General features: G+C 36.3%; 4 protein-coding genes across 4 annotated transcripts; 3 read left to right on the plus strand and 1 right to left on the minus strand.

The window, feature by feature from the left end:
- The first annotated feature begins 13,917 nt into the window (after positions 1-13,917).
- Positions 13,918-19,946, plus strand: LOC133318732 (peroxiredoxin 2-like). Its single transcript, XM_061526745.1, has 4 exons — positions 13,918-14,050; positions 17,868-18,008; positions 18,969-19,277; positions 19,582-19,946. Exons 2-4 carry the CDS (start codon positions 17,878-17,880, stop codon positions 19,727-19,729), a joined length of 588 nt encoding a protein of 195 aa, XP_061382729.1. The 5' UTR covers positions 13,918-14,050; positions 17,868-17,877; the 3' UTR covers positions 19,730-19,946.
- On the plus strand, positions 14,483-17,044 carry LOC133320052 (uncharacterized). Its single transcript, XM_061526746.1, has 2 exons — positions 14,483-14,974; positions 16,480-17,044. The coding sequence occupies exons 1-2, from the start codon at positions 14,871-14,873 to the stop codon at positions 16,688-16,690; spliced, it is 315 nt and encodes a 104-aa protein (XP_061382730.1). The 5' UTR covers positions 14,483-14,870; the 3' UTR covers positions 16,691-17,044.
- Positions 19,947-24,537: 4,591 nt separating the features above from the next.
- Positions 24,538-29,040, plus strand: LOC116770015 (uncharacterized). Its single transcript, XM_032661339.2, has 7 exons — positions 24,538-24,781; positions 26,031-26,130; positions 26,591-26,683; positions 26,767-26,844; positions 27,135-27,265; positions 27,589-27,769; positions 28,037-29,040. Exons 1-7 carry the CDS (start codon positions 24,731-24,733, stop codon positions 28,243-28,245), a joined length of 843 nt encoding a protein of 280 aa, XP_032517230.2. The 5' UTR covers positions 24,538-24,730; the 3' UTR covers positions 28,246-29,040.
- Positions 29,041-39,838: 10,798 nt separating this feature from the next.
- Positions 39,839-60,009, minus strand: LOC116770349 (ichor-like). The gene is made up of 2 exons (XM_032661792.2): positions 59,965-60,009; positions 39,839-43,123 (listed from the first exon to the last, which is right to left on the minus strand). The coding sequence occupies exon 2, from the start codon at positions 43,048-43,050 to the stop codon at positions 41,668-41,670; it is 1,383 nt and encodes a 460-aa protein (XP_032517683.1). The 5' UTR covers positions 43,051-43,123; positions 59,965-60,009; the 3' UTR covers positions 39,839-41,667.
- Between the last annotated feature and the right edge of the window lie 2,650 nt (positions 60,010-62,659).

Below are 62,659 nucleotides of genomic sequence, written 5' to 3' on the forward strand. Positions count from 1 at the left end.
GTGAAGCATTTTTAAGATTAAGTCCCGCGTTGCGAAAAAACACAAAACTTTAGTCTCTAATGTTATCGGCTATTTATAAGTTAATAGGTTATTTTAAATTTCATTCAAATAAGTATATTCTGTTAAAGTTTTAAATTGTAACGTGATAATGTTTAACTGACGTAACCATTAATTTGCTACCAAAACGTCGATTCAATAAATGTGCGTGTAAAACTATACACACAATTAATTTCATTAACTGATAATAACATAATTAAAATTGTTGCAATACACGTATTATATTCAAAAACTGGCTATAGGAATAATTAAATCGAGGTCTCTGATTACAGACAGACTGACATTAAATAGTTTATATATTACACTTTTCAAACTATCTCAAAGAGTAAATCTCTGGACTATGCGTAAACACGATTTCTGTCTTATCAGACCCAGTGATACGGTGAAGGTTCAGATGATAAGTGGGAACTTGCATTAATTTAACATTCAATTAAACAGAACGTGTCCTCTCCTCGGCCTTCGGCTGAAGGAAGACTTGATGAAGCGAAAAGAAGGGACTGTAATTGTGACACGCTCCATAAAGCGGAAACATTGATGTTGAAAAACTATTTCTCTTATAAGATTCGGTTTTTATCTATCTAGTTACAGTAAATATTTATTATTCGGCACTTGATTTTTTATTTCAGCAGCTATTTGATAAATGTTGCTTATCTTAAAGCGATTATTTCAGTCAAGTTCTGGAAATATATTTTTTTGTTGAACAGCAGCGTAAAGTGGGAGTTCTATGGAAGGTTCTGAAACGGTTTTGTTATGATAAAACAAAATGATTTAAGTGCTTTAATTTGATACAAAAGATGACGAATAATTCTATACTACAACAAGTATATTGTAGAAAACTTTACGTTGACTTCCATCTTCATGACTTCATATCCAAAAAAAACGAAACATCAAAACAGTACTTAATAAGGGTTTTTTCATTGAAGACATGGTTGCTATACTATCTGATGCATAACTTAATGTCTCTTATAATTATCAAAGTAGGTAGGTGTACACGTAAACTATAAAACAAAAAAGATCTGCGTAAGATTTATAAACAATCATTGAATTAAAATACTAATGATAACTGATAAGTTATCGCTAAATTAGTTGAAGGACATCAAAAACCACTTCCTTTATACGTTTTGTCCGAAATAATTTTAAGATGATTATATTATATATACCTTATTAAAAAATCTGAAAAAATCTATTAAAAAATATATAAGAAATTAAGTCGGCGTCATAAACCACGTATTTCTACTTAATTCTAACAATTCTGTAAATATAGATAAATAACCAATCTGCATCGTTCATAATAATAATTTCTGACGCCAACTCGAGAGATGATCAATCATCAATTTACATCGAGTCATTCGTCACCAACTAGACTAAATCACTTTGTTATAATTCCTAAATAATATGAAAATCTCTTCACCTTTACTATAAAATTAATAAAATAGGGTCACTGTAATTTCTTAACACACTACCAAAATGATAAGAGGGTAAGACTAAGTATTAAAAAACCAAGACACCAATTCAAAACTTGCAAGACTGTAATGCACATCGAGGGTTCGGTATGCGTCGCAATAATAACTGAATATGAGTAACAATAATACCATTTTTAAGTATTCACCTGTATTATAATATTTACGTCCATTATAAGATGTATATTTAAAATGAAGCCTTTTTATAATCAGAAATTTACTGTGTGAGTGTTTGAAATAAAAAAAAAAAGTTAATAGATAAGACATTTTCTTCAGTTTTGATTGTGTTATTGTTCCTGGCAATTTAAATAAATCTGCAACAGCGTGTTTTATTTTCTAGACAAATACTAAGAGTTCATCTTTGGATATAATGAACAATATCTTTATAATGATTACAAATGCAAGGACAAGAAATGACGCTACAGAACTGTCGAATTCAACTTTTGATATACGGAACTCTAAAAAACTTAGAGAGAGATAGTGATTTACAGCGGTCATTACTCAGAGAGTCGCTAGTTTCAGCAAATCGCGGGACAGAGACAAAACTGCTTCTCGGACAATTAATCCTGGTATATATAACTATCGGTTACATCGATAGAACTCAAAAATTACAAGATTGAATCCTCTTTGTGAGAATAAATTCTTCAGTTTAAAATATTTAATTTATTGCAGATTAAAATATTTTTCGTTAGAATATTTCCAGGAACATTAGGCACTATTTTTTAATAGCACTTAAAATCTATTGATCTAATCTCAACGTGGAATAAACTCACATTGTTGCATTTAAACTAAACTAACAGCTTCAGAAAACAAGTTCTACTGACGTTAATGAATGTTTTTATGTTACTCGAGTAATCGTTCAGAGCGACATTAATTCCCATTTAACTTCAATCCATTTTTGTTAACTGGCTCCTGACTGCTGAATTTTCACAATTTACAGCTTTGATTTGATTGCTGCCTTACTCTGGAACTGTCATTGGACGAAACTTCGCGATCGCCTAATTATTTAATGGATGTAACTTTTTTTAATGCACGTTAACTTCATTCATCAGTCGCATTTAATAGAATTCAATGCCTCTATAATAATCGCATTAATACGACCAGTGTTCCAAGTTTTTACGTTCACAGCACACTTACGTTTCTGTTTTCCAGCTAGCTAGCAAATATTACACATGTTGACTCGCTATTAACTTTTTTATATTGGCATATACATTAAAAAATTACCGCATATTTGACTGTCATCCTCTCAAAGTTAGTGAGAGAAATCGCTAAGCGATTCATTCTAAAATACCTAGTTCAAGTTTTCACATCGAAACCTCTGGCGTGTATTTAAGTATTAGTCTGAGGGTACTCAACTAGATTTATGGTTTATTTTAAAATTAAAAATAATATATTAATCTATTTATATTAAACCACAAACACAGCATATATACCAATATATACACATATTAACATATATTATTAATGAAGTGATTAAGTTAAAATATTTATTATATTCGCTTTTCTCTTAAATATAATTACTCTACCTATTAGCCAAGACAATATAGTAAATAACTCTGGTATGTTAATTTAAAACTTCTTCTACGTTAACATAATTTCTCAATTAAACAAATCAATTCATCTTGCGTGTAAATTTCGTTTTGTTTTATTTCAGATATGTATATTTTTGTCCGTCCGTGATCCATCAATCACTTGTTCCACATTGTATATAAAAACGATTTATTATCTGACCAACATATAGTATTGAAACTAGGTTTGAGAGTATAGCGAAATGTACTCCCCAAATCAATAACACTTTCTAAAATTTTTACAATGATATAGTTTATAAAAAGTCAAGTATAGACATCGGAAAATCTTAGGCCATTACATAAAAGTAATCAGTGACAGGCGTTTCAAAGATAAGAATACGCGTACTAGGTGTGGATGGTAGTTAAAAGGAATTCTTAATTGTATGGCCCTTAGTTTAATACAGAGATCTTTCACTCTTCCCAAATAACACAATAAACGTTACGCAGTACGTACTCCGCAGACGCGCTCTGATGACACGACTACCATTACACGCCGTGGCAGTTCCGAAGTCTTTGATCCGTGAACGTAATACAAGTCCTTCATTAACGCACGTCTGCACTCTACGTTTTACACTTGTGGTGTTATTTCTACCTTCCTTTGTATTTCACTTATTTGGCTGCGCTCTTGTTACGTACCTTAAGTGTTTCTTGTTCGGACTGAATTTCTGTTTATATATAATTTATAAAAAAGAAATATTACACATTATATCTTTTATGTATCGATAAAAATAACAGTCCTTTTGTGATTTGTGTTTGTCATTAAACGTAAATCAGTCGACAGACGGTACATAAAACAACTCGTTCGTGTATTGAAGTTGAAACTTCAAACTGTGGAGGCTGGTGATTATTTTAAACTATGACATTATATGTTACATAAATGTAGTTAGTCGTGTGTGATTTTTTTCAATTTCTTTATAAATAGAAGATGCTTTATTTTTAAGCATAAATTTAAAACATCATAGTAGGTAATATCTCACTGGACGTTCCTATTCCCATGAACGTATCTCGTCCGCTTCCACCGAGTCAACATCGATAAGTCCAATTTCCTTTCATCACGTTCAAATGCATCGTGCAACTTAAAATTGAATGAAAGAATAAAAAAGGCCGAAATCCTCTATCACCTAGATTCTTTTAAAGAACAACTAGGTTTGTTAAAAACTACTTGGTGTATAAAGTTAAATACAACATCCCTAAACGATCAACTACTAATTAGACTGAGCATGACTATTGACTCGTCGATTTTTAAGTTACCTATTTAAATATATATATGAGACTGGATACATTTTTAAATGTTTGCAATGTATGGTTCCATGTTCATTAAATGCCTCGCAGAAGGAGTTGTTTTAAAGTACACAAATTCTTTGGTGTAACTTTACGTGAGGCTTTTAAGTAAACTGCTGTGATGTCGTAAACGAGGGAAGTCTAAAAACTTAAGATCATCTGCGTTGCGTCTCTAGGGCTTCGTAGTTTATAACAACCCCATGTAACTCTATCATGTATACCTACTTTACATTTTATCGTTTCCTTACACTATTTAAAGGATGCTGGATGCGAGTTTAACGTGAGCATGTTTGAGTGTTAAAGTTTCTGATATTATTAAAAGAAAAAGATTGACAGGTTACAAAACTATTCAGTAAACATTTTCCGTCATTCGCTTCACTTGCACACCTCAAGTTATTTTGAGGCGATGTTATAATATATCAGACAAAACATTATAATAACAGCGTCAATTTTGGTTTTAACGCTACATAATATGTTGGTTAGTGAATTACAATTCAAATTTCAATTTTGTATAAGTATCATTAGCACGAACACTGCTATTCAAAACCTTTCCGATTTTTCTTATTTTCTAGGTAATATTTTTTTATATAAACTTAAAATATTTGTGTACCGTTCCACCTGTAGGTTCCTAGTTGCTTATCACACTGACCCAATGCTGTTCTATTAAATCTTCCCTTGAGGACTCCAATGTAATCGATAGGAATAATCGTTTACACCAAATACTCAGAAACTTAAAATACACAGCACTAAAGCAATTCTTCGTGATTTAACTCCCATCGTAATAATGTGATCAACGTTAGATGTACAGCGGTAATTACGATCACATTTCAGCCGCCGCTTAAATATGATGCAGAGAGAAGTGTCTCCTCCGTCCGACACAGAGTTTATAAAGAAGGTTAGATTGAGTTAGAGTTGATAACAAGCAGCTGCGAACACTCGGATGAAGAATTTAAAACATTATCTTCATCCTTACAACCTGTGATGTGCGACCGGGGATAAATGAGATCTCACTTACAAGATCAACGACAAAAACTACGTACTCAAAACAGAAACATCTCAAACACAATCTACATAATTTAAGAATGGTAAATCTAAGACAAAGAAAATTTTAAAAAGTATTGTTCTCGCCGCAGATAACAACACTTTCGAATGTATATATTAACAATCTTAACAGTATTTTTAGTTCCGACTACTCCAACTGAATGGCAACACGCGAAAAGAGTAGGCACTTATTATTATAAAATCACATTTTTTCCGATAAACAACGATCTGTTCGATGCTTCCATGTCACTTCATTGCGTGCAAAACTAAGTAAAATAAAGAAGTCCCCCGCTCATTACATTCCCTCGCACAGAATCATATAATAAGAAATGTATGTATATTCATATATCTCACTTCCTTTATAACGCAATTCCAGTCAGCTTGGAATTGAATCTCCTCAGGCTGAAAATGACACCGGTCTTCTACTGTACAGAATAATTTGTAAAAAAGAAATATCTGAAAAGCAACGGGCGCTCGTCCTTAATGCATTAAAATCAATGGTTATTAGAGAATAATTCCTCTAGGAGTTTCACGCTTTAAAGGAACGTACGAAACAATTAAAGATTATGAGATCTAAGCTTCGCGAGTATTCATTTAAATGAAAATATTATTTTTCGGAATACAACGCGTATTTTATTATTTTAAAAACTACATCCTCCCGACGTTTTGGTTACTTTGCAACAACCGTCTCGTCTCGTCCGCCCGGGATCATCTCATGCAACATACGTATATGAAAACACCTTTGACATTTAAACACACAAATTGTGGAAGTTTAATAAGAGCCTGTTGGTACTTTCCTTAAAATATGACTCTGCAATATTACGCTGTATTTTTAAAGTACACATTAATTCACGGTACATTTAACTTTGGTATTCAACCATCTCCTCGTTGATGACACTTAATCCGTTCAGACGAGAGTCTAGAGGGAGACGTAAACTTCAACTACATACCAAATGTAATTTGTGACAGACGGATGACGGTTAAATAACAATAATTCAAGATATACCTCAAGAGATAGCAACGGTATTTATACAGATCTTAGTAAAGAACTATTTAATGCTAGAAATTCTATATACACATATGTGATAAACTGTCGACGTCAAAGTTTTTGGAATTTAAACAGTAAAACTGAATAACTTCCGTGCAATTTAAATACAGAGCATGTCAAAATATACTTGTAGAAGATATGTTCTCTCGCTTTATTGAGGACGTCCTAATTCCAGTTTATGTGTGGCGACGAAGGTTTCGTTACCACATCCGTCCAGCTGCAGAAGGAATTGTCCGTTTCAGTTGTAATAAAAAGATAGTTTATATTAAACGCTTCGACGGAAGCTGTCAACATGGCGCGTTGAGGTGACGCCGCAGTGCAACACACTATATATTATATACACAGTACTTAGGATTATATTTCGACCGACAAAAATGTTGACATTTGGAAAAATATTCCACGGTTCCAGTGCGAATGAAGCATAAAAAAATTAGTAAAATCAACTAATATAATATAATATAAATATATTTTAGATTCATCTCTCCTTCACATTATAATACAATGTTAGTAAAGTATTTGCTTACATTGATAATTAATGAGTAATTCAATTAAAGATAATTGTATATATATTACATATATAAATTTTAAGAATCATTACTGATACTTTAGTCTAAGCTTGGTTTTATTAATAATTCCATTACATAATATTTTCAGACAACACAAAATATATTGTTATTAAATAAAATGTTAATAAGTTACTACCCATGGCATGTGTGTTAGGAATTCAAATGAAAGTTATACGTCAGCAGCCTCGGCCGAACCCTGACATAATCATTACGAATCCTTAACTTCTCTTTAAAAATTCAATATCCAGTACAATCTGAATGAATTGTTTTGTGTTATAAAAGTTTCAAACAGGAACAAAGGTTATTAAAGGAAATTCAGCGAATTCTCTCGCTTCAAGATGAGAGGTTTTGTTGGGAACTTCCACCCTCCGAGTTTCCAAATAGAGTCAAATAGATTGTGCAAAAAATACAATATGAACTCAGCTGTTTTTGTGTTAAGAAATATTTACTTCGGAGCGATTGCAATTTGCTTTTTTTATCATCAATCCAAAGAGCATTTATAAAAATCTATGTTTAATTCACTCAACACAAATTAATCTTTTAATGATGATAGCGCTGGAAGTGTATTAATCAACACAAGCTGTTTCCCGAGACTTTGTTCGTGATATATTATTAACAATGAATGGTACGCTAAACAATTATTTTATTCAATAAGCCAAGTGGTATTTGAAGATCATAAATCGTAGTTCACGGATAACGAACCGTTTAACTAAACGTTGTGTTTAAACTTTGATTTGGTTCATTATTATAAAGACGAGACGCAATTTCCTCGACTGGTAGTAAGCATTCCCTTTCATCTCACTTCACAGGGATCTCTCCTGTAACATTAATATTCGTTATCCTCACAACAAATGAAGATGTTTCCCTTTTCTTTATAAATCTTATTATTCCCGCTCCACGACTCGACTGTTCCGAACTAGTCATGTTTATAACGACTATACAAAATAAAAGATTCATCTTACATTTCAGAACGTATGAATGCTGTAACGTAAAAGGAAATACTAAATGTATTAGATTTATTTCCTAGAAGCAAACGAGGACTGATATTTGAAAAATAGATTTATAAATAGAATAAAAATAAATGCAAGGTAACATAGCTTTTTTACGAAATTCAAAAATCATTTAAACTAACGGGCCCTAAGACACTCTTTAATACAAGTGTTATTTGTAATCTAAGGCCATTACAGCTGGAATTTCGTTTTTCTTCTAAAATACGGTCTGGTGGTTGGTTGGATCGTCAGTAAGTCGTTTGAAGCCGCAGACAGCCTTTTTTTAATTCTTTATATAGGAAAACACCAATACCCGGCTATAAACAAGCCAAGCACCTGCAACTACCATTTTCATTTAGATGACAAAAATTTCACCAACGACTTAAATGAATAGAATAATTTCACTAGAGGATTCTTAACAAGATCACAAACTCTTAATTTTATACACAGGCTATTCGGGTGTTTACAAACACAAAGTACTAATGATTAAGAACTTAACGTAGTGACAAGATTACAAGTACATAACTAAATTTTACAACCCACACGACACACTATCGAGCTATAGTAGGTCAAAAATTACTTTGGAAAGGAGCTGATACTCTCCCATTGCTGAACCTTAGAAATAAACGCCGCATCGAAATCGTTCTATCCGTTTAGGAGTAATGATACTACATACAGACACACTTATAGATATTTTACGCTTTGATTGAACCAAAGACACACACTATAATAAAATATAGTTTATAGTCCTAAGAAACATAAACTTAATTCACTAACACTTACATCTTTCACTATTTATCTGCACCTCCTAATCTCCTAACGAGGGTCTGGCCCAGAAGTGAGACGATTCAGTTTAATATTTGTAAATCCATGTCCAAAGTTTAATATGTATTTAGCATAGGATCGAGTTCAGTAAACAGCAGTAACATAACCATATAATACCTTCCAAATTAGAATTACAATTGCTTTTGGGAGTTGTATTGCTATTTTGATTCTAAAGGAGTTTCATTTTCATTTATATAATAAACAAACAGCTCACACAGATTAAAAATTCGAATATAGTCTATTTTATTTACTCAATATTATAACCTAAACATTCGTAAGTGAATTATTAGAAATTAAATGCAATGGAACCATAGTATTTCTTATTATTATGAGAATCAATCGTGAATAACAACATTTCTGGTTTCACCTGTAAATTTATTATAACTTATAATATTTTCTTCGGCATCGGTTTATTGTAATTCCATCAATATGTTATAATTATCCCGCTTTAATTCCGGACACTTCAATTACTAAGACCAGGTCAGGTCCGCAAATGACGTTTTAATTACAAAATTTTACTAAACACTCGAAAAATATTCACCAAAAATGCCAATTACATCCATTAGAGCGACCCCCGTAGCTTATAATTTTTTGATCAAAGGTAAATTTGTTAAAGTGAACGTTCAAAGTAATATAATCAGTGTAATCTAGAACCTAATCTAAGGGCGCGTCATCGGAGTGAGATCAATCGAGCCGTGAACGAGATGAGAAAATAAGGAAATGCCTACCAAAGCGCGCCAGATTAAATACTGCGAGGAAACACGTCGGCGCTTTTTAATTTTCCACTTAGACGCCTGCGGGATGACATGAGATACAGCTATGACAACTATTGATGTTATATATTAAGTCCTATATCAACGTTACAATATTTGTCATTGAGACAGCTCACAGCGAAGTCTTTTAAAGAGATTCATAATAAGTCACGTCTGCTGAGTCGGCTTTAAATTTGAAATATTTATAGTTTTATAAAACAGATGTTTGCAATTATATTCCATTGCAGTTCATTACAGATTCAAACCCTTGATTCATACATGGAACAGTTTAAATTTAATAATAAAATATAAATTAAAGAAACAAGTGTTTGAACGCGATAACAAATGCTACAAACACGGTATGGTGACATGGCTACAACTTTCAATAGATTCGTTACGATTGTTTCATGCATAACTATTTTTTATTCAACGTTTCAGAGCCGATATTCAAACCAATAATTTTAATGATAATAAGAATAAAATTAGCTCAGATTTCAATCAATCAGTTGAATGAAATAACACAAAAAGTTATTCGTAAATTTCATGTATAATCATTGCAATAAAATTTTCGAAGTGAAGATTTAATTTTTAGAGATGGCTTTAAGGAGAATATACTTTAATTACTACTTCCGGATGACTGGATGGGACTAGAAAGGAATGGATTTACTAGAGTAAAGAAATTCTCAAGAAAACCGGTTTACAAAGACGCGATGCTACTTTTAACATTTTAATTGTGTTGATCTAATACAGAAAAAAGCACAATGATTTGTAAGATTTTAACGAGCAGCCATTTAAAAAAAATTATATTATCTATTCCAACAATCTCATACTATCATATCATATTTAGTCATAATTTCACTTATAGAAAGAGACAAAAACGCTGTTCGCTGCTCGCCGTTCCTGATAAACATTTCAAACTAATTACGATGTCACGCTATTTATACAACGGTAAGAATTATTAAATTGCTATACCTAAGTTATTTTTATCATTAAGTAACAAATAAATAGTAATCACGCAAATTAATACTCTGTGGTTAATGAATTGGCTGTCGAGTAGAAACAGATCCGTCTTGTATGCTTTCATAATATAAGTCTGTATCAAAATAAACGAGCGGAGTAGGGGGAGTGAACTAGTTAAATACAATCTAATAATAAAAATTAATCACTATCTATATTAGAATATTTTTCTTTTCGAACTTAACAAATAGAAAAGTACAAATTTACAAATTTATTTTCGAATTCACAAGCCGCTGGATAGTTTTAACGAACCCAATAGTACAAATTTTTCTTTACGAATGATTGTTCCATCAACAACGCTTTATATCCCAAACATAGACGGGGCTATCGATTGATATCTTTGTTATCATTTAAAACTAAATTTATAGACGTCACCCATTTAGTGTCACGTCACACGTCAGTGTCACATGTTAGTGGCGCTTCAATGACCTTCTCAGAATATATTATATTTGCAATTACTTGTTACTATAAGCTGTGCAATGTTACTTCTTTATCTTCTATGTAGTGTCAGTTATAGTCTGTATCTCGATGAGTAAAATTTGCGAAGTGAAAGATGCGTGACGTCATCGATTTTACATGACACGTGATATTCTCTCTAGCCTCTATACAACTATTTGCCCGAACAATGCTTCATTTTCAAAGTAAATTAAATAAAAATTCCCTTATTTCTCGCATAATTAAAGCTAATTAAGTTTTTGTTATATATTGAATTATAACGTACTAATGAATATAATTATTATTAATTAAATGAAAAAAATATATAAGATCTATAAGATTTCTGTGGATTATAATTATTTTCAATAAATTATCATACATGATTCAGGCTGGCAAGAATCCTAGTATTGAACCTCGTATTTAAGGGTGAAAACCTTCTCCAGACTTCTCCATATTTTATCTCAATCTTCGTCAATTTTCTTCGAGTTTAACCCAGCTATTGTTATGATATCTTCATCCCAACAAGTCACCGGTGTTCCTCTTTTCCTGATACCATCAGGGACTACCATAATGCTCCTGCTAGTCTGGATGTCCAGCGTTCATGTCTGCCTAGCGCCACTTTAACTTTTGTACGAAGTTAAGAGCTGTTACTATCTTTTCTCATATGATGTTGTGTGAGGTTTTTTCTCATTTTTGTCACATTTGTACTGCTTCTCTCCGTACTTCTTTGCCATCCTGGTTTTGGTCTCTACGCGTTGCATTTATTTCGTTTGGCAACCATAGGTGATACAGTCCAGTTCATTCTTTAAAATCATAGGTACGGTTTTTTTTCAATACTTCTCTTAAACTCCTTATATTTTTCATTCGTCTGAAATTCTTCTATCAACTTCTATTTCAATGTTGTCTTCCAAAAGAAAATTGTTTTCCCAGATCTATTCCAATTGTTGTTTTCCAGGTAAATCTGGTAACTTGAACTTTTGAACATAATTTTGTATTAATTATTGTCTAAACCAACTTCACAACTCATAATTTATAAGTGAGCGAGTCGTTGGTTCTACTTTTGCGACACTTTCGGATTGTAGAATAATAATAATGAACAAATCTTGGATGGCTTGGATGTAATATTCAGGTCTGTTTTTTTCCAAGATCGTTTCTTGAATGCCATTTCTACTGTCACTATGAAATGCTCGGAGATTGCGGGCCGCCTTGTCTTACACTCCTCCTAATAGGTATCAGTGGTCCTTTTTTTTTTTTTTGTTAACGCGGTGAAAGGTTTTATACCTACCCCTCCGTCTAGGGGAGACGGAGGATCTTATGTGGGATTCACGGGCCAGAAGGGCCCATGGTACCCACTAAAACACCAGCGGTCACTCTCCTCACCGCCTGGTGGATCGACGCGGGAATCGCTCAAGGCATGCATCCGCGACGATCCGGCGGCAGGCCGCGAACGGCCACCTCCCCCCGAGGGCTCACTCAACGTGACAAGGAGCGTCCCCCCGCCTGGCGAGCTTGCTTAACCGCGAGAGGGTTAACCCCTTACCCCTCCCACCCAAGCCCACGCGGCCAGTCTCCGACCACCCACCGCCGAGCGCAAGCGTCCAACGGCAGACAGAGCGGAGACCAGCCATCAAGCGACCCGGACCTCCGAAGAGGCCTGAGTATCCGTTCACCGCATTCAGCGGCGAACCCCCCCCCCCCCTCGTAACTGATTGCACCGGTTGCCCGGTGGGCGATGGGGTCGTCACGTCCCGACGCCAAACGCGGCAACCGCGGACGTCCGCCTCCTCCATGGGCTGACCCCCAGCCCTGGACCCAGACCCCACAAGGAGGTCAAGATCCTCCCCCCCGAGACTGATTGCACCGGTTCCCCGGTGGGCGATGGGGTCGTCACGTCCCGACGCCAAACGCGGCAGCCGCGAACGGCCGCCTCCTCCATGGGCTGATCCTCAGCCCTGGACCAAGACCCCACAAGGAGGTCAAGGTCCTGCCTCCCCCCCGTGACTGATTGCACCGGTTACCCGGTGGGCGATGGGGTCGTCACGTCCCGACGCCAAAAGGTATCAGTGGTCCTGCCGTTACAAGGTAAATCCACTTGCAGACTTACCAGAAGGCCCTTCTTCACATCAGTGTCATCACATTTGTGGAGTAGAAATCATTTCCGACCCCGATCACTTTGACGGAGTGATGATGATCTAAACACGTGGCTTAGATAATCCTTCCGTTGTAGACTAAGTGAAGTATATGACTCAGTAGCAGTCTATTAAAATTTTGTCTATCTGATATGTTTTTTTTTATTTTAAAAAATCTACATATCCTGTTATAGAGTTTTTGATGTTTATCCAAGTAACCCTGAACTATGGATTGATATATAGTTATTTGTTTCATAGGTTTTTATTAGTAATGTCGTAAATTGACACATTCCTTAAGAATATTTTTATAACCATAGTTTTCTCACACAAACTGAGGAATTTTAGTAAGTGCTGTCGCAAGGTAACGGTCACAAAAACACAATATATTATTAAATATCACATAATTTATTTTATGATTTTGATTGAAGAGAACTTTTTCTAGCAATTTTAATGCAGCACATTTGTTACAATCATTAATAATATTTGTTTAGATTTTAATTATTATTACCAACTTTTAAAACGAAAAACTAATTCAGCTTAGCGCCATCTCTGGACGTTATAATAAACCAAGTAACCTAGCCTATCTATAAGCCTCATATTGTCAATGGAAAAGTAGAATATAATGAATGTACCTAATAAAAGAAATATTAAAATTTTAATAAAAACAATATTTTTTATTTCTAATGATATATAATCTATATATTTTACTTAAGTAAAGTAATAAAAAAAAATAGCATGTTTTATCTATAGAAGGTAAGTTTTTATTTCCGTCCTGTGTAGGAAGTTGCTCTCGAAACTCATCTCTCATTTGTCATTTTCACGCCGGTCTCATCGGTTTTATCGGACATTGTAAATTGGTTTGACACAGCAATTTTTTTAAATGTAAGTATTATTGTTACGTTTTTAATCCTCTATTATTAATAAAATACTAATAATTGTATGTCCTCTTACATTTTTTCGAATTACCCATAATTATGAAGTTCCATTGTCGCTATCGACTGTTTGGATTCATCTAGAAAATGTATATAACAATAAATGATAACCACGACTACAGTTACCGCTAACCACAACATATATTACAGTTATGGCGTTCAGCTCAATTTCGGTATAATTTTATGCATGCCTTCATATTTTCAAGAAGCGACTTAGATTGTTTTAAAATTGTTAGTGATTTCGCGTTAATTAAAATAATAATCATAGTTAAAGGTTAAGATGATGCAAGAAATGAATAGAAAACGAGAGCGGTCTGACTCGGGGAATGAAATAAATGAAAACATCGCTAAAAAATTATTAGTTGGCAGGTCAGTGGGGTGCCTGAAATTATTTCAGTACTTCGGTGACGGGATTTAGATCGGTGGTAGCTAGTAGGAAATGTATGGTTTTGTCTATACTGATGCTCGGTAACAAAAATACATTATATCCTTATAAATTTTCGCCTATTACATTTTTACAACTCTACCCACTTGTATCGATGTTTACTGCGTGCATAGAAAATTATTCCCATCCAATACGGGACCGGAAAAATTTAATCCTATCGCTTAGCTTTTAAATGTAAAAATTTTCCTTTTATTAATTAAAGAATTCCACTGGTTTTTTAAGAATGAATCATACAGAAGGCATGCAATTAGAGTGATTTACATTTTTGTCAGCTGTAATTTTTACACATTAATTAATATATTAATTCAAAGTTATCAAAGTGACCATGACTATGGAGCACAAGTGCTATTGCCGCGGGGATGAGGCCAGCAGTCTCGACCTCAGTCGCCCCGAACATCTCTTGCCCATGATGAGACCGTTTTCTATGAGGTTAAAATGATTTCATAGTCCTAGTAATATCGGTCGAGTAGTCCTACAAATAATTATTTGGGTTTGTTTTGCTTAGATTAATTATTCATAGACTTCTAGTATATAATTGTTTGTTGGAGTAGGTTAATGTAAGCGGGTAATTAATATTTATAGCCATATGGAGATTTGCCTTATGTAACAAGTGAACAATGCAATTGTTCACTTGTTACTCTCCGTTGTGTTCAAATCATCAGTTAATTGGTAAATTCAATTCTCCATTATTTCTATAGTTTTTTAATATGTAGCTATTCTTGTGTTAAAGGTTCCTTTGTTATAATTCCTTCAATGATTTTACACACACACACATATATATATATATATATATATATATATATATGTTTATGTAAATTGCACAATATTATCCAACATTGCAATGTACTGTGACCTTAGTATCACATAGTGAGTATTAAAGGAACTGTTATTGATTTTTCCACTTCACCTATTGTTCTGAAGGTCTTAATTATAAAGCATTACATTTTTTTCCACACCCAGTCAGTCAGACGGGTGGTGATTGCATTAATGTGTCATTTATTATGGCCGCTATAGAAATATCCAAATAATGAACAGAGGATTCTCATAAGCCATTCAACTTGTAAGGAAGCAGTGGGTAGACACACTTAGAATATTTTTTTGTTATTAGGCCACTATAATGGGTACATCACTAATGTTTTGTAAGTGGGATACTCGAGACTTTTAGTATTTAGTTTAAATATTAAACTCATAATAAGGGACAATACATACTGTGGTTGATGGGTTTACTTGTACTTATATTATTGTTATGGCACATTGAACATACTTCAAGCATTTTAACAACAGCGGCCTTGTTAGGAGTGTTATATGATCACTGTTAACTTTTATTACAATACATTTATTGAGGAATTAACTAATAATTCGTGAGTACTATAAACATAACTGCATCATTTACTTTTTAAATTTTCATATGTAATCATTGTTTGCATTGAAAGTCTTATTTAAATAGTTTGTGGTTTTGATATTATGCACAAACATACATACACTTTAAGTGTAAGATATCTGCTGATAAAGCTAAACAGCTGATAACAGTCTCGAGAGCCACAATTATTTTAAGTGACGAAAAAGTGATAAAACATGAATTGGGTGATCGGTTCGTGTTCCACCGCGTACTTTGATCCTAATCTCTAATGACTTAACTGATAGGTTTAGGAAATACCTGAATTATATCCATATGTACTAAAAAAAGACGGTCTCGAATATATATCCATTATTATAAAATTTCGATGATTTTATAGGCAGATGATTAGATGGTTTGAAACAGAACATTCCAGACGTTTACGTTGTTAAATTACGTTTAATAGCATCGTAAGTTAAAAAAAAAATATAGTTAGTTACGTACATGCAAAAGATTATCTTTCTCACGAATTTTACGATATATAAATAATTTTTACAAGACAATAGAATAAATTAAACGTTGAAGTGAAAATTCCCAGGGTCAGTAACCTGGAGGCGATTGTAACTAACATGTTCAACTGCGGAGTCCTAACTGACCTGTTGTATAATGGGGACGGAGCCCTACTGGTGAGAATTTGGCGCTCCACCGAAACTATGACCACCTCCGTACAAGTTATGAGAAATAATTATATATTAGGCACCGGATCTAGGTTGGTGTGCACTCGTATGATAATGATTGGGTCGTTATAGAAAGTCGATTAGGAAATTAACCGGCCTCGGACATTTGAGAGGTTCTGTTTTAGAGAGTATTCAAGGTTCGCTTTAGATGTATCGTAGCTCGCATGTAGTAATGTATGTAGCGTTGAGCTTGGAAAGTATTTGAGAGAACTACTAATATATTAACAGCCTGTGTCTTAAGATGGAGTGACAATCCTTACTGGGGACATTCACTGAAACCCTGCGAAAAGAAAATATATTTGGCAGACGTTTTTATGATACACTTGAACAACATTCTAAAATCATTTCTGCCCTTCAGAAAAAAAATAAAGTTCGTTCCCTACTTATGATGATTATTTGTATGAAACGGGAATCTAATTAAATCGTTCTGACCATCCACGACTTATGAGAGGTGTCACAACACACACACACGTGTGATTACATTGTTTTTGTGACGGAGGTCGGTGGATGTCAGTGGTAATAAAAATAATACGTAACATAAAGGATGTAAAATGAACTCGTCATTAATATTACTAAATAGTAACTACATGTGCGCGATAGACTTTTGTTTATTATTTACATCAATAAAAATTCTTAAAAAAATAAATCTATTCCAAGTTACGCCTCGTTCCATCAGCTGTGCGTTCCTTAAAAGTTGCGTCAGAATCTGTAGAGATAAATTGGAATAAACAGACAGACTTACAGAAAAAAATATTTTTTATGCTTAGTCCGAGTTCACATCACAATACATACAGAGCGTCGACAATTGCTCATAAATATTACAATCGGTTACTGGAGGAGAGACGGCAAGCGCTTCGTATGTACTGTGAAGTGGAAAGTAAAAATTATTAGTAGTTGGTATTTGTTTTTTACATGAATATTAAGAGTTCACGCGAGATAAGATGTTTGTTATCACGAGATGAATGATCCCGCCGACAACATCTTAATGTAGATGACACTTCAATAATTTATCGAAAAAACGCGTTACATGTTATAGATAAATAACTACTGATGCTATATTTATACATAGATGTCCCGAGGTTTTGTCCGCTTTTAATTCTTATTTTTGATTATAATTTATACTAATACAAAAAAATTTGCAAGCAGCATATATTACCGTCTATTTCATGAACTATCCTCCAATGAAAGTCCTGTCAAAATCGATGCAGAACGAAATCAAAATAGATTTTTTTCTATTTCCTAATTCCAGTTTCAACAAGATGCCTCTCCAGCTGACCAAACAAGCTCCTCAGTGGAAGACCACGGCCGTCGTCAACGGCGAGTTCAAGGACATCGCTCTGTCCGACTACAAGGGGAAATACGTTGTGCTGTTCTTCTACCCCCTGGACTTGTAAGTTGTTAAATGATACAACACAAATATCATAAACATGGTACAGTAGATAATTTCAATGTTAACTTTTTGATATGAAAAGTATTGATTAATGAGATCTAAGAATATCGCGAGTATTCGTTTTAACGAAACTAAAATTTTTTCGTATTACTACGCGTTTTTTATTATTTTAAAAAACTCCCGAAGTTCCGGTTAGTATCCATGACGTATCCATACGTGACCCCGGGCGGACGAGATGTGAATGTCTTAAACGTTGAGTTATCTATTTGACAGTAAGAACGAGAGCGCTTAGTACAAGTTACAATTACAGTTAGTTAGTAGTTTCTCACCAATAAATAATCTCGCGTTATAGTGACGATGCCTACTCGGACTACACATGCAGATCCAAAAACTGGTTTCCATAAGATTTCGACACAAAATACATTCATAAATATAGGTATTAAAGAGAATTAAAATATGTAGCGTAAACGACGTAATTACTAATAAATGTAAGACCTTAAACATACAGCCAATGAAGTGATTATGTTAATCTCATAATGACAGTACACAGGAATAGTCGCGACATACAATCATAGCAGAGATTACTGTAGAGTGTAGTCGGAGCGAGGCGCAGAGATTGTATGTTGGCAGTCATTATATGTTTGTCGCTCAGACATTAACAGCTGACAGCCACTTAATGTTACAGTGAGGGAAGTCAATTTATTTAACAATTATTTTTAATGATCAGATACCATGTCTTCTTGTACTTTATTCATTATAAGTCTCAGGACGTCTTTATGTTTACGTAGTATAATCTCGATGTCCATTGCATCACATCCAGAGCACTCTGAACGTTGTAATTTTCTTAATCTTTAACTTTATTTTAACTCACCATCTATCGCCATGATATTGAATTTAAAAGTTAATTATGATGTTGAACTTAAATGTGTATATATATATATATGTGTCTCTGTTTGTCAGCACGTTCGTGTGCCCTACCGAGATCATCGCTTTCTCGGAGCGCGCGGACGAGTTCCGCAAGTTGGGATGTGAGGTGATCGCCGCCTCCACGGACTCGCACTTCACTCACCTGGCGTGGATCAACACGCCCAGGAAGCAGGGCGGTCTGGGACCCATGAACATCCCCATCATCAGCGACAAGTCGCACCGCATCGCCCGGGACTACGGCGTGCTCAACGAGGAGTCCGGGATACCCTTCAGGGGACTCTTCATCATCGACGACAAACAGAACCTCAGACAGGTCACCGTCAACGACCTGCCCGTGGGGAGGTGAGGACACGGAAGCTTCGGCTTCAGTGACTGCTAGAACTGCACGGAAAATGGAATATTTATAATGTTTCTCCCAATAGAGTTTCTGTTCAGACACTACACATGTAATGACTTTGATAAAGATGAGACACAATATTATAAACTGAAGGAATTGTTGTTGCACAAGATAGATTATAGTCACCAGAATTAGTTATATCTCTGATGTATATTTAAATAAATCCAGTCCACATAGGACATGTTATCAAAATGGCTAGACTTGTCAAACAACTTCCCACACTTCTCTCACAAATATTATCACTTCCAGGTCAGTAGACGAAACCCTTCGCCTGGTGCAGGCGTTCCAGTTCACTGACAAGCACGGCGAAGTGTGTCCGGCCAACTGGAGGCCGGGTGCCAAGACCATCAAACCTGACAGCAAGGCTGCCCAGGAGTACTTCGGAGACGTCAACTAAACGCTCATTATAATAACCAGTTGTAGCCGGCCACAACTGGCTAACACACCATAACCCGGCTACACCTAGCCATTTAATGGAAATAGTTAATTTATGAACCCTTCAGTATGTGATAATTGTTTGTATGTAGTGTTGTATGCGAGTCTCCGCCAGCGCGCGTCGCAGCGCAGGATTCCCATCCGACAGTACTAAGGCTGTTATTAAATATATGCGCCGAGGTGGAGTTTCATTTACTACTCAAATACAGACTAACTAAAGATTACTGACTAATAAATAATGTATGACCCGCGAAACGGCTCCCATGACTCGCGACTATTCATATAGATGCTAATATTTTCCGATTTCTAAGCGTATTTTATTATTTGATAAACGACATACTCCGACGTTCCGGTTACTTTGCAGTAGTGGGAGTTTTTTTAAATAATAAAATACGCGTAGTAATCCGGAAATATTAGTTTCGTGTAAGTGAAAATCTTATTATATTTGTGTTATATTTTCAATTTATTTTTTGTTGCTTAATAACGAATGAGAGCCGGCTGTATGAAGATGTACCGCTGCATATTAAACATTGGGTCCTAGTGTTCGAGGTACAGAGTCAGATTTGCTTTTCAATGTTCGGTTATTTCCAGTGATGTCCTACATGATGGCTGAAGCCAGTATTTTTAGTTTTCAAATGCAGATTCATACTTAAATGTCGTTACAAAGTTACAACGCTTTAGAATTAAAATTAATTATAATCAGTCGTAAAAATGATTCAAAGGATTCTAGTATATTACGATTAACACGGCACGGATGGCGCCACTAGTAACAAGATGAGAGTGACATGAGGGAAGCGTAAAAGCTTCTAAGCGATACTCTTCTCAAGTCGGACAGACGCTGGTCGTCGGCTGAAGACACGTACAGGAACCTGTCGGAGAGAACTCTATCTATTACAAAGTGCAAAAAACCTGTATGATATAATCGACCGTGGCGATATTATACGCCATAAAAATAACGAGTTTCTTGTGAGACACACTGGCGCCATCTATAATCTGGGATGTATGACTATAATTGTTTGCGCGCCTCAACCTGAAATTTTATATTAATTAAGCCCACCTATGGAAATCGTAAAAATAATGAAAAGTCAGATAATTTAGCGCCAACAATCGGCGGTCTATAAGTTTTACACAAATAACTATAGATGGCGGTAATTTAAAGTATTTACACGTTTTTATTAACTTCACTTGTGTTTGTTTGCATGCTATCAAGTCTTCGCTCGATTTTGCACTACTTCTAGCGATCTGATTTTTTAACCACTCGCACCTCACAGAGTCTGGTGACAATGCAATAATTCGATTGAATTATCCCGGTAATCTGATTAGATTTGTCAGGATCCATGAATTTCTTTCCGCATCCTTTGAGTGAGATTAAGAGAGAAAGAGCTAGTTGGCACTTAGCATAGACAATTCACACAAACGCGCGGACAGGTAAATACTTTCTTAAGCTACAATACTTGCGTCTTGGTTCGTTATATTTATAAATGTACCGACAAATCTAATACGCATACTATTGCTATAATATAATACTCATAATATAACAAGTAAATTTTGCTTTATTTATATAACTTAATATTTACCATGAGAATTTTTATGACATACATTCGTTATTCACTAAGAAGTGGAAAATAATGATGAACGAAAAATATTAATATTATCGTGAAGGAAGCGTGGGGTGCTCGTTGCAAGGAAAATATGTCTCAAAAGTAGAGTTTCCCAGACTATTAGGGCAACATTTTTGTTTACAGATTGAGATTTGAGTCACAAACCCTCATATTTGATGCCATTCGAGCTTAACGAATATGATTGAAATCGCATAGCGATAATCCTCGCCGGCCTGATATCAAACCCAGAATATAAAAGTGTCCAATAGAAACCTTAGGGAACATTCAAAACAATACTTTATTTTGTTATTAAAACAATGTTACTTTGATTATTATGCGATATACACATTAATGATTATTTAAGGTACATTGCTCATTAAATATTCTTTTATAGTTTGTTTTGAGTCAGGAAATACGTACTTCTTTGTGTTCTGGTACGCGAGGTAATAAGTAATGTTTTTGTTCCTCGTCCACTATGTATCATTAACTGCTTTCAGTGACTGCACCAACAGCTTTAGTTAAGCGTGATGAATCGATGCAATAGCAAATCACGAAGAAGGCCACTCCATGAGAAAGCTGTCAGCAATTTTAAGTCGCTTGAAAAAGGATTTGTTGTTCTCAGAAACAAAATTATCGATATTTTACTTGAAAAGAAGACCGCTGAGTCGAAAGATATACATTAGCTAAATTAGAAACAATTTTTACCTTACCTTCTTGGTTAATATAATCGTCAGACAGAGACAATATAGACACTTCGTCTGTCAAAAACCACAAATGCTGGCAAAACTTCTGAACGTCCGATTTTGATAGAGTTTTGTTTACCATTTCGTATGCTTTCACAGCCTTCAAAGAGCATCAGTCGTGTTAGGACGCTTTTACCGATTATAAAATGCATTGCAACCAGGGCTTGCCATAGGACGTCGTGATAAATAGGCGCACGTTTAATACCTACAGCTGTTTTGTGCTTGTTTGACATTTTGAATTGAGAGCAAAATAAGTTTAGTTCTTATGATTAAATAGCTCTCAACATCTTTTCCGCGCTGTTTTCGCTTTTTTGGACTCATCATTAGGATGGAGGACAGCTTACGACAGGTCACCGAATGACGCACAGATAATCCTGGAAAATATAAAATAATATAATGCTGTAGCAATATTATTTTTACTACTTACGTACTTGTTAACTCTACCCAGGTAAAAAAGTTATATATAATTAGACACATATATCTGTATATTATTAAATATATTTACAAATCACTGGAAAAGACGTTTTCATACTCTGACAGCTCTTCTATAATTAATATAAGTGTCTCTGGTCTCCTCGCTCTATCTCTGTCTCTCTGTCTCTGTCTCTGTCTCTGTCCCTGTCTCTGTCTCTGTCCCTGTCTCTGTCTCTGTCCCTGTCTCTGTCTCTGTCTCTGTCTACCCAGAAATGGTGCGAGACTCTTCTATAGTACCACAATAAGTATTATACCACAATAAGCGGCTCCTCAGTTAAAACCGCGGCACTCGCATGTGACATTAAACTGACAGGTGCATTGAATCAAATCATTTTGAAGATGTTTGTCATTGAAGCCACCTAATGATGGCTTGATTTAACTAAGTATTGATTTAAAACACAGATAAAGTTAACGGTCGACGAAATCTGTACTTTCAGACTTGTAGATAATTTCGTTCTTATTAAATAAATTTGAAATAAAGAATGTCCATAAAATACAATAAATAAGTTATTATGTTATATATTATGTCAGACAGTCCCTTGATAATTAACTATGTGACGTCGGTCGTGCTATGCTCTGGGTTTTGATAACCATGCACTAAAATATTCTCAAAGCCATATCTTTTCAAAATAATTAAAAGAAAACAATTGATATTTGTTTACAACAAGTTCCTGTGTTTTTTTCATTTACCCTTTGTCAATGTATATATCGGCGCAAGCAGCTTTAATGACGGATGCAACATGAAAATAACTCAAGGCTGGCATCAATTACTATAACAACTTATTGGTCGTCGTTACTATTGTTAAAAGTAAAACGAAATCAAAGAGAATAGAATTATGTTTGAATTCTGGTATAAATATGACGTCTGGACGCACGACAGCGGACTGCAGAGTTCAGCGAGTGCGGATCATAAAGTATGTGATTATGAAGAACCTTCGAGAAATACAAGAACATTTAGAAGAATTGAAGTTTCATTTTGAAATATCTGGAACGTACTGAAACAAGTGACATTAGTGACGTCAGCGAGGCTGGCGTCCTCTCTTTAAAATAATGAATTTATAATAAAAATCCGATATATATCTTCTTTATACAACAAGACTCCTTTTTACTACATTAGTTTAACGATAAGCGAGTTATCAGAGTGTTGTCTCCTAGAATAGAAGGAAATAAGGGATTGGATTGACATCATAATCAATCAAGATTTAAGACACTCACTCATTGAAATAAACGTAACTGTAATGGCCGTTCTACATGTATCCTATCCCTGACTACGTCTAGGAGAGTAACAGATCCCAATATTCTTAATTATTCTTGATTATACTGAAACAATTACTTATAATATGTACTTCGGTAAAATATACGTCAATAAATATTACCAAATCAAATATTATTGATTATTTCAAATCATTTTTTGTTGTGTCGAAACTGTTGTAAAAAATGTAAGCCGTTTTGAGTGTGTCGTTATAATAGCTACAAATACAATAGCGGCGTCCTTTCAACGTTTTGTAGTTGCCGATTGACAAACACGTTAAACTCTCGACACATAACATGATATGGCTTATATTGCGATCTCGTGTTATCGCAAGTGCTGTACATAGTGTAGTATATAGTAATAGTTCGTTAAAGAAAACGGAACTTATTTAGTTTTTGTTTCATACCGATTACTCGTCATTTGTTGAATTTATCGAGTTATGTGGGAATAAGTGTAGGTTGATTTGGGCTCAGGTTACTTTTAGGTCGTTCTAATTTAGTATTCTATTAGTATATATTAGTGTTAAGTTACGTAACCTGTACAAAGGAACCGACTTCAAAAGGTGATAAGATATTAAGATGTATACATTCGGTTGTCTTAAATTTCATTATTGGAAAGTAAATAAAAATGATGTTCGTTTATGTTTAAAATTTATTAACCTTCCCGATTAGGAAATGTGTTCCTATATTGTTTTTATGAAGTCGTTTTTTTTTACTTAACATTAACGACGCGATCGCGGCACGAGCCGCCATTTTTGTTGTTTATAAAATTGACCAATGACAGGTCAGGACTCATGAGTCGGGTTACTCATTTCATAAATCATAAGTCACAACTAATTTGAAAGTCGCACGCGTCGCTGTTTTATTATAATATAATATTAAAGAATAAAAACAATGGGATTAAACAAATACAGCGACTATGGAAGCGGATCTTCATCGGAAACTGTGAGTTTCATTATCATTCATTATTATTAAAACTAAAGTAAACTTCATATTAAGACTACTCGCAGGTAGGTGAACATAAAAATTACAATAATACCCCCAGATTTTTTTGTGATAATGATAAAAATGTTAACATTGTTTTAACAAATAAAAATAAATTTACTTAATATCATATATATTTTTACTATTTTTATTAATATTTTTTATTTACTTTCGTCTCTCAACTAATAGAAGGAATAATGCGATACACATGAATTCATAAAATTTAACAGAAAGCTGACAACATGTTATTTTTAAACCCTTATGCCATTTTTTTTATTATTGTATAGTGTGTCAGTACTACTGCTTACTATACCTATTAACAATAATTAAATCGGGCAAATGTTACGCCAAGTCGGATCCCCAAGTACCTACGGGTTTGAGTTAATTTTTTTGAACTCCTTGAACTGTAGTTAAGGAAAACTATATATATGTATGTATATATAATAATTAAACATAATGTATTTGGTGTTTTTTTCCTAACAATATTTCTACTCTTTAAGATGTGGAGACAAAAAACCTTATCGTCGTAGTTAAATATCCAGTCACAAGCAAGTGATAGAAAATAAATACTATATTTGGTATATAAATAAATAATTAATACTATGATTACTAACAGATTTGAAACTATCGTGTGCATGTGTAAAGATTTAATTTTAAACCATAATAATTAATTACTGACATTAAACTTAAAAGTTTTTATAAAATCTGAACTAATTAATATAATTCAAACGTGTCTGTAGTTTGTATGCGATACCTACATTACAACTACATTTTTAAAATTTTTGTCTGTCTCTTTGTTCCGGCTAATCTCTGCTACGGCTGAACCGATTTTGATGAGAATTTCACTAACTAGACTTAGTCTGCTACGCTCTTTCTCCGCCAGTCTTTGTCACCAAGCAAGAATCTGATCAATGGTTCCTCGATAAATTTAATGCAAGCTCATAATGATGATGCGTGTCTAAACGGGGATTTAATGTTTAGGCGGAACCGCTGACAACAGCTAGTCTCAAGCATATCTTAGTCTTTTATTCCGAAGACATTTCTATTGAAGTGTATTTTAAGTGTTTATTGTAAGTGTGGACTGGGCGTACTTCGAGGCTCCTCAAAGGCGTTTAATTTTACTTTAACTGACCTGTTCCATATCGTATTCCTGTTAAGGTGTTGCATGTTTTATATATTTTATTGATTCCCAATGGTTTTGGGCCACAAGTTCACACCGTGGGGCAGTCAGGACATGTGGCCGGAGTTCAGGTCGAGTCTGGAGGGGGAGAAGCGCCCGAGCAGGAGACGCACCAGCAGCTACACTGACGGTACTACGATAATGTTATTAACACACACATATATATATATATATATTATTATGTTATACGTCATAATAAGTATTAAAAGTAACAGAGGACTATTGAGTTTAAGTGTTATATATTCAGTATGGATGCAAACCTTCGTTGCAGTCACTCGTTTCACGTCAACACCGTCAGTGTTAACGTTATAGTTTAAGCTTCCGCTTGTCAACTAAATCTGTTGTGACTCAAATTCCACTAACTCGTCCTGAACAGTCCTTCTCCTATTCTCTATAATTTCCCGAACACTTCATTTGCTCACACTAGTAGTTTGTTGTAACAAGCGTCAGTGGGTTCGGTTCCCAGTTCCCGTCATTTTTTAAACACATCACAACAGGTCGTCATAAAACAATAGTTAACAAATTGTGTTAAGACTATCACAATGTGTAGTAACCGTGTGAAGTAGTATTGATCATTGTTCACTCCACAGAGCCTCGTTCGCTGGACGACATCATGCAAGAGTTCAGGATGAACGGGTTCGACTCCCCGTACGAGCCGGAGCAGGCTGCCGACGCACACTCCGGTCATTATTATAATATACATATCACTTCCGATGTCTCTGCTCTGTACTCGTGATGTATTTCATCGCATCCCTTCCCTCAGCAGCTCTCAGCGCGTCGTGTCAGTACCTCCGCCAGCGCTCGTGGCCGGAAGCCGCGTGCGACACGAGAGATCACCAAAAAGGTACTACATACACTCCATGTCAAAACATTAAACAACTCGCGTGTCCAGTATGAGTAACTTCAATGTGGTTATAATCATTCGGCTTCGGATCAATTAGAGAGGATTTACAAAAACTATGACAACACACGCTCGAGCCCTGAGACTGTCGCGAGTATTCATTGACATGAAACTAATATTACCGGCTTTAATATTATATTTAAGTTCTGTGTCGTCCGCCCGTGATCGCTGCAAAGTAACGTAAAAATAAGTGTGTGTGTGTGAGTGGTCGTTTATCTCGTGTGTGTGTCCAGTGCATCACCCGCCACGCCCCGAGGCGCCGAGCGCCCACCAGCTGCAGGTGTTGAGTTCTCTCCCCAACGCCGTGTTGTACTCCTTACTGAAGGAGTTGGAGCAGACTCGTTTGGCTGAAAAAAAACAAGAGGTCGGTATATACATCTATTGTGCTCATGCACAAGATATTATATCCTCAGATAGGTCCGACGATATCTTATAAATAAAAAAGTATTTTTACAATAAATATATATTTGTGCTCTGACGAAAAGAACAGCTTGAAACATGTACATGATATAAAATAATATAAGTTAAGCTAATAATAGTGTTATTTATTTTTTAATACTTTAAATGTTATTGTTTGCTCCAAGAATGCAATAATATGATATAACAAATAACTTTTCACGAGATCCTTGTCGTGCGCGTCTCGAGTGCCGAATCGTTCTAAGGACTCCTCGATTTATTTCGTCTCAGGAAATGGAGTGTCGTTTCTGTAAGAACAACGGCGAGCGAGCGTCCTACTACCGCTCACACCGCCTAAGGTCCCGCGGCAGGGTCTCCTGTCCCGTACTGCGGGCCTACACCTGCAGGAGGTGCGGCGCCCGCGGAGACCACGCGCACACCATCAAGTACTGTCCGCTAGCCACCAACGACGGTAACGACGAACTCTCACAATAATGGTTCTAGTAATGACACCTTCAGCTAGCCTCCGTGTCTCCACCAGAACACCTAACGGTTACACTTCATACACAATCCATAAGACTAAGGAACCTGTGGACGATATCTTCATTTAATATTAAGTTTTCCAAAACTAAGTTTTTATAATCAATGCGCTTTTCGGGATTTATTAAATTTTACGTGCAGAAAAGAAAAATAAATGCCGGCTAAGTCACGGGTGTAAGCTAGTTTTGTATATTTTCAGAGCGTTTAAAATCAGCCGCCATGATGCGCAGCGTGCGCATGGCGTCCGGTCGTCGGCGTGGGTTCGTGTCAGCGCCATCTAGCGACGCGCGGACGGAGTACGTCGTGTTCGGAGAGACTACACCGAGCGCGCTCACAGATGGCGCTGATTACAATAACTATGAACTGGATCCTCTCTGGGAGGCGCTGGAGAGAAAACTGATGTTTTAAATATTAACTTACCTTAAAAATTATAAATACTATTGAGGATGATTGAATCATGTCGTCGCCCGGACGGCGGTAGAAATTTTCTATATATATTTTTATGTTGTTACGATACTCGCTGTATTTATCGTTTATTGAATGTTTTGTTTCACATATTGACTTTTATATTATGTGACTGACGTCAGTCCTCTCTATCGGATGTTTTTATCGCATTACATATAATTCTTATTTTCTTATCCGACATCTTTCATAAAGAAACTAAGACTATCAATCTAATGTTCCTGTGTATATGTCAAGTTTATATATACATAAATAATATCATTAATCATTGATCAAATTATTGTGACAATCGTGTAGCCGACATCGTTTTAAATCTATGAATTGTATAAAGATAGTTTATTTCGGTGAGCAATTATAAAATTGTTTGTTGAAATAACTCAAAAATCCATTAACGAAATGATTGAAACGAACGATAACATCCTACGAAATATAAATAGCAATGTCGCAATTCTGTGTCATTGCGCTTGCTTTTTGTTAAGTAAATTTTACATCCAGATTCCAGTAATATTTTACTGTCATAGTTCGTCCGCATGTCTCACTTTATGTAATTTTGATAAAGCAAATGAATAGTATTATTTACGTTTAATTGTTTGATTATCTACAAAATTACTTAAAATATATTCCTTATATTGTTGATTATATTAATGTGAGAAGCGCATTTATTATTTTTGTTTTCTTTAATGATACATTTGACATTCGGTGTTGGTGTATTTTGGGTTCAATAAACAAATTATTATTGAATGTTCTATTTTATTGAAATTATTTACGTCAACATACAGACTCCCAGACATCCGACATAACATGGATGTGACCTTACTACCGCATATGCTTAGTCAGTAACTTCTACAATTGTCGTGTCTCCACTAACTTTCATTGTTAACTTATAAATTGCAATAAATCTGAAGACTCCACACTCACAGCTGAGTGCTGAGGTCGGAACTGTTTTAATTATAGCGTCATATTAACAGTTAACGATCTCAGCTCGCGGACCAACTAGTTATTAATTCCTGTATTATTTGCATGCGGCCTTATTAATAAAATACTAAATTAAAAAATTATATGTCTGTCTGTGTTTAACGTAAATTTAATAGAAGCAATGATTGTCAGACATGCAACCAACCCCTTATCCTGGTATCCTGGAACTTCCAGGTGTTAACCGAAGAATACAATAGTCCAGTCTAAAATGTCGACTATAACGTAACTCTCAGCAGGATAATGAAATATAGTAACGAAATAAACATTAAACGTTCAGTACTATAATCTGGAGCGACCCAGGATGGCAGGAGTAGACGTTGGACTCGTCACCGGAGATCATGTCATGGCTTTATAAGGGTGTCACATGCCTTCTGACTTATCACGAAGAACTCTGAACTCAACAAACTTGTAAGGGAAACTTGTCAAATTGATGAATCTTCCGGCCTTCATGTGAAATTATGAAGGAATTAATATGAGCAATGACTTAATATGATTTAAGAAAAAGAAGTCCGTCGACGTAAAGAGGAGGATTGGTTAAATGATTCATTACAGTTTACGCGGCAAACTTTGAACCGTATCCTATTATCAACTAAAAATCATCTAAATAATATCTCCATTTAGGTCATAACAGCTCTTGAGGTAGGTTACATACAAAATATAATTCTCCTTTTTTGAGTCCATACAGTTAAAAAAGCAATAATATAGCAATCAATAAATAATTAATTCACAATTAATATTTCAAAGAACTATTCACACTGTACTTATGTTGAAGCCGAGTTCAATACGAGGCGATTATACTTAAAAGATCGTTAATATAAAATCAGCAAGTCATTTGTATCAGACTTTTTGACTTACACGTTAAATAAAATCGATTAAAAAGTTTAAAAAGATAGTAAAAGTTATCAAGTGTGTCAAACATGAACGTCACTTGGCAGAATACTAAATACAAACGTTTAAAAAAAAACGCACGACGCCGCGCCGCCATGACAGTGTCAGTGATATACTCGGACTGAATAAACACAAACTAAACTAGACCTTATTGTTACTCGCGGAATATTTAAAATATAATACCATTTAAATATTATTCAACTGAATATTAATGCGAAAATGTACTCTAAGAACCATTAGTAGAGCACATTATCGTATGTGAAGTCGCTAAAAAAATATTTAAATGAAACGCGCGCATCTAACAGTTTTTGAATTCATTGAACGAAACCGATTCATTCCACTTTCGACTTTAAACTTTTGCCGCTATGCAATATTTTGCTTTGTCACGGTGTTAGTGTTTTTCGGCCGTATTTTTATCCCGTTAAGGTCTAAAGTCGAACGTTTTCGTACTCAAAAATTTCTGGGTTACTATCCGGTTGATTTGAGAATGTGTGCCGAAAATGTAGGTCGCGGGGTCAGGTGTGAGGCGGGGAAGGGGGTGGGAGGGGGTTACAGTCATCTTATAATGTTTAATAAGTAACATCGTTACAAACAGACGCACTGTCACCAGGAAGTCGGGATTACTTCTCATTGTTTTCAGTTCCAGCCCTGTAGAACTTCTGACATTCACTCACTGTCAACTAGTCGGCTGGCGCGACTTTGTCTCTACTCTAGATGTCAAGCGAGCCTGAAGTAATATTTTGCTATTAAATTTAAGCAGAATTCTTTTTACAGAACAAAAGTATCTCTGGTTTTATATAGTCGTTACATCTGAAAAGTCAGTAAGTTAGGTACAGCCACTGTTCATTAAAACATTATCACATATATGTAATAAAATTATCTGAACTGCTCTTAATTTCCATATTACGTTCTTTTATTCATTTAAATTTATTTTAAATATGAAACTGAAATAATATTTTTTATATATCATATAATTTTTTCATATTGTTTTTCATATCGTCTCCCCGCACCCTGCTCCTATGAACTGATCTCACATCATGAAAACTCAGATCAGATTCTCGATATTTTTTATAAAACTCCTTGTTTTTAGTGTTTCGTCTCTTCACAGTCACTCATAAAAAGTTACTGATGTTCCAACCTTAATATGTTGCCTTAACTCTTGTATATTTTATTGTTATATATATCGGCGCAAGCAGCTTCAACGACGGATGCAACATGAAAATAACTGGCACCAATTATTATAACACCTTATTGGTCGTCGTTACTATTGTTAAAAGTAAAACGAAATCAAAGAGAATAGAACTATGTTTGAATTCTGGTTTAAATATGACGTCTGGACGCACGACGGGGGACTGCAGAGTTCAGCGAGTGCGGAGCATAAAGAATGTGATTATGAAGAACCTTCGAGAAATACAAGAACATTTAGAAGAATTGAAGTTTCATTTTGAAATATCTGGAACGTACTGAAACAAGTGACATTAGAGACGCCAGAGAGGCTGGCGTCCTGTCTTTAAAATAATGAATTTGTAATAAAATCCGATATATATCGGTTTGCAGTCTGCTGTCTGTAGTCTGTTGTGTGTAGTCTACAATCTGCTCTGTAGTCTACAGTGTGTAGTCTATATTAAATGTCATCTATAATTTGTGGGTCGAACGTTAATGAATGTAACCTACACATCCATGAATAATAATTCCATTCGTGTAGGCACCAATGTGTGCATTGTGTAAGAAGGGGGCAGCGTTTTAAATTAAGATGTCTCAGGACAGTATAGAGATCACGCGGTACTTAGAGACAGCACTGAGAGGGATGATGCAGTGCCAATTCTTCATCGTTTCCCCGAACCGTTGCGAGTTGAGATGACAAAGTTTAAAAACACGTCAGTTACTGGCCTCACATCATTACAGTCTCCAGAGCACGCCACCTCTACGAGTTTCTTCTGAAGTTAGAAACTTTAAGTTATCAAATTCAGTGTTACAAATAATTTAAGGCACATTTGTTTTAATGCAAAAAACGAAATTGTATTACTTAAATATCAACGGAGACATCTTTAGACTCTTCCTGTTAGATAGCAAAGTAACAGAATATGGAATAACTTATAGATACCTCTGTCCCGGTATGACGGTTACAGTTTTCTTTGGTTTTACTTGACTGTAGCTGTTAGCCCTAATGGCTTTGACAGCTCCAACGGGAAGCGTGTGTGTAGCTCGATGGGACCTACTCGTTAAATTCGGGCCTGAAGGGCCTGGGGGGTGGATAGGCCCGTCCCAAGGATGTCTCTAAGAGGCCGGACCTCGGTTTAGGACGACGTCCTTTCCTTTTCCCTTTTCCCAATCTTTCCTCTCTCTCTTCACCAAACAGGGGTGACAACGCATCCGAAAAATTATTTTGCTGATGTCCATGGGCAACGGTACTACCTCCATCACGTAGGCTGTCTGATCGTTTTCCCCCCTTTATAAAAAAAAGATGTTGAAGGGGACGGTTACATATATAGAATGTTTAATATACACACTCGAGGCCGGACGCGACAGCTCAATAGTTAACGCTATTGGTTCGATATATACCGGAGAGCGCAGGTTCGGTTCTTGCTCGGGTACATGAACTGCTTGTTCTTAATTTACCCATTTTTATTTTATTTCAGAGTTAACTCCGAGGTTAGTCTCACAGGTCAGTCAGTTATTAATAAATGTCATGTTTCTATATGTCGAGACTCGTCAGTGGTCCACAGTTTGCTTTACCGACAACTACCGCCTTCATTAAGTTTCAAATTTATTTAAAGTTATTTTCCTGCTTTCATTTCAGTGTAAAATACTTTGAATATTTTCTGAACCTTCTTTTCCGATTTAAATTTAATTTTATCTTTATTCAATAGGTTTCAAAGACTCGCTAGCTAGTATTGTATATTTAATATTCCAATTTATATAAAAACAAAAGTATGTAAGTTTATAAGAAAGGAGGAACTAAAATCCAGTTGTAGTATTTGTATGAAGACTTCATAGATTCATAAAGTTGTATCGGACAAAACAAACACTATTTAAGTCTAGTCGAAGTATATGCTTAGTCCTAGTTTGCACCATTACACTACATCCTACGTACGAAGCCTTCTCAGTTTCTCATTTAATATTGATGAGATGAATGAACGCTAAATGAACGCTACGTCTGTAGTGTGACGGTTCAACTTGGACTAAGCTGTCTGTCATAGTCTGTAGAATCTGTTTTATATGTGGTTGAATTATAGTAATCTAATGAGTTTAATGTATGTATCGTACAGCAGCTAGCGTCTAGACTCTCGAGTTGTGATGAGTGAACACTAGTGAGCTGCTTCATAAGACGTTACACCACCCACCGCCGCCCACCACCCACCGCCGCCCGGAGAAATGGCTCGACCTTGTTACATGACCCACTGACGACGTCGCCGGCGAGCACAACGCACACAGACGGACATGCACACACACATACAGACTAGTTTTCCTTACTTTTTATTAGATACTATTAATAGACGTTCTTTTTTGTTGGTAGAGTCGAGGAAAACTGATGTATGAGAATAGATTGTAAATCGTCGCTTTAATGTGATGATTTTCATTTTAACATGATTTCACAGTAAACTTGTACATAATATGGGACATTTAATGGGACAGTTTATTTATTACGATTACCTTATTATTTTTCTCTCCTTTACATAATTTTTACTGCCATGTTCGTCCCAGGTTATACATATTCCCGTTCTCGCGAAATAAAATAATTTAATATCATATAATGTACAAATGATAGAAGAATAATGTTATCTTAGTTCAAGAATGAGCTTTTTTTTATTTTATTGTTATTATCAGGTGTAATTTAACTAAAACTATTTTAATTTCTATTATAATGAAACGTTCCTTATTGTTGCTGTCCTACATTCTTGAAAGGCCAAATAAGCAATGTCTTAACTTTCAATCGTGAACTTACCTTATCATACAAGTTCAAAGTCAGCTTATCGCCAGTGTTTATCGCTCGCGGATACCTTACTATTCAGTAGTAATGACTCAACTACTTCAAACTAACATTCAGGTTTATAGGACGCGTTGCAAATTATATTATATTTATAATACGACCAAAGACATGATAAATATATTACATCTGTAGATCTGTAGTCATGTGTACTGCTTCTTATAGGACTTATTTTATCTAACATGAGATACACAGTAGAATGTCCATGATACAATAAAGATTGAACCGAGATTCAATACAAGTCGACTTTATGATCGATCGTAGCTATGTAAAGAATTCAGCTTAGGATATAGTTTAAACAATATAAAGGCGGTGCTATCAAAGAATATACTTGCGTGTCGAAGCAAAATAGTCAGATGAGTGTAATTAGTAGTGAGTAATGTTACGCGTTACACGGTTAATATAACGCTGGACTCTTCACTCTTGACAATTCTATCAAGCAGCCAGCTGAGTGGCGACGGTTGTCATCCATCAAGAGAAAGGTCATTCATGTCGGCGAATAATTTCACTTGACATAGCTCATTAAGGGTCCTACTTCACAGCACACATACCAACCGTATCAAGATTTGGAGACGCACGACACTTCTACAACCTTTAAAAGTGTGTTTTTCATCAGCAGGCATTTTTACATGACATTAGTTCACTCAACAATTTCATTGAATATTCATCAAGCAGAACTATTCCCAGATAAGAATATATAAAAACTTGTGTAAGCTTACCAGGCTTTTCACGAGTTCTAGAGCAAAAGATCATTTTCACAGAACAGGAATAGTTTCTTCTCCCCCTGGTCATCAGTAAACTAATTTTTGATCGCTTACCTACTATACTGTATACATTAAACATTTTTTAAATTAACCTCAAACACACAAAGCATTTAAATAATATATACAGTTATAGGAGGGTTGATGATGTCTTCGGCGTGACAGTAATCGTTTATACCCTTTGTTTTAATTACTAAATAAATTAGAATTATTTACAAACGTGCTAAAAACAAATGAGCGACATAACTCGAAGGGCCCGAATAGTTTCACACTAATGAATAAACTTCGCCTTGTAACTTATTTAATTAAGAGGTTGATTTACAGTAAATATAGTACATATACTCGTGACTGGCGGAGTCACTTAACACTTTAAGTTGGATTAAAGCCATCGTAGAACTTGAAATACTCAGTTTTCCAACTTATTTTTGTCACAAAATGCAATAATAGTATGTAATCGGTCAGGTTATTCGACGACGTTGCATTCTCAGAATACCCACAGCAGAGGCAGTGTTTGTAACGAAGCTACACTATAGTTTTTATAGCACGATCCTGTTAAATATTTATGTTTTGAGTGAAAAAGCACATTTGACTGAGTTCACTGTTAGACTAACTGAATGAGCGACCATTTTTGTTTATGTCTTAACGTTCTCGTAACGGTATTTATTGAATTCATACTGAATTATTACATGCTTTGGTCCTCGGTGGGAGGACCTCGCTCACGTTTTCGGAATCTTTTTACTGTTAAACCTTACATATTAGTGACATCACATCACCCAGCCTTTTGAAATCTCCTTTATATATCTGTATATAATAAGAAATATTAAAATATTAATCACATGTAACTGTATACTGTAAAGCATGTCATTAGACTCGTGAATGCAAAATGTTATGTTTCTTAAACTGAGACTATTATTTTATGCTCGTATTACTTAGAGTCGAAATTTTTGTGCCGTTTTAATTATCTAGGTCTTTGGAAGTTTATGGGGGATGAGTAACAGAAACAGACACACACTCGTCTCGAACAAGGATTGATGAGATTAGTTCTAAGAACGTTTCTTATATTAGAGTCGTCTGTTTATTGAAATCAATACATATTTTTTTCCTCCTAATATTGATACATTAATTTCTCCCAACATTTGTAAATTCCTATTTCCATCTCACCCAGATCTCCCCTATTTTAGTTTCACAATAATTCCAATACATTAAATGTCATTTACCGTTTCTGATATAGTTAAAATTTTAGCGAACTCACACACAAGTGAAGTATGTCAGCGCCGTCAGAACTGAGAGCGAATGCGGGTACAGTTAGCTCAGGACTTTTACTTTTCTAACTCTTCAACAACATTTGTACAATTTGTTTATGCTTTTTGTTTGTTTAGTGTTAAGTCGTCCATTTTTAGCTGATTTTTATATTGAACACGCGAGTTACTAGAGCATGAGATGATAACTATGATTATAAAATCGAGGCAAGAACGAAGGCTGCAGTTACTGTGACATTACTTTGTAGGTACGACGACACAAGACGGAGTGCCGGGCCGATACGAGAATGACTTGTTTAAATTATAAATTTCACCGAGTGAAATGGTTCATAACATTATTATATAAAATCATACTGTAGTTTTAAATTATATTTAAGCCGAACAATCTGCACTGTAATTGTTATAGTTAAAATAACTTCAATTCTAACAATTTAACGAATGCTTTTGATGAATCTTTCTCTTTAAAGCTGTGTAAATCGGCAGGTATTGTATTGATTATGATCAATTATAATTTTTATTCTACCACACTATCACACAGTACATGTCCTGTGTGATAGTGTATTTCGTGATGATCACGTCCCATCACATCACTCGTATGTATCTGATGGCGGTGCGGATGTGTGTCGCAGCTCGTGCCACTGACACACTTTCCGTGTTCCGTCTCTCTCGCTCGGAGCCCAGCCGGAACTACCGACGGTCAAGGTTATGGGTTACCGTTTCGGTTCGCGGGATTTAGGATTTTACATTCCACGAACAAACTTACTGGCTAATTGTGACAAAGAATTCCCTCACTTCTGAACTTTAAACTTAACTCTGTGGAGATTTTATATAAAAGGTCGAAAGTGGGGACTATGTATTGCAACGTTCGTGAGTGTTTGGAAGTAGGTAAAGTGTAATTATATATCCATGAGGCTGTCGGCTTTGTCAGCTATCACCGAACGACTGATCAATCACACTAGCCTACAGCACAGTGCCCCAGCACAGTCGCTATACGTTTAGTTAAGCCTCACATAGTTTTGTTTGAAATTCTTCCTTTACGAACAGATTTGTCGGTTTGAATTGCAAGTCTTGTTCTGTTTCTTATATTTTTATAAGAATTTTTACAACGATTAACGCGTATCTCGAGTATAAATCTGAAGTGTATATTTTTTTATTATTTGGGAACACAGATTGTAAAAGCAAAGAGATTAATATAATTAATTTTCAGTGTATTTCTGGGAAGGTCACATAACGTTTTTTTCGTTATCTCCATTAAGAAGTCAGAGATAGCGTCTGTCGTCCGTCGTCGGAGTTCCGCGGCCGCGAAGCCAAGTTCAAGTGTGAGGCTCCGAGCCGCGCCGGTGACATTATATGAACTTTAAGCGATTCAGGCGAGTTGGAGAATGGATTACTGAGCGAAAATAGGTTACACATTACACTTAGATTAAACATTAGCCAACACAAAACTTGAATGTTTTTATTTGAATAGAGGTTTTCTATCGTAAAGTCCTAAAGAGAAAATAATTTTTTAGGCAATAATGATGTTCGTCGCAGCCAGGAACGATCATAATAAAACAAACAGCAGATGTTTCAACAGATCAAACTTAACTCTCACGGTGTACGGGAGCCTGACACTGGCAAGTTTAAGGTAAAAAGGCGCGGCCCCACGCCGCCCAAAGGTCAACCTTCCATTGAACGAGCTATATGGGACGCGACACACTCACCGACAAGTGAATACACATTACGGTAAATAATTTTGAAAGGTCACGTGTGACTCCTCGGCTCAGATACGGAACAAAAGTTAAACATTATAATCTTAATTGTCTCAGATGCGAACGGACAATCGACACTCCGTAGAACTTTGGATGGCATTTTTCTGGGTTTCGAGTCTATTCATTATTTTTATCGAGCTATAAAAATTCAAATTAGAAACTAGAAGCTTTTTATCATCGACGAGTGCGTGTGATGTTTTAATTGTGTGAACGGTGTCTGTGAGGCGCCATTGTGTTCTGGATCCGATGAAAGGAGGAGGGCAGGGGAATGATACGCAGACATCGGAGATTTAACATGCGACAGTTGACATTGAAATATACAAGTAATTAGGGTTCGTGATAAATAACTCGACGGTATTATTATATATTAAGCGTCGATATTAACGACGATTCACCCAATACGTGTGCAGCTGGTCGCGTGACCGCCGAGGACCGCTCCTATGGTGTCTCGAATTAATTTCGAAAAAAAAACCTACATTCTTAATGAAAACAGTTCGGCATTGGAAGTTAATTTATGACACGGAGACATGAAATGATGATATTATGTAGAAAAACGGAACTTAAAAGACATTGCTTAGAAACTGTCACCCGAACCGTTGACTGGAATTGGAATTTCGTTCCAATTAAATGACTGTAATTAAATTATAGCTTTAAAATATATACTAAATGTCACAGCGTGTTATGTGTGCGAGTTTAGAGCACAATGGATTGTCACGGGTCAAAAATTTCAATGGGACGTTTAAATTAAACACAATATTGTTTCTCTGCTCGCCTCATTACTATTCATCATATCTACTTCTATTGATGCAATTCACGAAGTGTCAGAAAATAGAAAAACATTTACGAAAATAGTATTACGAAAATTACGAAAATATTGTTCCTATGAAATAACTCGGATACCTTTTGTATTTGATTATCCTTATAGTAATTTATATCAGAACTAGTATTTTATATCTGTCAGGAGATCGTTCGATATTAATTAACATGAAGGTTTTATTCATTAAAAATAATCAAATTAAATGAAATCAAATCAGTATTTGACACTCCTTTAATATTTCGATGTCATATTTTTTTCAGTTTCTCATTAATCTACGCCAGGCACTAACTCCATCCTTTGTAAAATGATAAGTTAAAGTATTTTTTTATGAACGTGATTAGATTATATTATATGAGAGGCAGTTCTCTTAGTCTCGTATATAATGTATGTTTATGAAGTAGCCGTCAGTCCGCGTGGCTCGGTGAAATCAAACAGTTAAAAGTGGGTTGGTGAAAGAATCTCGCCGCTCGTAGCGTCCGCAGAATACTCCTCGACTCCTATCAATATTATTCGTTTATTATGTATTCAAAATATGTAAAGTATAGAGTGCATATTGAGTGTTTTGTTTTAAACTACTTATTAAATAGTTAAGAAATGATTGCCTTTAATAACTCCTAATGGAGCTCGGTACGCGAATGGTAACTTCTGTGTTAATAAACGAACAAAGGTTATCGTTAATGATTTCATATGTAGCTATTAAAAATCATGTTTCTGGTAACAATAAGGCTCTTTACAATTCTCATAATATCTAAATTGGAGTATACTTTTTCCTCTATCGTTACAGCGTGTTACTGGATGTGTGTGTGTCTGTGTAACCTGCACCTTGCGAATAGTCGATGTGTCGTGTGTACATTATGGCTATTTTCACATCCGACTTTCTTCCGACGAGACGAGGACGGTGTGAACCGAAGATCTTTCACTTTGGTTCGCACCTTTGTTTGCGCGATGTCTAATGTGACCCACTTAGCTTGCACTTTTTAAACATTTCAACAGATCTCTGTGAGGGAACAGGATTTTTGTTATTTGTACATGCGTTATGTGATCATGAAGTCTGTTAGTTATTTCGGGTGTTTAAAATAAAATCGTCGACTTTATCGTTAACAAAAAAAAATCTCCGTTTATTTTACATTAATTTACAATTTACTTAAAATGAAAAACCTCTCGAAAATATAACATTTCTTACGTAAATACGTCACTATCACTAAAAGTAAAGGTCATTACACTATCAATAAATTCAATGAGCACATTTTGAAGTAACACAACGAATTTCACCCGCCGTTTGTTGAATTCATTGGATAGTGTATCGATCTGATGTAATGGACAGAGGGATTTACAATACAATTACATTTACCAATAAATACTTACAAGCTAGGTGTCCTAAAACTAAAAAGGTACTTTATTAAGGTCCACAAATGTCGTAGGAAACGCTGCGTATGAAACACGAAACATAGAACATGCGGATAAGGCTCGGGAGGGTCTGGTTAAACGTTTAGTATATTATAATATCCAAATCTATTTATTATTTATTCGGCGTTTCACAAACGCGCGTCCATCCCACCGGAGCGGTCGTGTTCTCTAGGACCGTCATTTGCAGACTTTGGACGATTTCATTACCATAGAATTAGTAGAACGGGAATTAACGGGAATGTATGAAGGATTCCATCCACTTCGCACTATACTCGACTCACACCGTTGTCATGGATACTTTGTACGGATTGTTTTAGAACGAAAATTATTAAAAATGAGATGAAAGTTGCCGACGCTTTTTAAAAATTGTATATTATTTTTTTAAACGGAATATTCCGTCAGAAGTCTTAACCGAAGGCACGTGACGCTGTTAATCCTTTACTCGATGTTATATTCGTATATATATATTATGTTTTTGTTATCAATCATTTGGAATTAAATAACGTGTGCCCTAAATGTTTGTTGTGTAACACCGGATCGTCGTTATTAGAGCATCGGGCCAGGTTTTTCTTCGTCCGCTTCCCGGATGCGATGAGTTCCGATCGCGTGCGCACTGAAGGATTCTTACTTACATATTAGGGTTCCATAGAACTTTCAGTACTTCACAATTAATATGAATAATAAGTCATTTTGATTTGAATAAACGACTCGCTAACGAACGTCTTAACAACAATGAGCGCGTTTAAATTCGTATAGTTACATGGATTTTATTATTGTCATGTTAGTAACGAATGATATTTGTGACGTTCCATCTTACTGTACGTTACGAGTAAGAATGTTTGTGATGAGATGAGAACGAATCAATTTAAATACAATAATAAAACGCGTATGTTAGCCTCCTTCGCTTTGTCTTTCTTTAAATAATACAATACTTAATAATATACATTGTAAAGCTAAATAATATCTTCATTACGTTGACTATAAATAGGTAATCGGAGTAAGCATTCACATACACGAGATATAATATAAAATAAATAAGGATGAAAGTCGCGAGACGAGACAAAGTTCTGATATTCGCACGTCACGTTGTGCTTCGTCCGCTGAATATCGACTTCAGTTTGTCATCGAGACGAGCTACATACATACATATGTACATACACTAGGTTAATGTAAGCTAAGGGATTCTCCCACTGAACTTAGTGAATGGAATGAATCGGGTCCCAATTAGTACAAAAGAATATAAACAATATGCCTTACGTAATAAATCTGAAGACTTAAAACTAGTTAACATTGCACTTGTCCTTAGGAGGAGTGTTATTCTACAGGGATAAAAAAAATATGTAAACATTGTTCTTAACTACGTTAGAAGACAACGCTGCTTACGAAGAGTCATGTACAACAAGAGCCTACACTCGTGTGTATCTCCATTCTAGAGAGGCAGCCACACAGGTGAGTTCGTCCACACAACACTCACGCACACAACTACAGCTATAGAAATGCTTTATTTTGAGCCGGCGGTGTCCTAGTCCCGCCCAATCCTCTTGTGGATCTGCTGATGTTTTATCAGATGCGCCTTCTGACGGAAAGCCTTTGCGCATACGTCGCATCTGAAGGGCTTCTCCCCGGTGTGAGTCCGGAGATGAACCTTTATGTTGGACTTGTTCAAGAACCCTCTATTACAGATCCCACAGCGATGCACCGGTTTCTCTTTCCCTAGCAAGCCGCTCAGTTCCGCAGATGTTGCCGATGCGAAGGCTAACGAACTTCCATGCAGACTTCCTCCGTTGTTTACTTGTTTTGCTTTTGCTCGACTACGTTTACTTTTACTGGATGGAGTAACCGTAGTCGTGTGGGCGTGTGAATAGCCAAGTAATCTTTCTGGACTACAAAGTCCATCCAGTTTTAGCCCGAGAGCATAATGGGGTGCATATCTGCCATTGAGCAATCCTCCAACACCGTCTGTGGTTGAAACGGCGTTTCCTGGTGGCGACGACGTTGATATTACGTCCATGCCACAACTCGTTGAACTTGGAGCCTCTTGTTTAACAGGGGGACCATTTTGCAATCTGTTTTGCAATAAAGGCATGTAGCCATGAGATAATAGCGACTGGAGAGTAGATCCAGCCTGTCCTAAATTCTTTTGAAGAAATTCTTCTCTCTTCGAGAACTCTTGGCTGGGCTTGCATGGAAAGTCTATACTGGACTGGTGACTCGATTGTGATGGTGGCGGAGAACCGAAACCGAATTCCGATAGGTCTTGTTGAACTATTTTGTCACCATGTTGACTACAAGCGCCCGCTATCCATGCATCTATGTCCATCCAGCTATCTCTAGAATCATTTCTGTCAGGATCCTCCGGCTGAGACTGAACAGTCGTATCAGCGATCGCGGAGCCAATGATGGCTGCTAAGTCCTCTATTGAACTGATGTCGTACATGTCTTGTTTATGTCCATCATCAAATATTTTCGCAGGCGGGGAACAAGATTGAGCACAGGAGTCCGCTACACCGGGCGCCGACGACTCTGCAAACGGTTTGGTATCCGGGGCGTCCAGAGGGAAAGGTTTGACATCCTCGAGATCCGGAGGCTCGGATTCAGCGGCACACGTAGACGAGGAGACCACATCCTGATCGGCACCGTAACCGCTCTGCGTGGGATAGTTGTTGTTTTCTTCTGGAAGACGTTGTGCTATAGCATGGAAATGATGACCGGAGATGCCGTTGATGGAGAGGTGGCCGGTATATCCGGTAAAGGGCGGGAGAGGTTTGAGTTCGGCCAGTGGTGGAGGGGCGAGGAGAGAGTCGAGGAGCTCGTGGCAGGGCGGAGGGGAGGCGTCCTTGGGGTCCAGCCAGCAGCCGCCCAGCAGCAGCTCGTCGCCGCCGCCGGCCACACCGGCGCACTTCATGCCGCGCCTCACCGCCACACCCGAGAGAGACACCCCACCGCCATACTTGGAAGCCGCCACCCTGCCGCGTTGTCTGCGAACATACACACACACACGTCAAACATTTTGTAATTTATATTTAGGTTAGTCGAATACGAAATCGAGATATCGCCGCTAAATAATAATCGTTTCCACTTTGCCGGCGCGCGTCGCTTCGCTTCACTAGGCATCGGTGTTGCCGCGATACTAGCTACTTACTATTTTTATTTCAGTATAACGAGAGTCCGATTTGTGTTATTCTTTTGCAACATTTTACTATTATTGTATTTTGACATAAATAATTATTGAAAGTTGTCATGAGAGCGGCGCCTCGGTCGGACGAGGTATTTAACGTTTGATCTAGGAAATCTGGAACGTATTATTGAATTCCGAAGTTTCTAATAATATGTGCTCGGGTAATGATCACATTAAGTCGGAAGCTGGCGATGGTCGGACGGATAGCTTCATGATGTACCTCTCGCTACACGTAGTACACGGAGGTACAATTAACAGAGTCGGTCGAGTTATCTGACCGTGTTCTTCGTAACAACATGAAACTCTGTTTCTCTTTAATCGTTACTTATTTTAAAGGGTGTTTTGGTTTCCCAATCTTCTTGGTTATTTCATGAATAACCAGAGAACAGTTTTCAAATACGCAACAATTCAAGAAATAATTGATTAGAATGTTTTACGTAACGTTGCCGAAAGCTTTTAAAAAATACATATCGATTGTTAAAAATGCACCTTTGTTCAGCGACGTCTGTGACAGAACGCTGGCCGTAGAACAACACGCACCTTGTTGCCAAACCGATACAGACACGCAATAAATTGCAATAACGAAGTAAAAAATCAAGTCGGTTATTATAAAGATTTGTCTCGCTACTGAAGCGGCCTTGGGGAGGTTTTCGCAAAACATTAGGTTCTGATTGCGCGGGTCGTTGGCCCGTGGCGGTGTTGGCGCAACTTAAAAATACACTTCATAGATATTGCGATCGGAACGTGACTCTCGCTCCAGAAATAAATACTGTTCTACTGTCACATGGCAATGAAAAAATATCGACGGTGAGGAGAAAAAATACTCCAACAATATTGAACCAGTTCGTGAAATAGATGACTGAGGAGCTTGACGACGTTTATGAAAACTTTGGATTGGATCGTTGGTTTGTGAAATAAAAAGAACGGCGATCGTGAAACTGGTCAGCACTTATTATATTTTATTTAATAGATGGTACACATGTACATTTACCTGATGAAATAATCATAACGTAAAACCGAAAAAATTTAAACAGGTAACGATATTTTATTTAACTTGAATGAATTCTCACATAACTATAATAAGGAGACCATCTCGTTTTAGAGGCGGCGGGTATTATCTGTGAAGTGTCTATTTTTCCCGAATTTATGCGAAAGTGTTCATCCCATTATCCGCTCTGATGAGTCGCGAGTGAAAGTTTTCCTAGAGTCTGTACTATCTGAGACGTACTAAGATCACTTCTCAAGTATTGGAATTATACGATGACCAAGGTGCGGTTCCAACGGCCAAATCATAGGCTGAATACCGCTGGATCTAGCCGGAGGCTAATTAACTAGCTCTATTGTTGTTAAGTATTTTTTAAATACTTTTGTTTGTATTACAATGTGCCGCCTCGTTAGTCGGCTAGACGTCTAACTTAATTTATTCATGGGCGGGACAGCGCGAGACCTCGTTGAAGTCTTTTCTTGATCTCATTGTAATCACTGTCATTCTGCGACACAATTCCGACTGAGTCAAATTTTGTGTTTTACCGTATGTACTCGAGTCAATGACGTTTCATTTAAAGAATGTTCCAAATTATTTTGGTGTGATTCTGTAGATTTCGAGTTTAGGCTCTACTTTTAAACGGAAAAAGTGTTCCGAAAAAGACTAGACTCTAGTCGGCCGAAGCTCGCTCGTCCACTACGAGCTGCTGTTATCTGAACATCTCCCAGCCTTGAGGTAGGTTGAAGTCTAAGGAGGAATCGGCGATCGTAGTGAATCAGCGGCGTGAAAATCGAAAACTCCGCGTCTCTCGGACGAGAAGCGACCTTATCGCTGTAGGTCAAGGTTGCTTTTCGTGCAGCCGAGCCGCTCGCCGCCGACCTATCGCTGCGAGCTGGTCTTTACGCCACTGACACACTTCCGTATCTACCGTTAGCTGGCCCCGTTTCACCCCTCTCTTTCACTCTCGTTTGTTCCTCGTTCGTTCGATCTTCCGTCCCGCTCCCGCCGACGACTGTGGGTTGGCCCCAAAATTTTATTCGTGATAGGATTTTTTTAAAAATCCGTTGACTCTACCGGTCATTGGGTCACGTGGCGGTGGCGATGAGTATATTATATGTATATAGTATATTACATATATTTATGTATGTATATAAGCTAGCCATGAGAGCATGTCTTATTAATAACAGAATGTTTGTCCGAGCCGTGGACGCGGTTCATGTTGTAATCAATGTATTTTTGTATCGCAGCGAGATAACCCAACAGAGGAGGACATTTAATGATTGTTGGTACTTTTTACTTACTATGTAAAATAACATATATTCGAGTATTAAAAGTTTTGTTTGTGATTAAATTTTAAGCCTAGTATGAAATATATAGATCAGAAAGAGGGCAAATTTAACAAAACGGTTTTTGGCCACTTTTGTGTTTGTTATTTCATGTTTATTTTGGAACACAGTTTTTGATCAGTTTTCAGTCTACAACAACCAAGTTAATACGAAAAAATTTATTTCCCAAAATGAAGAGCTCTCAAGTTTAAACAAGAATGTCATTAATTTATCTAAATTTGCTAGTATGATATGCCCATTTAAAATATCAGCAGTGGTTCCGAAGTTAATCAAAGTATCGGCAAAGCAGTAGATAATAATAACTAAACTAAAAAGAGATCTATATTATTAAATGACATTTACTTCCTAAAAACATAACAACTGATTCATTATAATGAACCTTTTTCTAATTTTAATTTTATTCAACATTTTGCTTAGACAACCAAAATCTATACTCCATCAAAACTTACCGATATATTAATTTATAAAAATGGAATTAAAACTAATTATACAAAAAGACTGTCATACCTATAATCTATATTCCTAGCTAATAAGTTTATAGCTGAAACACTAGAAATACGAAAAAATGTCCACTTCACTTCAAGTACACTGCACCGACAACTTCACTTCACGACAACTTCAAATAAAATGACCGAAAATGAAACTATTTTTGCATTAGGAGCAATCCCGGAAGAAAAAACAATGCGGTACCAATAAAAAGACAAATACGATCCATTCTCACCCCTAAGCCTTGTCTGACAGGGTATATATTATTTAAGTCGGTCTCACTGATCCTAATTGCCTAATAAAAATTACCGTGCTTTACCGTTACGGGCCTAAAGTTAAATATTTTAATTTGGCTACCTAGTTTTTATTGTACAGGACCAATAACGGTTCCTCTGTACTTTGAAGTTTGGCGACAAACACTCCGGAACTTTGAAAATTCCCGACAGAGAAAAAGAAAATATTATGTTCGAAATCTTTAGTATATTGTAAGTAATAAATATTGATATGAAGCTGTTTGCCTTTTTTTTATATTATGGAACCCATTAATAAACATGTAGGTTTAATCTATACGTTGTAGACTACAACTAGACAGAAAGAAATGGAGTTAGCAAATGGTTGCATAAATAGATCGACGCACCCCGGCGAGGACAAAGAAAGTAGAAAAAACTAAAAACAATAAGTCAGTTACAATCAATAAGAGAGGATCCACGAAAAGTCAGCAACAGTATCGACTAATATTCTATGTGGAACCCTTTATTTGCATAAACATCTCAAAACAATAGCTCCGAGTCGGAATGATCCTAATTGTTTAAAACGGATCCGTCCCCGTCCCGTTACTGACGGCCTTCGTACGTGATCGACCGTTAAAACAACGTTTGACATCTCACGTGACGGGTTCCTCCATCGATACCAAACACTTCTTGGAAAAGAATACAGTCAAAAAACTATTCGGTATGATGCGAACCAGTTGGTCCACTCGTATGTTGAATTGCATCCGTAATGAGACATGCTAATTACGGGGCACGTTCTTCAAGGACGACTCTGACAGAAGTAACGGACACAGAATAAACATTCGTGGATAGTAACGAATAACGGAGAGGAGATGGTTAGATTATTAACTGCTTTGAACATTCAATGACTACATAATCATTGATGAGTTGCAGTGTGTCCGCTTCACAATCCATAGGCTTAGTGCGTAATCAGCAGTTATTGTGAAAACGATGGCTCTGCTATCTCTGTATCTGTTACCTACATCACAACTGATTAGTTATTAAAACAGTTCAGAGTTAAATTAATTGTTTGAGTTTAAGACGTTTTTATTTTCAGAAAATGTAAACTCCGACAGTAAACATATTTCAATAAGTTTGGATAAAAACAAAACACATTCACTAAACATTATCTAAACAAAGTCCAAACAAATCATTTCAATATATCTAAAGTCCAAAAAGCGACGAATCCCGTGGTACGTCAAGGTCGGGTCAACGACCGTCCCGTTATCCCGGGCTATCCCGGCCATCGACCGCCACAGTCTTTTTGTATATTTCGGTATAAGTTTTTTGTTCCGTCCGTCGGTTCCTTTGACGTGCGTAACTTCTAAACCGCTCCTAACCAGACCTTATATTCACCAGTCCTCATCATATAATTATAGCTTATTTCTTCACAGTTGTACTCAGTCCTATAACTGTGTTTATATTTTCAATATTCTGTATCTCGTAGCATTATTAACATTCCTAATGATATTTTTCTTCGTAAAAGCCTTACTAATGACATATTGTAGTGTCAGTACAGCCTGCTCGGGCGATATGTCAATGTGTTTGTCTCTTTAGTATATAAGGTAGCAATTACAACGTCCGAACTTATTCCTCACTCACTCTTTATATTTTATTATAATATTTAACGGATGTATTTAAACTTTTTATTTTAAAGAGAATTTCAAGGAAATAAATTAATCTAAGGATAGCAATCATCTTGCGATTTGCTTCATCTATATTGTTAAGGCCACTTCCGTTTTCGAATTTTGTTAATTGTTTCATACCTTTAATATTTGTTACCTCGATGTCGACGTATGAGCGTTACTTTGCAGTTATTTCCAAACAGTCCTTCAGCGAATTTCAAATACAACAAATCTCTGTGACATTGGAAATGTAGCGACACTTTTACTTGCACTACAAATAGAAAAGTGTTAACTATTTCTATCGCTCTTATTGCTTCGACATAGAGACTATATTTCTCTGTGACATAGAGTCGATCAACTTTATGACAACTTTTACATTTCGCTCTCCGCCTCTGATACAATTTGCTGTAATGTTTTCTTAGCGTTTTTAATCAAGACTTCTGAACAATAGTAACTTGAGCCAGTATTAAACTATTATCATTAAACTAATAATATAGAGCTATTTACACGAGATTCAGTCAGAGTAGTTCAGGGGTAAGTTCTAAAATTTTATTCATTGCAAAATCATATTGAATCATCCGACATAAAGACCAAAACTAGCTACTCTTATATCATATCTAAAACTTACTATAATGTTTATATAATTCTATTATGAATACTAATCAAATTCTACCTATGATGTGGATGTCGAAATTTGTTAAGTGTGTGTTATTTTAATTTCGATAAAAATTTACTTTAAGTGGTTAGAAGTCCGGAGAACACAGACGTTACTTTTAGTCCTATAAAACTTGTACAGGGCGGTTAACTTTACTGACGAGAACTGTAAACAACATTTAAGTACACAATTTAAACAATAAGGTACAAAAAATATAACAGTTAAACTTTTAAAAGAGTCGCAATAAAACAATACTATCGTTACTTTAGATACAAACGTCAATTTCAAAATGTGTAACACAATTATATCGGCCGGTGAGATAACGATCTGTTCCCTGACGATGTAACTGTGAGTGTCGAAGTGTTGAAGACGAGCTCCGAGATGACTCAGATCGCAGAGACGATAGGAACTCACGAATTATCACAAAGCAATTAACCTACAAACATCTCGACAAATGTCTTCGATTCTCTGATCGTAAATATAATTCCTTTCAGATTATTCACGGTACATGTCTTATATATTTAGCTGTTGAATAATTAACAATGATTTAAGTCTTATTTTATTCTCTAATGAGTTAAACTTTGTCGTTGATGAAGCTTTTTATTAATGATGACATATCAAATTAGTTCTCACGAAGAAGTATTTCCTCTGAGCACTACTGACAGAAATACCTAACGTATTTCTCAGTCGTTACGTCTCAATTCCTCCAAATACATCTACAGATTCCGATTACTCTGTTAACATTTACTATTATTTTTAGTTTTCTTCAGGAAGACGTATAATATTTTGCACATACTTTGCACTGTCCATCAAGAACCACCATGTACATAGGCGTTTATTAACATGGGCAGTCACATAACGACGTCATTATGTCAGTTTATTAATACAACGATACATTTAATATTTAAAATGCTCCAGTAACTTATCTCGAGACATCAATCGATCATTCTCTATCAATTATCAAACCAATACAATCGTCTTAATCATTGATACCAGTTTTATTGAGATGTTTGTGTCTAATTACTTCTGTGCTAAGTGAAGATTTTTTTTTACTCTGAACCTACTTTCGTTGTCTAATAGATCTTAATTGACTTGATTTAAATATTTAATGTTGTGTCTAATAGACTCTATTTGTTTTTAATTAAGGCCAATAATTTAAAACTATTCTTTCTCGTAAATTTGATGGTCGTATTGTGTCTTTTCTAAAGCATTATTGGTCTTATAAATATACATGTGCTTACCAATTCGAGTAATATCTATGCCACATCATTTTGTCTATTCTAATATTAGACTAAGTGTATGGGTGGTATCTGTCATCTATTTCTAGGCCACCTCCGTCCGGGCTGGCTAAGAGGCGGCTACTTTATTGGCTGCATTACTTACAGAATGGAGAAAGGTTGATAATACCTTTGTTAGCTGATAGTCAAAATCTTGTAATTGAATAAGGCGAGGTATTTACTGCGTGATAGCTTTAATACCCTCGCACCTTACTGAGATAAATGATAATTAGGATCAACTTTGTCTTAGACCTATTGCAAGAATCTTTTAAATCTGAACGTAAGTTACCGGTTCTCACGAATTAAATGTTAGCTTCCTCTTAAATAGCTACTAATTGTAATATTTTAGGATTTATTAATCCTCACCATTCACCACGCCTTAAATAACAGCTGTTAAAAGATAAAGATGACTGTGAGAACAAAGCCGGACTTCCAAAATAAAAGGCCATCACTAACGGTGCCGCCGCGAAATGTGATCTCCGTACAATCAACCGTTACAAGTACGAGTACTAACTACTACCTCAATCAAAGAACCTGCTAAGAGAGCTACTTAGTTAGCCAATGATTCTTTGACAAAACTTCTAATTGATTATTTGATACTACTAGTTTCGGTATCTGTGAGCGACCGGTCAAGGTGCGATCGAGTTGAGGCAAATGTGATTTGTTGGATTCCTACTTGTTTTTGTTTACGTATGTCGACCCCTGTATCAGCGCGTATCACCTTTCCGTTTCAAGGACCCTTGTAAAGGTGCTCTCTTTTAATACGTATAATTTCCGATATTCCATATTTAATTAACATATCTATAATTACGAATGTCAAAACATTGCTATATCAATGTTACCGTCAATGTGTTAGTTGCTAACCTTTCTGCTAACATTTGAAACGTAAACAATATTCTGTCCTATAGAACAGTTCGATTATTATAATGAACACAGAATTGTCTTACTTTTATAAATATTTCCTTCCATCGTTTTATTACTGCTGAGACCCCTTCGACGATCGACAATTTTTGAACCCTACAAACGCTCTTCGGCTCTTTTAAAAATTTATTATTGAGGTTAATATATAACAATTTGCATACCCGCGGGTCACGGCGATCAGCTGACCGGCAGGTGATTCCGCGTGACATGTAATAGTGTTTGACAACCAATACATTACAATAAAAACATTAATTAAAATACTTTAATGTTTCAGCCGACTTTTATATTTTATAAAATTGATCTAAAAAGTATATACGTTTTAAATGTGTGCGTGTTCATAAACAACGGAAGATTGTTTTATTTGTAGTAAATATTATTTGATAAGACCTCATATAAAAGATCCAGACTAAAACGTGTCTTTATAATTAGGTGTCGAGATAAAAATTGCAAGTTTAAAACAAAGCGGTAACGGACAGTTCGAGTCGTTTATCGGAGAGCTCTAACAGTGTACGAAGTATACACTATTATAAAATAAGACATATTACGGTTTAAGGTTAGCCTTTATCGTAAATGACAAATAAAGAGCAACACTGGGGGTGACAAAACTTGAAAGCAAATTTCTTTTAAATAGGGTTTTCAATAGAATTCAAAACGAGTGTAACAGAGCTTCATTATTCTTCATATTCTTGCTTAGTTAAATATGTAAGTGGATAGAAATAATACAACTATTTGACTGACTTTATACCAATTCATGGACTAAAAGACGAACATAAAGTTGTAGGTTTAATAATGACATGGAAGCAACGAGTCCTCGTAAAGAATATAGAGGGACGAAGGGACGCAATACAGTGAAATGTATACCTTAATAAACGCCGTTAGTTGTATTAATTATCATCAATAAGAGGTTAAGTAACTGAATAATCGTATTTTGAATACGTTTGTGATTCCGCCGTCGCCTTAGTGTTAGTAATATATATCGCTCTTATTAACTGAATCATTAGCTGTGCCTGTGTACTCATAAGAACTGTGTTTGAAGTCGATTAACCAGGAGTTTTGGTGTTAACTGACTGAGTACAACTGTCTGACGGAAATCAGATACAGTTAAGTTTCCGATCGATCGATTCTAAGCGATCGATCATTGATATTATAATATAAATCTTAATAGATTCTGATTCATAGACTTGATTGATAAAGTGAGCCATTTGTACAGAGATTTCTTAGTTAAAAAAAAAACTTATATTTTCTTGCAAGAAAACACTGAATGTTATTGTTAAATATTAAAAGGTTGTTTTGAAAAACGTGTTCTCAAGACGTAACAAGGAGGTTCCATACGAGCCACCTGTCACGAAGCGCGCCATCGTCGCCGCACCCAAATATACGTGAAAAATTGACAAAACTTTAGAAAACATTCCAACACAACAGATGTTGATTAAAAACTGAAAAATTATTTTAATATATCACCTGTAAGAAAGTTAACATATTATAAAGTGATGATCAGTTTTCGTAACTGAATACTCCAACCTTTGACCGCCAGTTTCCTAACAATGACGGACTCACTAACGCTAGACGTGTCGCGGACTGTGACACAACCTTCACAATAGGACATGTCACAATAAAAGTCCATTCCATTTTCATCCAAATTCAATTAATACATTCGCATTTCTCCTAAACACACTTTGTACTCTAAACAGAACCGTTCCGCATAAGTGTTATTGTATACAAAAGATTTGCGAAGCTCTGATATTCTTCGTAGCTATGAAAGTTTAATTTGTATTTTATATTATTCAATAATTTCTGTTCCTCGAGAACCTTCAAAAACGCATTGACCTCACGAGTTGTAATATCTATGGCGTGTCCTGCCGAATGGAACAGGTTTGACTCCCGCGTAACGGGACCCTGACCTCAATACATTTTTGGAACCAGATGGACTCTATCTTTACAATCGAGATTTTGATGTATTTAGTATTTTGATAGAAATTTTCACCATGTATATTGATTGTAAAAAATGTAACGTAAGTTGACACTGTTTGGGAATTTAAGAAAAAATATCAAGCATATTTTTTGCGCTAAATTCGTTATTATATCTTCTTGGGTTTCGGTGACCAACAGTTATTTAGGTCGTCTCGTCGCAGCATCCTGCTCGATGGATGTTTAACGTGGAACATAATATTGAATTATCGAATTTTTAGTAACAAGTTCATTAACATTTTATTTCACAACATTTTACAACAAGTAGGCTACGAAATTACTTTAAAAAGTTATATTGCTCTTTATTTAATATAATGTTCAGCGTAAATAAAACGAACACGTGACACTATAAGAGCAAATAGCTATAGGACGCATTTATTTATTAAATTTCAACAAATTTTCCTCCTAAGTGTTACTTTATTATCTGAACCATAATCCGTTTCATTGTCTTTGGTGAAACATCTTCATAGAAGTGGAACAATTTAATAAGCTCCAATAATTTGCTGTTTCAAGTAAAAATCCACTGGGTCACATTCACAAAGCACCATTTTAATGTTCGGCCGTCACGTAGCTCGTTCTTGACTTTGAAAGGAGGTTTCGCGGCCACGAGAGGGAGGGAGACGGAGGGAGGGAGCCGGGGAGAAGGGAGGGAGGCTCTCAAAAAGTGAAACGCCAACCAGCCATGGAACCGTGATTTGCGATACTTTATAGTGGTAAACGGGCCCTCATTATGAATAGCTGCCTAATTCAAAACTCGACAGAGATCTCCAACAGTGGTGCTGTGGGTGATTTCACTGTACATTTAGATAAAGGATGGAAGGTTATTGACGTCTACAATACTGTTAAAACGCTCGCATCATTATCACAATGAGTATAAAACAGTCGACGGCCGCTTTACAGTTAGTGACGTGTACGAGAGGGTTCACGGCTGGCCGCCGCCGGCTCCGACCAACGTGGGTACTCACTGACTGACCGAGGCGAGGAACCAACGACCACTAGCACAGCACCTCACGATATATATATTGGACCTGCGACATGTGCCGTAGGGTTTCCAGGAGATCAAAATATTATGACATGCTGTTTTAGCGTAACTTAGCCTAACTTCTATAGAAAGTATTTCTTGTTGTTATGAACGTATATGAAAATAAAATGACGGTCGTATTTTAAGTAGACTTAGATAGTTCAATACAGTCAGAGCGAGCTCTAAACTGACTTCTATAATGTATACATGTTATGAGACGCGTTCGAGCGCTAGTGACGTAGGAACAAGGACGCGAGCCACGTGCTGCACCATATACGATAGCAGAGAAAAAACATTGCTCGTGAATAAGTTCACATTAATACAGATCTAACTTAAGGTAACATAGAGAGGCATTCTTACCTAGTGGTGAACAAGAAGAAGTTAGGTTTATATGCTGATACATACATTGAAAGTACTACACTTTGAAATGAATAGTGGACTTTTATGCAGAAATAACAATTGTTACCGTTCTGTTGTATACAACAATTAATTGAAGTAAACCTAGTAGAACAGAAACTGGTCGCAGTCGGACGCCCTCGGACACCGTTACACCGGACAAGGACCTCTGTGACGACATTAAGGGTATCTCCACACTGGATTATATCATTGAAATGTCTGATTAATGTGACTATAGAAATACACAGCCTCCGACTGGCTACTGTTCGTTACAAACATATGGAAGCATATAAGAGTGGGCGTTAATAATATGCTTTGTGTACTATACTTCTGTGATTCCTGAGCGATGTTACACTATATATACAATCTTCATGTAAGCGTAGTTAGGTAGTACGTCAACAGTCGCACATGATACGAGACAATTCATAAATAAAGATCGTTACGTAAAGGTTTGACGACGAACGCCAACTGACGGAATGAAACGAAGTGAAAGTCAGCGAATGATTCACGACGTATCGATGTGTTGTGGATCATTTATGATATATGAAACATGTTTAATTAATAATTATCATAAATTATAATTAATAATCTCATCAGTTTGAGCTTGCAGGTGTCCTAAACGAAGATTCCTCGTGAGACTCGCTCTCAATGAAATGTGGGTCAAGTTTATTGACAAATCAGGACGTTGCCCGCCTCCATCCCGCTCGCACGTAGAGCGTCCTTAGTATCTGGCCGGGAATCCTCACGGAACACGGACGAGTCGTGGCGGATTTCGTGACCGTAATGTTAATACGATAGAGAAATTATATGTCCTTCAGAATTTTTCAAAGCACTTCCTCATCCAACATTATTAAAACTATTATTAGATAGACAAACTGTAAGAGATCGAACGAAAGGTAAATAAACTTATATGTGCAGATGTGATTGACCGATCAAGAAAATCGCCGAGGAGCCTTGACTCTGACTTACGTAAGAGTTGTGGCAAACGCGACACAACGCGACACGACACGACGCGACACGACACGACACGACGCGACACGACACGGCTCAAGACTACCCTGGATATATTATAAACCAGTAAAGAATAAATTGTTTAAACTACTGAGGAATTATACAGAATAGAACTTAATTTAGAGAGGAGTAATTATTGAAAAAAAATCATTCAAGTCAGTGCGTAACCCGTCATTACGAGCCAGGTTGAAAAAAATTTCCCTTGCTCTGTTTGAAAGGGTGTCTGTTTACCCCGGATACCGGATATCGTTTTAATACCGGATGTCTACACGTGTTTAGATCTCAATGGGTTAATGGGACATTTCTACACTTCATAGAGCGGCTCACATCAATAAGGTCCCGAGATAACCTTTACATATATATATTCAATAGAGTACACTCAATTAGCATAAGTTAGGCTCGCTGCTTAAATTACCTCAGATTATAAAAATATAGTAATTTGTGAATTACAAGATTTAGAAGAAAACTATGAGACGACGATCGCAGTGTACCTAGATTTATCAAACCAAATGTAACCCCGCGGCGTCCCGTAGTAAAGGACAATGACCTCATTATTTTAATAAACATTTATTATTACTATTTGGCACAGTCATTCATCTCGAGAGGTTTTTGTCGTGACAAATGTTTTGACAAATCGAAGCAAACACGTCTCAACAGGTGATTAATTTGGGGCTGAGAGAATTTATTGATTTTTGAATGAAGCGACAGACGTTTTGGATTAATATTGATAATAATAAATACATTTACAATTCAGAATCATTATGTTGAAAGATTCATCTTATAAAGGATGAAGATAAACATTACGTTTATGGAACTATTTCCTTAAACAGTATTTATACGCGACAAGCAACATGACAACAGAGTCTGTTGGTTCCCACGGGAGCACATGTTCTTTTTTATACCAAGTTTGAATACAAATATTGACTGATTGAAGGGTTCGCGGGCATCTGTCGGCTCCTCTAACTGGTGAAAGCCTCACGCGATGAGAAAGCAGCCTATATTTTGGGTAACATGTGTTCCGAGGACCTTATTGTTGTAACATGTGCTACTGTAAGCTACTATTGACAGTTCGATCGACAAGTGGAGCCTCTTTAGATGTGATTCAAATCAGTGTATGAATGAGTTCAACGCGTGCAAGTCAACTCAGGCGGAGCATGCTGGCTTGTAGAGAGAATACTGTGACAAATAAAAAATAATCGCAGGCTATTTAATCGTAAAAATTATGTTAAATTATTTTTAGATTAGAAACATTAGTTCCGGTCCTTTATTGAAAAGCCGAACTGTCTTTTTAGTGTGTTCCCGTGGGTAGACTATTTTACTTATCCTTTAAATAAGTCACAATTGTTTTACTTAATACATATATGGGTTCAATACTTCTTCTTCGTAACATTCTTGCAAATTTATGATTCTAGACCAACGTGATATGTCTCTCAGGTCTTGAGTCGCCGCTGGATTCGAAATATGCAAAATTAACTAGTGTTGATTAGGAAGAATTCTTAATTTTGTCACTGCTCCTCGGCCGTAGTAGATTTAATAATTCATTACTATATAAGACTTAATGCTTCACTGATTCCTGAGAGACTATCACGACGAACTTACAACGAAAAGTCCCTATCAAAGTTACATTTTCCTTTTACTTGTATAACATCCACGTTATTTGTTTAATATTTCATTAACTCAATAACTTATTAGATTACTTCTTCTTAACAGAAACTAATATTATTTAACTTCTTATTAGTTTTATAATACACACTCGGTTTTTATAATCACAGACCAACTTTCACATTTGTAACATAGAATGGAGTGGAGAGGTAAGATATTCGCGGTGGTGTTAACGCGAGGTAGTTCACAAATTACTACATGATGTAAGTAAGGTGATGTCTCTAGTATAGTACTAGTTGTTTACACCGAGCCGAGTTTTCTTTAGCTCGGTGTAGGTCTATAGACCGTCTGGGCGGATCTGGCGCTTTCTCCGGCCTCACTTGACACCGTACTCCACAACACACGGCGATCGAATATAGCTCGAATCACAATCATATAGAGTTCCATATCGACTGGACCTCGTACCGATCAGGAATTAATATTCGTCAGTTTTCAGTGCAAAACTAATGTTAGTATACACGATGATGTGACGAATGTGGAAGGAAATGAAGGCTCTAGGACGTGTTACATACGTCAATGACGTCATGATCAGACATTATATAGCGTTAGTATATAGTGAGGACGGAGACGTTTGGAAAGTTGAGAGATGATATCACATAGAGGATGTTTATCCGGGAAACGTACAGTCATTAAGAAAGGGTGGCCGAAGGAAAGCTAATTAATACATCTCACGTATGTCTTTTGAACGTCTGGAATTCCGTGTCCTTTTATACACTTGCTGTACGGTTGGCAGACATATCATGAATAGGTTTTTTTGCTTCCTAAATTAAATAAAGTGATCATATTAATATTACGTATAATTCCGCAATAACATGAAACGTAAATGAAAAAACATTTATGAATGACGAGCGAGTCAAGGGGAAAGGTTAGTGTTGTCAGCTGATCGCTTTCACCGGCGGCCAATGGCCGTCTGTTTGCGAATGCGCATTGCGTGCCGGCACGTGTCCATGCGACTAGGCTCTACATACAGGGCTGCGATTTCTGTTTGATTCAGACGTGTTCAGGTACTACGAGTAACACAACGGCCTTTAGAGGTCACTGGAAATATAGAAGAGCCAATACTAATTGTTTTAACCTCACGAGATGTGAATCATATTTTCAACAAATGCCTCTGTAACTTTGTTTGGGATACCGTCTCTAGGATCCTTGTTACTCAATGGTTCCTTACGCAAGAGTTTTCTTTGTCAATGTACTAATGTGCATAGCACTCAGACTCAGCCTCGAAATGCTAGAAAGATGTTAATACTGTGTATTGCTTACTAAATATATTTCTTTTAATACATAAATAAGAAAATGGCGTTCTATAATGATCAAATCAACGGGGTGAAAATTTTGAACTTCCATTGACAATTTAGTACATTTATCATAAAATACCAAACGTCATGTCGCTATGCATCGAAATGCAATTCAAAATTGCGATCTGATTGTAAAAAAACAATTGCACGAGTAGTGAAAACTGTTCACGCACTTGACAACGTATGGTCATTGCCGCATCTGCGAGTGAAAGTTGCCACGATGTGTGTCACCGAGACCTAGCCACTGGGTCTAGTCTAGGCATCGTTTATATTACTAGGTTTCTTTGCGGCTCGATTCACTACAAGTACCGTTTCGCGTTTTGATTTATGACAGCAATACTTACAATGTTTTGATATTTTGTCAAAAATTTATATTGAATTAATGTTTAGTAATGTTTGAAATTCATAGTTTTATAAAAGAGATGACATAGAATTCTTTCACTGTATCTGATTAACGGACATTAAATCATTTTATTTGGTCAGTGCTACTGATCGGACAACTCATTATAAATTCTATTGAAAACACTATTAAAAATGAAATGTAAGTAGTGCATGGCAACACAAAAATCCGTAAATTAAACAATAATTATGTGAGTGCAAAACGGAGATCTGAGTTCTGTTTTATATTAATTAAATTATCATAAGCCGTTGGAACGAGCGACGATTAATGGCGAGCCACATCTCTCGCGTCTAATGTCGGTCAAATTGAAAGATGACATGGAATTTTATAAATTCTCCATCAAGTAAACAAATACAAAGTTATTTGAAATATATTCTTATGACTTCGCAATTCTAAGTCAACAGTCTCCACCTCGAGCAAGTAGAGCTCGAGCTAGACTGAATGTTTAGTTTGGTGGTGTTTAGTAGCTGTGAAGTAATTATCTGAAACCAATACAGCCTTCCGCGTCGCGCCCACGGTTGCTGACTCATCAGAGGCTGTCAAGGATGCGTGTGTCACTTGACCTCTATAGGAATGTTATCAGTTTGTATTTCGTAACTTTGACAAATCATTTAGGATGATTGTCATCCGATCGCTTAATTTTGTTTAGAGTAGTATGTTTAATGATTATTGAATATTTTTTTTGCATAATAACAACGTCCTGCTTACCTCACTCGGTTACGTTAATAGTGTGTATTTATTGATTCGGGTATATAAAACGGTTCGTTATCGAAATTTATTCTAACCTTCTATCATTTTATGTCTCTTTTAGTTTGTTTTATTGCTTCAAAACGATTCCTCCGTTAAACTGAAACCTTTTCTAATCATCTTAACCGTAGTTATTATCAAAGCCAAACTTTCCTATCAGCGACTCGGACCTCTGTGTCTTGATTGTGAGCTGACTGAACATATCTTCGGCGTCAATTCTTCGTAATTTTGCGATAAGATTCCGTCTTATTCGCATGTTATCTAATTAATTCGACTAATCAGTCAGGTTCTATAATAGTTGTGCATTATTCCGCGGGGTCAGTGAACTGTGTACAATAAAAACTAAGTCAACCACCGTAACATCGTGTATCCTAAATAAAGCGTTCAGGGTCGTTTATCGAACGGTAAATGGTCAAATACCTTAATCTGTGTGACGTCACTGGCTCCTTTTTAGTTCTGAAGATGATCGCACAAGTCGAGAATATGAGCAAGATGTCTCAGAAATTTACGGTTAAAATTTAGGGCGGATATCTGTTAGCTTACTGTTTAGAGGGTAAATCTGTCATAAAGAACTCACCTGAAATAATGATACAATATGGCCGGCAGTCGAATGTGTGTCACATCCAAACAACATTATACACTGTGTCCGCTAAGTTAGTGTCACTGTCTCAGTCCGGCGAAGGATACTAGAAAAAAGACGTTGATGTAGTTAGTAGGTACACCCGCTATATACATACATACAGCCTACTTACCTATACGATATGGGGTGGAAAAGACTTTCCAGGGAAGTATCAGAGTTATTATGACAGGATATAAATGTTGTATTCGGGTTAAATGGAGTGTCTACGTGTAATACTCATATTGTAATAAAGACGATTAAAATTATTATAAAAAATATACATATTGTAAATTTAAAATAAAGATACCGAAAAAAATTATATGCAAGAAGAGTTATAAAAATTTTGAGAAATATTACTTTTGACGAATTAATAAATATTACAAAAAATATAAATAATGAAATATATTTGGTGTCACAACGGAACGTGCGTCGCCGTTAAAACTGTAAAAAACCTGTCAAGCGACCTTCGGTAATCAGCCGAAAAACAGGCGGCGGCTTACGAGAAAACTGTTATACTATTATAATACAGTTCCCGGGAGACATCTCGGAGGAGCATGCGGTTAGAAGAAGAGTCGGAGAGGAGAATGAGAGATGAATAGAGCATATGAAAAAAAAAAGAGATACAATAAATTTTCTCTATTTACAGGGAGAGGAAGAGAAAATACAAAACGAAGATATAAATAAAAATAAAAAGAACTGTCCCGTTCCACTGTCACACACACACTTTATTAATGCCAATAACATTTCCCGTAATTCGGTAAGTAACATCCTGAACGTACACTTGTACAGCTCGGTCCTAGTGAGTCTCTCAGTGAACGAGTGAGTCCCTCAGTGAACGAGTGAGTCTCTCGGGTACTGAGTGATCCGCACGTCTCGTCGTTTGGTCCACGGTCCACACTGAACGCTCCACAACACTCGGGACGGGCGCGCGCGCCTCGTGTCTCCGACTCACTGCGCGCGCGCACCTACTTTACTCCCACCAGAATACTACCACCAGAAACCACGGGCCGACCAAGCCGCGGCCGCTCTCGTGGCACCCGCACTGCGAGTCTTAAATGATGTCGCTAATAGACGTTACCCTACAACACGATTCAAATTTATTGAAATTTAATTAGTCGTTATCCTTTTCCTGTAATTTATGATTATTTTATAATTAGTATCCTAGAAAATGTTTCTATCAACGACTTAAAATCATGATACTGTCGTGTCGTCATTAACAAAACGATAATAATTTGTACGTCTCTTACAAGCTCGCCGAGCGGCGCATTTCTTCTGGAGTTGACCAGCCTGGCGTACTATCTCGAGGCGTACACGCACACACACACGAGCGAGCAGGCCTACAGACTACAAACGAGCCTCTCACCAATAGAAGGCTGTGCCTTAGACGATAGAATACATTTCCATCTGAGACGCCCTCGGTATTTTGGTGAGCGAGTTGGTAAGTGGGACACGATTTTCTTTATGGAGCCACGAGAGGCACTGGCGAGGTCCTGGTTACATAACACGATTAATTGGTTGGAGAAGCACCTCGACACCATCGCCTCGACGGCCGTTGCGATATATACGATATGTCGGTAGCTCGGGACTCTTCCGATCACACAATCGAGTTCACTTAAATGTTTACTATATCCTTAATAATGGCTCTAACCGTCTAATTACGACTTTTGCAAATCTAACTTCCAGCTAACTCGCTCACTCACTGACTCTATCTGATCCTCGATACCGTCGCAACTGAATAATGCCATTAACAAACAAATAATTCAGTACCCGTGTGTTGTTCTTTTTATAAATGCTGTTCTAGTTCCAAAACAAGTTCAATATAATAAAATAATCACAATTCCATTATCAAGAGTTACCACCTGTAACTCCTAACACTACTGCTCCAACACGTCAACAGACAACTCCACGCCTGGGTCAAGCGACAAGGGTCCTTATGCTGCAGGGTTAGAGGTGGTGATGCTTGCTGGCGTACTCCGCCTGATAACAATGTTCATACCATAGTTAACGACTGAAATGTGCGCATAAATTGAAGTCTCTGTACCGTTCGTTATTAAAGTGTTAAGGAGACTAACAACACTTATTACACTATTGTATATACCTGTCTTATTTTACAATAATTTTATCTTTAAACAAGTATCATGTTCGTCTTTAGCCTCCGTCAGCCCGACTCCCAATCAAGCTCATTATACACTAAAAATGAGTCCGTTGTCACCATCTCGCTGTTTGCTCTTAAATTTATATTCTATGTCACTTAGAAAAGTTGCATGATAATTACTATATTGTTAATAGTTATTATTACTCATCTCAGACCATACCGGACCAGACTAGACTGAACCAGTCTCGGTTATTGGAGACTCCGTCAGTCACCACAGTCTGACGCGTACTCACCGACCTCAAAATATACGTAAAAGCGACAGTACGGCCTCATTATTTTTCTTTTGTGCCAAATGTTGAGAAAGTTATTTTTAGTAGTACGTATTATTTTTCGTGATTCGTTTAAATGCATTGTATTATAATTAATTATAACACAAATCTTAAGGGTTAATGATGCGACTCGTATGAAGCGTGTTGTTAAATAACTATATTTTATTAGTTTCCCCAATTATATAATTACTATTAATACTTTATTTAAGCACTTGATTAGAATATAATT

The sequence above is a fragment of the Danaus plexippus genome (assembly GCF_018135715.1).
Source record: "Danaus plexippus chromosome 3 unlocalized genomic scaffold, MEX_DaPlex mxdp_25, whole genome shotgun sequence".
In the NCBI taxonomy this organism is placed as follows: domain Eukaryota; kingdom Metazoa; phylum Arthropoda; class Insecta; order Lepidoptera; family Nymphalidae; genus Danaus; species Danaus plexippus.

Bases quoted from the DNA above. Each gene is read 5' to 3' on its own strand.
- LOC133320052 (XM_061526746.1), top strand. From the start codon at position 14,871: ATGACTATGGAGCACAAGTGCTATTGCCGCGGGGATGAGGCCAGCAGT. The intron at 14,975-16,479 runs GTTAAAATGATT...GAAAATTCCCAG, and splicing joins ATGAGACCGTTTTCTATGAG to GGTCAGTAACCTGGAGGCGA.
- LOC133318732 (XM_061526745.1), top strand. From the start codon at position 17,878: ATGCCTCTCCAGCTGACCAAACAAGCTCCTCAGTGGAAGACCACGGCC. The intron at 18,009-18,968 runs GTAAGTTGTTAA...TCTGTTTGTCAG, and splicing joins TTCTTCTACCCCCTGGACTT to CACGTTCGTGTGCCCTACCG. The intron at 19,278-19,581 runs GTGAGGACACGG...TATCACTTCCAG, and splicing joins AACGACCTGCCCGTGGGGAG to GTCAGTAGACGAAACCCTTC.
- LOC116770015 (XM_032661339.2), top strand. From the start codon at position 24,731: ATGGGATTAAACAAATACAGCGACTATGGAAGCGGATCTTCATCGGAA. The intron at 24,782-26,030 runs GTGAGTTTCATT...TTGGGCCACAAG, and splicing joins GCGGATCTTCATCGGAAACT to TTCACACCGTGGGGCAGTCA. The intron at 26,684-26,766 runs GTCATTATTATA...TTCCCTCAGCAG, and splicing joins GGCTGCCGACGCACACTCCG to CTCTCAGCGCGTCGTGTCAG.
- LOC116770349 (XM_032661792.2), bottom strand. From the start codon at position 43,050: ATGAAGTGCGCCGGTGTGGCCGGCGGCGGCGACGAGCTGCTGCTGGGC.